Source organism: Azolla caroliniana, unplaced genomic scaffold (assembly GCF_043228905.1).
Source record: "Azolla caroliniana isolate FFs.n. ecotype wild unplaced genomic scaffold, voAzoCaro1.0.p SCAF_1, whole genome shotgun sequence".
In the NCBI taxonomy this organism is placed as follows: domain Eukaryota; kingdom Viridiplantae; phylum Streptophyta; class Polypodiopsida; order Salviniales; family Salviniaceae; genus Azolla; species Azolla caroliniana.
The window spans coordinates 34,989,239-35,040,653 of NW_028230436.1; the positions used below are offsets into that span (position 1 = coordinate 34,989,239).

Consider the following 51,415-nt stretch of genomic DNA (forward strand, 5'->3'; position numbering starts at 1 on the left):
CTTGTGACATGATATTCACTCTAATGTGCTCCACAAACTGTCGAGACTCATGGGTAGAAGATAGAGTGAGAGCGAAAGAGAGAGGGTATGTGTGTGTGTGTGCGTGAGAGAGAGAGAGTGAGAGAGATAAGACTTGAAATAGAAATGAGATTATATTATGATGAAACAAGATTACAATGAGTAGGCTAAGGGCTAAAGACTGGTGTTGAACCGAATGAGTTGAAACGAATGTATAGACAGTTATTTATAGGTCCTTGTGGAGTAATCTAGAATGTTCTAGAATATTTTAGATTTTATGATAAGAAATATAATCATGATATATTAAAGGATGTTCTAGAATGTTCTAGAATATTCTAATATCTTGTAATAACTAGAAACATAATTATTATAATCACACAACATGTATGTTATTACAATGGTTAAGGGTTCAACACATAGACCAAGAAGTCATGGGTTCAATTCTTGATTACCAAAATGTTGTTTTCATGACACAAACAAGGGTTGTGCTCGACAATCTATTGGTAGTGCACTATAAATTGATGGTTGGATGTTATTTAATGCCCATAGTTTTTTGGCACTTGAAGAACCTAGTGCTGGCAAGAGAAAACCTCACAAACAAGGTGGTTGGTATAACACTAAGGAATAAAATGACAAGAATGTTGTGCATATTCTTGTTTGAAGATGTGGTCTACAAGTATGGGTTGTCAAGAAAATTATAGTGGATAGTGGTGAGCTACATAATAGTGAAGGAATGGAAATTTTATCATAAATGAGAGTTGCATTGGTACTAAAATTAACAATAACAAGGCAATATAGAAATTGTACATAATAGTTTCCACTCCACAAGTATATATCATAAAAAAGGACCAAGTATAAGTGATGGCATTTGACAAGATAAGGCTAATTATAATCCATGAAAACAACTCTCAACCTTTGCCAACAACACCTTTCATACGACAAGCTAGGCTACCATCCAAAAAAAGGGGATAGAATCAGGGACCATACTATCAATCTCCAACATGTGAAAACAGTTAATGATACATCGAAATAACCATGTTCTATAACTCTATCACCATTACATTCCATGAGCCCATATCTGTAGTACGAAGCATCTGAAACACATCTTCAATTGCCCCTTGTTAGGGCCTCTAAAAAACTTCATGTTGCATATACTAAAGTTCTTCATTATAACCTTACTCAACATATAGACAAATTCCTGCGGTTCAAGAGAATACATATCTTGTTGGTAATCATACTCAACATACCCTGGTTGTCCACTAGTTGTTGCTATTTGGCAAGTGTTTTTTACGTCACGATCTTCTTCAGTTGCTACAGTTGAAGGCCTGAAAACAATCCGTGATGCACATGCCGCTTGGGGTAAAATGTGATGGGCCGCCTTGGATAGCCCCCAAAAATGAGAGTTACATTGTCACTCACCACAACTAATAGCCTTGAAGTGAATGGAAAGTTGGAGTGCAATGAAAGAATAAAAGGGTGGTCACAATTGTTCCCTATGTCTTATGGGCGGACAAAACCACACATAGCACATTGACCATATTTATGCCACTAGAGACAATTAATATATTCAAGACTATTATGCCTAGTATTGAACATTTGATGTCATAATGTATTATAATGTTGTGGCATTAAGAGATGAGTAGTTGATAACTAATGGAAAAACGAATTTGATACCGAGAAAGAATATATGATGATTTGGGGCTCGCTATTGAGTGATTATGAGAGGCGACATTTTGCTTCTCCCTAAGAAGATAAAAGGAGTTTTTGTCACCCATGGGAAAAGGATTAAGGGAATGAGAAAGATAGAATATTCACTAAAGTCAAGAGAGCTAGGAACAAAAGTTGACCGAATAGAGAAATCTCTCATGGTTTAAAAACTTCGTGATTCTACCACACTTTCACAGACATCAAGAGAGCTAGGAACAAAAGTTGACCGAATAGAGAAATCTCTCATGCCATTATTTGGATCCTAGTGGGTGTGTCATGAACTATTGTCTAAATCACTTAGTGCGTTGCCGTGAAGATCCGTCACTACGTGCAGATCGTGAGGCGGAACCGCCGGGGTTCTAGATCCGAAGGATTCGAAGTTTGCACAAGCTTTAGCGAGAAAGTATTCAAGATAGATTGAAAGAGAGAGAGAGCTTGAGATAGAATAGAATGCTTGACTTTAGATTGAGAGAGATTAAGATTGAACTCTTGACTTTAGATTTGAAGAACAAGATTGATACATCAATTAGATAACGAATTTCTTACTTTTTAATTTCTTGATTAATACAACGCCCCCCTTTGATATTTTTCATCCACCCTTTTATAGATGTTCCCATGCATATGATGCATGTGAGGGTACAAGACATGCATACAATGCATGGAATGCATGTGATGCATGTTTGCCATTTGGCGCTCATGCATCACATGTCACTCAATCAAGCCTATTGCTTCCTATCTTGGAGGTGCACAAAATATTATTCTATTTCTTGCTTACATCTATTTCTTTTATGCACAAAATACTATTAGGCTTTTGGACCAAATATCTTTAAGACACCATGCACCGCGATCAACCGACCCGACCGATCCGTCCAATTTGCATACATTTGGTTCGGCCCAGTCTACATTGCAATTCAGTTCGGTCCGCATCTCGAGTCGCTTGCGGCTCACCGTCTCCGTCGTCGGATGCCACTAGTTTTGGTTGGCCAAAACCACTCATCCAATTTTGAACTCTCTATGCTCCACACATAAACACAAACATAATAGCTTTTGCTTTACCTTATATATGGTGAGATCCTTATTTGTCCTATCTATGTTGGATATCTCACAGTTTTATCTTTCTCTTTTCCTTTGCGAATTTCCTACCCATATAACTTGAGACTTAGATGTCCATTTCTTATGTAGTAAAGTGCATTCGAAAGCTCTTGAAGACCTCCATCTTTTTGTACTAAGATATTAAACTGATTTAAAATAGTATTTTCACTATTATTGTTTTATATGATTCATACTCGATTTCGTATGTTTTATACAATTTTCACACCATTGCCGAAAATCTTCACGACAACATAGATTGTTGGAAACATATTTGTGGGGGTTACCAAACGAATGCATATGAATACGCATAAGAATACATGAAAAAATATTTTTTTTTAAAAAGAGGTCATACTTTTTAGTTTTTTAAAATATTGTGGTGTGCATGTGTTCCTTTGTGCCACCCTTTTAGCTCACCCTTTTTAGGATGCGTGTGCCCAAAATAACCCACCCTTTCAGCACACCCTTTTTAGCCAAGCCAACCCAAATGGGTTCCGTTGTATCAACTATAAATTGATTAAGAAGTACGAAGCTAAGTAGACTGGTTTTGATCTCTTATGTGCATTTCACATATTGGTGGAGATGCAGGGTACCAACCCCCACATCCAAGCATCCACCTCTTTTGCTTCGTAGGTAGCATCGCCCTCGCCACTGTCACCGACACTCTTGTTAGTCTCTTGTAGTAGTATCTCTTCCATTAGCACCGCCTTAGTTCATTAGTTAGGCCTCCCCACATCCATCGCTTCCTCCATCCAAGTCTTTTTTTGCGATCGCCATCTATACCTCTCTAGCACGCAAGCCCACTACACCTTCACCTTAGACACTCTCACTTTCTCACACCACTTTTATGTCTTGCCCCACCAACTCTTCCCCCTCACCTTAGGTTGCCCACTAACTTCTTGTCCCATAAGTTTCACTTATCCCCCTCCTACATGATAGCCCTCCTGTCCCCCACCTCAGCCAAGTCCAGGTGGCCATTAGTCCACAAGAGTGATTGATCTTTCTTTGCCAAATGATCTTTTCCCCAATTCCCCTCTAACATGATAGCCCTCTTGTGCCCCACCTCAGCCAAGTCCAGGGGGCCCTCAGTCCATAGGAGCGATTGATCTTTGCCGCCATATGATCTTTCCTCGATCCCCCTCCGACACGATAGCCCTCCTGTCCCCCACCTCAGCAAAGTCTCGGTGGACCTTAGTCCACAGGAGTGATTGATCTCTATTCGCCGATTGCTAGCTCGTTTTCCGTCACTAGCCCCGTCCAACTATCAAGGCCAACGGTTCCACGGGGATGTCCTCAACGTCGTTGCAACTCAACTACATGTCCGTAGATGTTTAAATCCCCACGCCATCTTCACCGAACGCCTCAACAAGACCCTCAAACACGAGATGGCTGCATAAATCAACCCTTTTCGAGCACTCTATGGGCATAACCCTCGCCTCACACTAGAATCATCCATGGATTTCCATTTGAAACTTGCCATCCGATGCTCCCCCTCCTTCGACAAGCCACTGTTCTTGTTCTTGTTCTTGTTCTTGTTCATGTACCTGTCATGTTCTTGTTCATGCCCCTCAATCTCTTGTTTCTCGCAGGGGGGAAATGTGGTGTGCACGTGTTCCTTTGTGCCACCCTTTTATCTCACCCTTTTTAGGATGCGTGTGCCCAAAATGACCCACCCTTTTTAACCAAGCCAACCCAAATGGGTTTTGTTGCATCAACTATAAATTGATTAAGAAGTAAGAAGCTAAGTAGACTGGTCATGATCTCTTATGTGCATTTCACAATATCATATAACAAAGAGACTTTCACATTGAATAGGGGATATTTAACTTCACATTAAAAAGGAGACTTACACTAAATAATATTTGTATAATATAGATGAAAAACTTAAAAGCTATTTTATTTTATTTTAAATAATAAAAAATAAAAGGTTCATTAGTTCCCCACTTTTTACTCTCCCACAAAAATTGATATTTTTATCTGTTATTAAAAGGGGACCTCACGCTAATAATATTTTTAGAATAGATATAAAACTTAAATTTTGTTTTATTTTTTAATAAAACAAAAAATAAATAAAAGTTACCCATAAATTTCATATTTTTATCTCACATTAAAAAGGGGACCTCACACTGATAATATTTTTAGAATAGATATAAAACTTAAATGTATTTGTTTTATTTCTTAATAAAGCAATAAATAAATAAAAATATGTAAATAAATAGAATAAATAAAAGGTTCCCATAAAATTGCGTATTTTTATCTCACATTAAAAAGGGGACCTGACACTAATAATATTCTTATAATAGATGAAAAACATAAAAGTATTTGTTTTATTTTTAATAAAACAATAAAAATAATAAATAAATAAAAGCTTCATTAATTCCTACTTTTTACTCTCTTGACATTAAAAAGGGGATCTCACACTAATAATATTTCTATATAATAGATGTAAAAATATTATTTTTTTAATAATAAATAATAAATAAATACACAAATGGTTCTATAATATTTTTGGGGTCATTTCGTATTCTCGAATATTACGGATGTCGAATACTACGAATATCACGCATGGGTCAATCTATGGTTGGAATATTTATGGTGCCAGATCTTGTGGGTTAAGTGGCTCAATAAATATAGACCCATTGTTGTGACAAAACCATCCCCATGTCTCAAGGAGGGGCAAGTTCATACCTTGTTGTTATATGGCGTAGGCTACAATAGCAAGTTGAGCTTTTGTTTAGCAATGATCTCAAATTCAAAATAATATAATTGAGTGAAGAGAGGCAAGTCATAAAAGTGAAAATGCTAGGAATTGGGACTACAACTTGGTCATCTAGCCTATTGGTAAACTAGTCATCATGCTTAGTCCTCGCCAATTTGTTTTGAAGGGTATGGTTGAGTTAGAGCAATCAATGAAGTTTGAGAAAATGTTGGTTGCATCAAGTTTATTTGCATTGTTGTTGTGGATAGGTAGATCAATAATCACAATTGTTGTCGAGGGTTCACATGCTCATCAGGTATTTGAATGGGAGGCCTTTCTTATGGATGGCATCTAATAGGCATGATCTTCACCATTCAATCATTGTATAGTGCGTGGTGCTGGAGTCATAGGGTGATGGGACAGGGCTAGACTTTAGGAGGATGAGATAAGTTGAACATCTTGTGGGAGGTAGTTGGACTCTCCTTCGTCAAAGGGGATTGAATGACAATTGAGAGATAAATAGATAGATTCAAAGGGGAGAGTAGAAAATGACTCTCCTTCCTCAAAGACTAACCTTATCACTTAGGGTTTTGCCTTTTGATTGAAGCTCAAGATAATAATTAAAAGAACCACCTAAAAGGAACAACCCCTCTAAAAACCCAAATTAAGGTTTATAGTAAAAGGAGGGAAAGGCTACATTGATGATCACCTTCATAAAACTACTCCTTTTCTTACCTAGCTTCATCTTACACGTGGCCCACGACCTTACATAACAATCAACATCAGTTTGGTTTGGTTCGAGAGTGTCCAAACTGAACCGTTAAAATTTTTTGAAACCTAAACTAAACCGAACCACGAAACAATTAAACCAAATTGCTAGGTAAAAAACCAAACCATTAAACCGTGGTTTCATGGTTCAGTTTCAGTTTTCAACTTAAGCTAAATTTCAAATTTCAAATTTTTAAAAATTTTCATTATTTCAAATTTTAATTTTTCAAAATTTTAAAGATTTCTCCTAAAATGTGAGAATTGGGCTTAAAAATAAAAAGGTTGTTTTTAACAATTTTAAAAAATTAAAAATATTTAAAAACCATTAAACCGTGGTTTCAAACCTTTAAAACCAAACCGTTCACCCCCAAACCAAACCAAACCAAATCGTTTAAGCCATTAAGCCGCAGTTTCCTAGTTCGGTTCAGTTCAAACCGAACTGTTGTTGATTTTAGCTTAACACTCAAATTACATTCTCATTAAGTAATTTATATACATTGTGAGGCTATATCTTAATATCCCCCAAAAACCTTCATAATATTTATATTTTATAAATTAAGGAAGGATTATATGTACATTTTAAGGAAAGGTTTCCATTATTATAAAGTGAGAATCAATTATTTGGGATGAGTTTTCTTATTTCATCAATCTAGTATGTACATGGTATGACAAATCAAGCCCGATGATGGTGAGTTTACAAATGAGCACTACGCCAATACATTAGCGCCTAATAAGTGTTCTTTTGAAAACATATTTATGGATTAAACATCTTGGTGTTTACAACGTTCATAACAAATTGAATCCTTGAAGTTGTAATATATACAAACGAACAATGGGATGTTTAGCCATTAATTGATAATTACAAAACCTTTTTTCACCCTCAATTCAATCATAGTTTGATAAATTTGTCATGATCATCAAGTTTATTTAGTGGAAGAATATATGTTCCCTCTTTCTATTAACAATAATCCACAAAAGGATAGATAGCATGAAGCCTCCAGAAATCAAAGCTAATCCAATATATTGCCACTTGAGATCTTCTCGAAGGTTGTCACAATGTTGTTCACGTATCACAGTGAAGGCATCACGCACAAAGTTGCAATTTGCGAGATCAAGAAGGAAGGGGATATTTTCAATGAGCCCATTGAGAACATTTAAAGATAGGTTTAGTTCATTGTATATTGTTGTGTTTAGCTTGCCTCCTAGCATACAAGTCGTGCTTGGGGATGTGGCGTTACTAGGACACACATAAAGTGACCATGCCTGCAACAAGATTTTGAGCCATAAAACCCCTGCACGTTGATGTTTATCAATCATGATCTATGTTTACTAGAAAGTGACCAAGAACCTCACCTTAGATGCACCTGAAACATTGACACAATTGGGGATGGAGAAACTAGTTTCCAAAGGATTGCATAACAATGGCAACCCTTTTGATGTTGACCCATTATTCAAGAGTTTTTGAATATTGTCATTGACCCCTGTGATAGTATCATTCACAAATAATTGTGTTTCATTCAATGCTCTGTCTGTTGTGTTGGTATCGATGCATGGTAAAATTTCTTTCAAGTTCGTGTTGGCTGAGGGGTTGGCAACCCATTCTTCCATTGCAACACATGTATCTCCCACTACACTGTTATGACAAGGGCTACATATTGTAAATACTCGAGTGTTGTTTTGGGTTCAATGTTTAGTTTTTAGGGTTTATAAGCATTTTTATCGACTACATAAACGTCTCACTTACTTATTGAGCATTATGTAAATCCCACATAGAATCCAAGTGGCCGCAATAAGAAACCAAACAATCACTATCAAGCTGCACATGCACAACACAAGCAAGATTAGGATGTTAGCACGTTTGGAGAAAGGGGGCATATATTACAACCATATAATTGAAAGTGCATATTCAACTTGACATAACAAATACTTACATGTACATGAAAAATGTCATACCAAATGTCGAGAAAACTGCATAAGAATTTAGAAAATATAGTTTTAGAAACAAATGCATTTGAATCCACTATATTTATGGTACTATACGTGGATTCATGCCAAACATAATGAGCTTCAAGGAGAGGCTCTACACACCCAACTAAATATGCACCATGCCTCTAGAAGCTCATTTTGTTCAACATAATAGGGAAACAAATATGGGTGAAAAGTGGGCTTTTCCTATTTTGGATAATAACTAAACCATTCCGTGATTAAGTGTTGGAAGTGAAGGCTCTTCATACCAAATCCAAGGAGAATAAAAAACAACATTACTCCAGCTACCACCATCATTATAAGACGTCTGTAAGATGAAGAATTCATGACAATGATCTTCTCATTAGTTCATTGGTGTGATTCAAATATTATATAAAGCACCAATGAGACAAAATGAAAACAAAAATCAAAGTCTTACACCAAATCCAACACATCTCTAATGCGTTTAGCATTATCTTTTGTTTGTTGTTCCAAGGTGCCTGATGCATCGTTTAAATCATAGCTTAGTTTTCCAAGTTTTTGTTGATTGGAAGTTGATACAATATATGTCATGGCTACTAATGTTTGAGATTGGTTAAGGTAAGATGAAGTATTTCGCAAGTTAACGACCACATTGTTTGACTTGTCAACAACATAATCTATTGTAGCATCCAACTCTTTATGTGTCTTTGCTTGGTAGATATACACCAGTACACTACCCACCCTGTGTTATCGAAGGACATAATAGTATTAGAAATAGTGTATTATGCATGCCAACATGTATTTAATAAATGTGTATGTACATATGTATATATGTATGTATGTATATGTATGTTGTGTGTGTGTGTGTGTGTCTGTTTGTAAGTACATATGCGAGAATGTGGGACATATGAAAAGGAGTCCTATTTCACCACTTAAACCCATTGTATGTGTACATGTATGTTTGTGTGTATGCATGAACGTAAAACAAAACAAATAAATTGTTTTATCACTTATATACACTTATGTGTGCACATATACACATGTGTAAGTACATTGATGTACGTAGGTATTGATGTGCAAAGACTATATTTGATCCAATGAAGAAATAATGGGGGCTTGAACAATAAAACATATAGCTTCAATGATGAAGTACTTAGTTAAGATTACACAACTACTTACAGTGTGGCGATGGTGAATAGTAGCAAGAACACAATAGGCAAGAGCACACCACCATTGTGGGATCCCTTGAGATTATTACTACAACAACAACAACAACAACATAGAGCCACCACGCTGGCAAAGCCTAACAACAACCATAGAGCTGCAAGGATAATGCCGGGTTCTGCTGTATAGCCAACCGACTGCAAAGTGAGAACCAAACTATTAACCGAATACAAATTTAGAATCAAGTATGAACATACTCTCTCTTCGCAATTTTGGAAATTTCCTTGAGAGAACCAAAATGCCAATAAATTACAAATTCAGAGTCAACCATGAACATGTCCCTCTCTCTCTTACTCTACCAACCTAGTAATAGGTCATATCTTTAGTACCATAGTCAACATGGTTGAAATTTGGTCATAGATGACACCACACAATGTATGAAGAAGTTGGTCACATTACCTCTCTCTTGCTCTCTTTATATCATAGCTCTCTCCAGTCTACTTATGAACAACAGTCTACTTATGGACAAACTCAAAGTCCAAAGCAATCAAGATCTACATGAAGAAAGTTGGAGACCATTGACAATTTTATAAATCTTGATGCTTAAAGACTCTATACGTGAACAAAAACAAAAACAGAGACCCTCATTATCCTTATTATACTTGGACAATACCAAGTATACTCTAAGCTACTCTTGAAATTGACTATATCATAACCACCAAGATTTTTACATGTTGGATAAAGCCACACATCATATTTATGTAGACTCTTTGATGGTGGAATGCCATAGAACATAGTTATAGCTAAATGCTCACATCCACCAAAGTCTTGAGTAGATGACAATTTAGTCCAAGCCTCTTCAAACTCGATAGGGAGAAACCCTAATAAAACTATAGTTATTTGGACATGATGGCAATCCAAAAGTCACGCAACCGTAAACCCTCCAAAAAGTTCGATGGACAAATCTATCTAGACATTATTTGATGCGATTGTGCACTGATAAAACCATCCAATATTTCAATGCCATCCCTCTCTCAAAGCAACAATAGCACTTACAGCCCAATAGTGCCCGCTTTTTATATCCCAACCATTCCTATAGGTATTGAAGTTATCAAGTGGATCTCGTCTTGCAGTTCGATCTTTTGCCAAGATAAAGACATTGGTTGACACTGGGGTGGAATTTGTTGCTTGCATTAATGCACGTCCATATCTTGTCGGCCATTCTGATGCAAACAAATAAGAGAGTGTATTGGGCATGGATTAATCCATAATCATATCACATTTGTATCATCATCAATCATAATTCAAAGATTAACACATTGAGTGCCAAGTATAATTTAAAGTGATTAGGGTTTTATGTTACTATGAGGCCCAATTCATGATTAATCCAGAATCACATTTACTTCAGCCATAATTTAGTGACATTTAATACAACTTGGCACGATTAATGGGGCTCTAAAGTAGAGATCTTATAATCTAATTTTCTGGACTAATGTCAAACCAAGCAACTAAACTTTCATAAAATTTATGATTAAGGTGCACAATTTGTGATCACCTTGTATTGAGATGTATTAATTAAGGTGCAAGATTTTTGATTTAGCAAACATAAAGAGCTATAAGTTGAAATTATTAGGATATTAAGATTTAAAACCCTGTGATTAGCGGGGTATTAGGGTACATGACTAGTGTGATGAACGAGGAATTGTGATCGGTGATTAGCTGAGATATTTGGCTTGTAACTGAAATCGTAGTGATTACTAGACAAATGCTTTGGCTGTGATTAAGAGCAAAACTCGTGAATAGTGAGTTTGATTAGGCACAAAAGTTGTGATTAGGCGATTGAATAGGTAAGAAAGTTGTGATTAATGAGTTGATTAGGTACCCAAATTGTGATTCGTGGGTTGCAGAATAGGTGCGAAAGCTGTGATTCAGGTGCGAGAAAAATGATTAATGGGTTGATTAAGTTTATAAAAACGAAGGTAAAATGTCATGCTTAGATAGTTAACATTTATAATAATCAAAAAAATATTGGGATCAAGTACCTTGGGCGACGGCTGAAGAATGAGAAGATTGCAAGCGCCTCGAATTAGGGATGCCATTTACTAGTGGAACAGAGCAAAGTAGTAGCAGGAAGAAGAGGAAACAGAGGATCGAATTGAGAATCTGAGATGAATGAGATATGAAGATGGAAAGATTGATTGGTTTCATCTGTCTCGATATATTTATGTTAAGACGCAGATAATCAGAAGTTTAGATAGAATAAAGACTGCGATTAAAGTGGGGATCAAGAGCCTTGATTAAAGCAAAATAAAAACGTAAATAGAAAGGATTAGTTAAATTTGTTTATTCCTTCATAGACATTCTAAATCTATGAAAGATTTCTTTAGATGTGACTTTGTTTTCATTTAAATTGGTGTTGGTTTATTTTTGGAAGAGATTGCTTTGCTTTACAATCACCTCAAAACACACACAACACAACGGGGATTTGTTTATGCAAAGAAATTAAAATTGAATTTGATCAGAAAATCGAAAGAAAAAGAAATCAGAACTATGGGAAAAGAAAAACAAGATAAAATGTAATTGGAAAAGGAAAATTAAAACTAAACCTACACACAAAGATTTGTTTATGCCAAAGAAATCAAAAAATTAAAAGATTTAGAAAACAGAAGCTATAAATAATTTTTTTGAGAACAAGCTAAAATGTAATGGAAAAGGAAATTAAAAGTAAACAGAAAGAAATAAATTAGAAATAAAGAAACATAAAAAATGAAGACTTTTCTTTTTTTCTTTACAAAAGACTTTGAAAAAAAAAGTGGTTTAGTTTTTTAGATTTTTGTTTTTGTGAATTAAAATTTGAGTGGTTTTAGCCTAATTGTAGGATATATAGCATATAATCCAACCATTAAATCAAGAGAGAGGAAAGAAAGAAATCAAATATGCCCTTTGCCTGTAGGTTATAGACAAAGACAGAAAACATGGCCCTTGTGAATACAACACCACCATCAATTTATTCACTTTGAAATTTAATAGAAAGGAGGAACTCTTCCATTATGTTCAACCCAACATGACATTGCCATAATTCCTTTTAATATCACACTTCAAAAAGCCTTTTTTCTTTTTTAATCCCAAAAATCAAAAGGTGGGGGGATTGAGACATTAATCTTGTTTAATAGATTTCTCTTGCTCCTTTTTTTCTCGGGTTTAGCATCATTTTTCTAGACCTTATTGATTAATCGCACCCACCCGTTTGATCGGTCATTGGACATCGACGTGTTTGTGTCCATGGAGTTGTTGACATTTCGTCACAGGTTGCCATGATAGCCAGGGTTGACATTTTAAACACTTTGCTTGGAAATATATCATAATGACAATAACATCCTTACGCCGGCCTCAATTCTTGATCTTGACCGCAAGCCTACTTCACGCGGATGTGTTGGGCCCAAAATTCGCGTATTTCGACGAGGATTGACCACCTTTCTTGTTTGTGGCATTTTCCATAAAATTGAGTGATCCCAAGTTAAATCCCAACCATGGTTGGGTCTTATCCATTGATCATATTTTCATTTGTCTCTCCTAGGGTTATTTCCATACTTAGCCTTTGAATCATACTCGTGATGATAACATTAAGGATGCTTGTATTGTAATTCATTTACAATAGGGTGAGAAATCATGCATCGCAAGAGATTGCAAAAAATCCTTTAACACAAATTTTACAGAGGGTGAGGTAGAGTTGGTATATTCACATTTCTTGAACGATAAAAGTCGTAAGTGGGATGGATTAACAATTGAGTTCGTTGAGAAGAATGTACTTGAGTTGAAGAGCACTCCACTTTTTTGTCTCAACCCATTTTGGAGTTGGGATGACATTGCATTGATTTAATAACGTTATTTTCTAAGATCCCATCTCCTTTGTCTTTTTGTGATTGGTGGCGGTGGCCTGTTTCCTTGAAAGGGGGGAATTTACAAGGCTTTTTATAAAGTCGTTCCTAACACATTGTAACTACTAACAATATATTTTTGTAAGGTTGCAAACATGAAGGGATATTTTGCATAATTAACAAAATGACCATGATTCAACTCTATGTGCGAAAACACGTTCTAACACTTTTCTGTTTCACTAGAATAACATTTATGCTTTTGCAATATTACCTTCACTACCATTTCCAATTGAAATGGACTCGTGATATTTCATGTTTTTAGCAAGAATTAAATACATCACGACTACTATTAAATTTTGTTTATCTAAGAATCGCCAAACTCTTGACATAAAAATGGTGCATAACATGTTATGCATTCAATACATTTGTTCCTTAAAAATGCATCTTACCTTAAAAATTAAATAAGTGTTTTTAATCGTTGGATTATTGAAAATGAAACTCTAAAGCTACTTATTTTGGGAGCAAGGGGCGTAGATTTCAAAGCACAAGCTTTAGTTTAAACAAGTATTATTAATATGCTAGGTCAAAATTTTCAAATAACAAATCTCTATAACAATTACACATAGTTGAAAATAAAATGGAAAATTCTACAGCAAATCTCAATTAAGTAACGTTGGTTCTAACAACCACCAATATTAATAGTCACGAACAAAGACCCACATATGTCTTAAATTAAGACATCCGGTGATTCCTTCACTAAAAAGTAGTCATGAAAACCATTCCCTACGATTGCTCCACCAAAAAAATAGCCTCTAGAATAGTGGCCTCATACAAATATCCAACTTTGTATTGGCAAATCTTGAATTGTGTTAAGTTGCACAACTAAATAATTGTTGTACCCAATTTGCACAATACAATCACAACAAACAATAGTCATTCTAGGTCACACCTTATATAAGTTTCCTTACATTGTTGCCTCTTCTTTCCATTCTAGGTGTTTGAATCACATTTTATGAACATTGTAACGTAAAGGAGGTGAACAAAAAAACAATCGGAAACAATCCCTAACACAATAAAAGCTTCTCTTTATTTCCTCGAAATGACCTCGAGTGTTTCATTATTTCCCTGAGATGCCAATGCTCTTTTTTCTCTGGTCTTATACCAAAAGAGAGACAAAGGGGATGGTGGGATGATGAATGAATAACAATGGCCATAGAATGGGCTGAAAATGGACAGCCAGCCAACCAGAACCAAAGTACAAATAAACATCTTAATTTAGAGGTAAAAGTATAATAGGCAGTCCACTCATCCATCTCCTCTGAATTCATAAAGACAACCAGAATGTTGTCCAGCTCCAGCTCCTCAGTTCTTCCCTCTACATATGCCTATATTTGATAGAGCTCATCCCATCCTTCTTAATATATAAATATGTATGTATGTATGTATGTATGTATGTGGTATGTATGTGAAGTGCAATACAATAATACACTACATACATGCATGCATGCATGCATATATATACATGTCTTTTCACTTCTTCCCCTGTTTTCTCTATATGTTAAGTGCATTCAGGTTGCTTATGATGGTTTCCCAACCAGCTTGAAGCCATGGCTTCTTATTGCTAGGGGGTGCAAATGTTAGCTCGAACATCTCCTTGGAGGCTTCCTTGTTAGGGTTCCAGAAGCCCATCACTCTGGCCACCACCTCTGCACTGGCTTGGAGATGGGCCTCATCATGTGGGTTTGTCCAAACCCTAAATGCCACTTGCATCTTCCTCTGCTTCCCACCCCTGTACACACCCCACCGCTCATACATCTCCTCCCGTTCTTCCTCCCTCAGGCTCGTCCTCATCCTCTTGGCCACTTGCTCCCTCTCCCGCCTCACTAATCTCTGGCTGCACAATTCAGTATGCCAACACCACCATCAACACATCATGCATGCATATCCATCCACGCAAATGCGTTTGGAAAGTAACCAACAATGTATTCTATTGTATGTATGTATATGTATGCAAGTATGTATGCATATGTGTGCAAGTATGTATGCATATGTGTGCAAGTATGTATGGTATGTATGTATGTATATGTATGTATGTATGTATGTATGTATGTATGTATGTATGTATATATGTATGCATATGTGTGCATGCATGTATGCATATATGTATGTATGTATGTATGTATGTATGTATGTACGTATGTATGTATATTTATGCATGCATGTATGTATGTATGTATGTATATGTGTGCAAGTATGTATGTATGTATGTATGTATGTATGCATGTATGTGTATGCATGTACATATGTATATATGCATGTATGTGTATGCATATACGTATGTATGTATGCATGTATGTGTGAAGCACATTGTTCTTACCTTGCAGCTAGACCTGTTTCTCCTTCATCATCTCCACCTTCGGTCTCTAGATTGGCTGCATTCTCTGCATCGAATTGCTCTTGTAACCAAGCGAGCCTTCGGAGCTCAACCTCCATATATACCTGGTCGGCAGGGTCTCCTCTGAACATCAAATAGAATTGAGACCTGTGGATTATAGATACTTGGCATAGATCCCATAACTGTGCTATTTGCATCCTTTCCTTCTGAAACAGCAACTTCCAGTTCTCTGGGTCACTTGGCATAACCGAATAAACTGTAGGTGATGCAGTAGACTCTCGGGGTGGAGTTACTATACGTTGAGCTTTATCCAATGTCACCATGGTTGCTTCTTCTTCTTCTTCTTCGTCTTCTTCTTCCTCGCACCCCTGTTCATCTTCTCCTTCGTCTTCATCCTCAACGCAACCACCATTATTGTTATTGTTATTAGACTCTAACTCAAGCACCTGAAAATATGGGCGCACACATAAACAACAGAAGCATTTCAGCTGAAATTTTACATAACCCTATTACCAAACATAGATAATGAGAACCATTCTATCTTCTGACTGAAAGACAAAAATGGCAAAAAACGAGAAAACCTTAATCAAAGCATTAGTAAATTAATGACAGAGAACTATTCCTAATGAGCTAAAATGCTGGAAATATTGTTGCAAGGAACTCACCTGGCACACAAGCAACTGCTTCTGGTATTGTAACTTAGCTACTCTTTCCTTCAACTCCATCACGTATGTCCTTATGCTTCTTATATTCTCCTCAGCTGCTGTCTTAAACATGTTCTGCATCTTCTTGATGTCAACCGAGTTGTTCCTTCTATGATGATTCACAGGTTTATTTATTTCCTTTGAAGATATATCACCCATCATCTCTCGCCCTTGTTTTCTCGATATCGATCTGTTATTACAGCTCATAGGAGTGTGTACATTTCCACTTCCATTGGGTGCTTGGTTCTCATCATTATCAAATTCCAATACCCTGCAGATACTTCTAGGAGATGACTTCCGACCATAGTCAGAGTTTATGGAATCAAACATGGGCTTCTCATCAATCACATTGCTGGAGCTTAAGACCATGTTATCGATAGATTTCTGGACGTTTTGAAGCTTTTCTTCTAATGTAGCAATTGTCACATCAGCAACACAAATATTGACGTTATTACCCATTGCTTGGATCCTACTGATTTCTCCTCTCATCGAGCAACCAAGGCTCCCACGCAAAACCTGCTCATCATTCACCTCGGATTCTTTAGTACTTTTTAGGGTTTGTATCTCTTCTTGCAGCTTTTCAATGGTTGCGGCAGCATCTTGGTTCATATCAGCTTGGGCTAACCGTAGACATTCTACCTCTTTTTGTAAAGCTTGTAAGGCTCTGTTGGCATCTTCGCCAAGCTCATCTTGAAGTTGTTCCAGTTTCTTGATCTCTTGTATGAGCATCATGGATGCAGTTGGAGATTGTCTTACAGCAGATTGTCTTGTTTCGCATGGGCTTCTCTGTTTTGGAGTGGTTTGATCAAACTCCGTAAAGGATCCTCTACATAATACCATGTCATTTGAAGATCTGGCACCGTTAGGTGTTGTATCTGGTGATATCACCATGGGAGACCTATCTTCAGGCTAGAGATAAGAAAAGAAAGATATCAGCAAGCATTAAGGTATATCATGTGGATTGAAGAATGAAGGATAAAATAACAGCCTATATTTAACCATAGTCTTATTAGGAAATTCTACAATGCTTATATGTACCATGTTCTTATCAGCAGCCTTTTCTTCCTCAGCAAACCTCTTGCGAAATTTGTCAAGCTCATTTTGTGCAAGATCTCGTTGATAGTGTAGCTCTTTCACCTCAGCTCGAAGCTGTATTACATGACACTCCATGTTATAAAACACAAACAACATCTAAAAAACAGTTTTACACATTCATAAGCACATATTTGTTTGATTATTACCAAAACGATAACATCTTGTTTCACTTGCTATCAAACAAAAGGTTAGTAATTATTAAAATACATTCATTATCATGAAAACAAGCACATGTTCTTTCGCTCACTATCTAATAATAACAAAAACAAACAGATTCATTTTCAAACATGTATAATAAAGACAATTCATATTCACACACCATAATACATGTCTACCAAATGGTTATACAACACATCCACACCTGTTGAATCTCAGCTTCCTTTGCAATCAGCAAAGCTTGAATTGTAGAATATTCAATTGCTGCATTTTCTGGAATACGGCGCTCTGCCTCCAACCTTGCCACTTCTTTCTGGAGCATCTTGACCATATCCTTGTCTGAAACCACCTGAATGCACATTGTGCATGCTCAGATAATGCTAAACTACTAGTATGGATGATATCTATGTATATACAGAATATGAACATGTATTCTGGTGACGAGTCTCAATGTTGACGAACATGTATAAATGTATGTACAGAATATGAACATGTAATCTGGTGACAAATTTCAATGTTGAAATAGCAAGACAATACATACGATGCCTGAGCTCATTTGTATACATCTAGCTATGATGTCTAAATACATATATCTCCGTAATGAGTTCATTACCATGTTGACTTGGGCTGTATTTGTAACTTCTTTGGCTTGGGTTGCGAAGAAGAGCGTATTTCTCGACTGTTCGGTATGAGCCTGAGCGGGACTCATTGTGCAAATGATAGCAGTCCTTGCATTTCCTCCAAGAGAGTTTTGCAAAATGCGGGTGAGCTTTGAATCTCGGTATGGAAGATGACCTGATTTGGCTCTACCTTGCCCGCTGCATTCAACAAAATAAATGCTTTGGTTTGGTTCTCATCCCTATATATCTCAGAATTTTGTATGAAAATACTTGACCATAATATCTCAAAAAAACAAACGTTTTTCTTTCATCTTTTCATCAAAGAGACTAGACTAAACAAACGTATGCATCACTACCTTAGCTTTCTAATGATGGTTGTCAATGTGAGCAAACTCCGGTTTATATGGCAACCTTCCTTTAATCTTGTGCCTTCGGATTGTGTTTGCGAAGCTCGCTCACTTCCAGCTAAATCTACTAAATTCTACACAAGGAGTTAAAACCAGGGCGTTTAGTTCTTATGTTCTGTTCACTCATGTGCTTGAACATGAATAACCCAGAAGATTTTATATTGTTCTCTTACCAAGGTTGCAACCAGAGATTTTACTAATGCTCCATCAGCAACGCCACGAGGAAAACTCTCGACCGTCTATAGAAGGAAACAGCATAACTTAAAAAGTTAAATGTTGAATATTACTAGAAATTATTGATCACAGAATATTTGATGGCTAAATTAATCACAAACAAAATTGCAATTCTGTTCTTGTTTAGCAAAAGGATTGTCATCTATACCAATCGGATGATTTGATGAGACCTTGAACTCGTTTCATTAAGCATGGTTTCTCCAACTTGTCTTTGAGCTGCATATTATGCTTAACAGAATTAGATAAAAACTGAATAATCGAATGTAACAATGCATACGAGGAGACAATTATGAAATACCTTCAATAATTGAAAGAATGTTGCGAAGATGTTTGCTGTCCCTTACCACATCTTCCACTAATCTCTCTATTTTGGTGCCTTTCTGTTAGGCCCAAGAGAAGAAGAAACAAAATTATTTTGTCTGTTGTCTGAATGAACAATCTTTATAAGTGGATGAACAAAACTAACTTTCAAATAAGAAAAAAAGGAAAAGAAATGAAGAAAGAATTTATATAAACCTCTGGATCATCCAGCAACCGCAAAGGAGCATTTCCACCGTCTGAATTCAGCAAATCCCTCACAACTTCATTGTATATTTCGATAGCCGATATTCTTAAGATGAAATCCCTTTCACTATGCTGAAAGGTGTAATTAGGATATAATAAATAAATGGTTTTCGATTCACTTAAATATGCATGTTATAAAAAGATATACACAGAATCTCATGAGAACGTATCAGATATCTATAGCCAACGTATCCATCCATCCATCTATCTATCTGTAACGTATTCCTTACCTTGTGTATATAATCGTACATGTCATGAACGGCATTCTCTGTAATGCCTCTCATTGTAAAGGTCTTTCCACTGCTAGTTTGACCATATGCAAAGATAGTAGCTATGAAAAATGGAAAACATAAAACTGCATCATGGACACATATATTGTTGCTTCTTTGCAAATTTTCATCTTAAATTCTATGTATTTACATATATGTACATACTACTATTTTCTATTCAGCGGTATGAAATACCATTAATGCCAGAGAGAGCAGATAGAGCAACATCTTTGGCCCCTTTTTCATAAACTTGTAGAGTGACGGAATCAGGTCCAAACACGTGATCTGTCAGACAAACAATCAATGAGAATGAGGATCTCAACACGTCATCAACAATGCGTGGGTTCTGATTTCGATGTGAATTAGGGCTTCAACTTAACGTGAAATGTATCAAATAGGATCGAATCAAAGTACAAACGAATGAAAATTTAAGCTATATGTATGATTTCAATTTAACCCAACGCAAATCAAAACCGAAAGAACAGTGACATGGGATAGAAATCAAAATGCAACAAGCAAGTGGAATGAAATTAATCAAATGTCAAGCCGAATCAAATGAACGTTTGAATCCGTGGAGAGAGAAGCACGGAATATAATGAGAGAGACGTACCAAAGGTATAGGATTTGGGGTGGTTGTGCTGATGGGCAGGGGAGCGGTCGGGAAGGAGAGATGGGGGCGGGGGAGGCCGGTGGACGATGGTACGGTCATCAGCACATTCCCAAACTGAGCGGTCATGGTGACCCACCTCCCTGGAGCTCAGTGGGCGCACCCTCACGCTCACCAGGATCTTCTCCCTCCCTGCACTGCTGCCGCTTCCCCGCCCACAGAAGGGCGATGGCGATGGCGATGGCGATGGAGCTGGGGCTGGGGCTGGGGCGGGGCTGCCGCCGCCATTCAAACTACTACTGCTCAAAGAAAACATCTCTCTCTCTCTCTCTCTCTCTCTCTCTCTCTCTCTCTCTCTCTCTAAGAGAAGAACAGGGGAGATCTTAAAAAGAAGAAGAGGAAGAAGGATTCTGCTTCTTTAGCTTCAGCTTCTGCTGCTCTCTGTCTGTCTCTCTCTGTCTCTGTCTCTGTCTCTCTCTCTCTGGTGGTCGGCCTATAGAGTGAGAAGTAGAGCAGCCTTGATATTCATTCAAACGTCTCTCTCTCTCTCTCTCTCTCTTTCTCTCTCTTCCCAACGGCTATATATATAACAGACCTGAGACAATACACACAACCACATGTCTGTACATACATACATACATATTACACACACACACATTCATTCATACATCAAAATGCATGCATGCATATGTAGATGTACATACATACACAAATACATACATACATGTGTACATGTACGTATGTACAGACATATGTACATGTACATACGTACATACATACTCACGGCCACCCGTGTCCCGCCTTGAAAGTATCTCACACAAACATGTGTTGGCTAGCTAGCTAGCGTACCGAGTGGGGGGGGGGGAGGTCCATCTTTATTGTATCTCCACTCGATTCGCTCCAACGAAAGGCCTAACTCCAACTCCTCTTTTTTGGTGCCTCCTTTTAGTTCTTGATTAGATCTCGGATGTGAATAGAAAGAGAAGGTTACCTTCTTAACCAACACGCTCTGGTGAACCCTTATATACTTTGATGGCGTAAAATGAATTTGTGTATATGAAGAACTTGTGGTATCACCTCTCCTTTCTCGCAAACCCACCCTAACATGTTTCGATGCCATGAGTCTAGAGCAATTAGCTAACTTTTGTTAAAAGATGATTGCTTCCAAACAAGCTTACTCCTCTCTACTCACCTTGGCTCGATGAAGATGTTAACCCTATCGTTAGAGACTTAGTGACTAGCTTTAATTTTGTAGTAAATTAGCTAGTGAGCGTTTTCACTTTCCTTTCCATGGTGTATATGGGAACAATTCCTATTGTTCTATCATTCACTTGCACAAAACCATGATTCATGAATCATGAAAACGTGTGGTTGTGTGTACATTGATGTGGCTATGAGTGTTTGGTCACCAATATTCGTAGTCAATACATTAGAATTACAAGTCCCTTTCTCTGTTAGTCATGTTTGCCCAAAATTGAGAAGAAGAAGATAACCTTGTGTTGTTTTAGGCACCCTCCATTGCTATTTTAACAAAGCATGGTTGGATAAATCTCAAAAAACTTGTTTTAGGATAATTTCACAAACAAAGGCCTTGTAGTTCTATAAAAATTGTGGTTTTTGACAATTGTTGGACATTTTTACAAATCAAGCCATCATGCTAGTAAGAAGTGGTAGAAAGAGTTCCAAGAATATATGTCGTGCTAGTAAGAAGTGGTAGAAAGTGCTAGTAATATATGTCGTGTTGTAGTGATGCAACCATAGAAAACATGAGAGAGAAATCGAGAAAATATTATAAGTCTCCACTAAAAGAGGGTTGGGGGTTAGGTGGAGAGACTACGATGAGATAGAGGAGAGGTGTTTATAAATCCTTGGATATAGCTATCAACATAGGTTATGTGGAACCATTCAGCAAACACATAGGAATTGAGAAAATGCATTATTTGTTGAGATAACCATACAATATCCTCTCTGATACTTTCACAAGCTCGACTCTCATACACGTTGGTAATATAGGTATTCCTAACAAAAGTCTCTATTTGGAGATAGGTAATTAAAGGTATATCTTTTGAATAATTTTTAAAGAAACATGAACACCAAACATTTGATTTCCTTGCATTAATAAATTGTAAGATAAACGTTGAAGGTTTCATATGATGTCCAATTTCACATTAGATTTGGGATTACAACTCATAGGTATGACATGTTTTGTCACATTGTTATCTAACAGTGACTAACACCATGACAATGGTTAGTTGCACAATTTACATAACCCGACCTAATATTAAGGGTGGAGATCATTTTTTTGTTTTAAGACATTGGGGATTGTGCCATATTTGTTGTTATGGGGATAACCCTCACACTTTATCCATGTGTATAGAATACTACGGTACAATCTTACCACGGGATATTATACGGTCCATGTGTATAGAATACTGCAGTACAATCTTACCACGAGATATTATACCCTCGCACTTTATCCACGTGTATAGAATAGTACGGTACAATCTTACCACGGGATATTATATGGTCATGCACATAACAATTGAAATATGTTACAATGCTTACAACGAATAAAGATCAAGTATATATCTATATACACACATATATACACTTCCAATAAGAGGGTCAATGATTCTTTCATTATTAGAGAGTAAGTGGATTACATACAATATCCACTACAATCAATATAAAAAGAATCTCCCATTCACACACATGCCATAAGGAGTGTGTGATCGGCGATTGCACACAAGATGTTGGGTTGAGCTTGATACCTCAATAATGGAGGCATGTTTGATGGCACACAATTATTCTGTGCTCAATTTAGGGGGGGGGGGGGGGGGGGGTCGTTCTTCTTGTCTATTGGTACTTTAGTATATTCTAGTACCCATGTAGTTTAGACACTACATTACTTGTAGCATTGTAGTGTTTTCCACGTGCAATAAATATGTTGTATGTTTTAACAATTACTTGTAGCATTGTAGAGTTTTTGAAGAGTGGGGGACTTTCAATGGTGGAGAAAATTGCCAAACAAATTGGAATGTTCATGTTATGGCAATCTTGGTTCAAGAAAAAGAGTGACGCCACCAATGGTTGTCATTTCATAAATTGTGCCTCTGAACTCTAAACATGAAAACTACGGTAGAAAGTTAAGAATAAAGCATAATGCAAAGGCAATGGTGGTGGGCGCTAGTAGGGTGAGCAATGTATTGTTTGTTGATTCATGGCAAGTCAATTAGAATGATTCCACGACGTGTGTGAACGCCCAAACACCCTCCTACATGGAGACAAGCGATGACAACAATCATCTAAACCAACACATTATCAATGAGGCCTAATTTGTATATCATTCTCTCATAATCTGCACCCTCAAAGATGAAAAACACAACAAACAAGTTATGGTGATCAAAGCCTAAAGATTACTTCTCAAGTAAAAAGTTAGATAATTTGATGTTTAGTTCTTATGTAATAGATAGATAAAATGGGTATATATTATGCATTATGTGTATATGAGATAAGTAACTGGACATCTTTTTAATGTCCAGGCTCTAGGGGAGATTGATTTCAATATTTGAGATGAGGCCTAACCCACGACAAGGATTGAACTTGGAAGTTGGGCTCTAGCATAATCATGACTTTGCCTCTGTAATGTAAACCATCAAGCTAATAAATTACAAAGAAATGATAAGATTAGGCCTTCCACAACGTGCATTCTAGAAAGAGGGCATCTAATAATTTAGGACATATATACGATGTAATAAAAAGGTGTGGTAGTAGTTTTTTAGCAATTTATCACTAGGGTATTTTTTGTCCATGAGAAGTACACCACCTCTTATATGTATATCAATTTTGTTTTTTGAAATTATTTATCTGGGAAAACGTGCAAAAGAGATGGATTACTAGTAAAATTCTAAATGAAATGATGTTTGATATGTGCCAACAAACATACAGATTTGGAGTGGGCGGCATTTACTTCAATAAAAATGTTTGGTGACCAATCGAAATAATTTAACTGTTTAAAAACAAAAGGGTACAACTAAAAATTTAAAAGGGTTTATAACATGAATACTTTCATACAGTATGGTTCTCAAAAATAAGCTTGGTTCCTTCAAAGTCTAGTTTGATTGGCATGACTTGATACCCCAAGTAAGGCGCCTATTTGGAAAACGAGTGCTAACAAGCGTGGAAGAGTGTATATACTACTCAGAACGAAGTGGGCGAGTACTTGGATATGCCGAACATGAATAAGATTGGCTAGAAAGATTACTTATCTTTACCCTAGAAAGATTGGCTACGGTCATTCGGCATGACTATACAATATTCATTGTAATAGTGGATTATCTTGTATATTGCCTCTGGCCACTTTAATTTTAATACTAATAGAGGATAGTTTTTCATGAAAAAGAAGTGGGAGAGTTCTTGACCGAAGGGAAACCGAAGACAGAGATCAAAGAGAGAGGGGTTTCCAATCACCCGAAATCCACGAATAAAAAACATGCACATTTCTTCGTGGGGTTCTTACGCCTGTTCTAGCACGGTCAAATTCAACGTTCAGAGCGTGGAAACCTTCTCAGGTTGCTACGTCTTTCAATATATATATATGCATATAATACACAACTCGTCAGGGTTGCAGAGAGAGTGTTTAAATGTATCGAACAATGCTTAACTAAAAGTCAAGGTTGCGATTGGGACATTGGGCGTGTCAGAGGACGGTAGGGATGGATATATACATATAATAAAAAGAGAGTAATCGAGAGGCCGATCGGGCCGACTCTGATAGACTGGGGGTGGCCATGTGTCTTGGTGGACAATAAAGATATAATTGGGATACGTAAAGAAGAAAAAAGGAGAGAAAGCTAAGTATACGCGAGAAGAAGAGAATAGAGGAAGGTATATGAAGGAGGAGGGGACGGACAAAGCCAGATGTCCGGACGGACGGGATGACTGGCGGACAAAGCTAGATGTCCGGACGGACGGGCGGACTGACGGACGGCAAACGGCGCGCCGCTTCGTCGGTCCCGACGCCTGGCGGCTAACGGAGACGACGCGTTTCCTGCTGTCTCAGACACGTACGTACGCACAGATGGAGAAGGCAAGGAAGGTCAGTCAGGTCGCGTTTCCTTCTACCGCCCCCACCCCCACCCTAACCCTAACCCTAACCCTAACCCTAAAGTCAAACACAGGAGAAGCCTCTCCTCTTCCCTCCCTTTCCCTGCTCCTCAGAATCCATCCCTCCATCCAAGCAGCAGCAGCAGAAGATATATCGATTCGAGTCATGATGAAAACCCTAGGTTTCTAGCAGAGTTTCTTGTTGCTCTGCGTCGTCGTCGTCGTCGTCGTCGCCGTCCACGACCACGATTTTAGGAAAAAAGAAGATTTTGAGAGGTCGAAGGATCCATGTCTGCTCTCAAGAAGCCTACCGTCCCTTCTACTCCAGCTTCTGTTTCTGTTCCCGCGCATAATTCTTCTTCTTCTTCTTCTTCTTCTGCATCCTCGTCGTCTTCTTCGCCTTCTATTTCGGAGTGGCCGGACAAAGCCGTGTCCGCGCTTCTACGCACCTACACAGACAAGTTTTGCGCTGAGCGAGGATACCTGAGGAATGCCGACTGGGAAGAAGTGGCTCGCAATGTGAATTCTTCTTGCCATAATCTCAAAATAATTAAAACTTTGAAGCAGTGTAAAGACAAACTGGATAGCCTCAAACGTCGCTACAAGTCAGAGAAGCGGAAGGCCATCAATGGAGGTGAGATCGTCTGGCCTTTTTTTCATACCTTAGATGCCATCATGAACTCTGTGTTGAAGCAAGGGAGAAGCTCTGCTGTATTGCCACTCCAGAGGTATTCCCATAGCTATGGTGCTGGAAGCAATGGCAGGAATGATGGTGGATATGATGCAAATGATGGTGGAAATCAACAAAAAGAAGATCTCATTGAATATTCCAACTCACATAATGATGTGGCTGACAGTCCTTTGTGTTCCGAGGATGATAGGTTAGCTGCTGAGCGCTTGCAAGATGTGTCTGATGGTGGTTTACATGCTTATTCTTCCCAACGTCAACAAGATCGTAAAGATCTATTTAATGGGAGAGGTGGTGATGGTAATCATCATCAACATTATGTATCTAATTGTGGAGATCATCAACGCTATATGTTTGATGGTAAAAATTCTCATCAATATCCACATCTAGGGCATCTTCCATTGCTATATCATGCTAGTATTTGTCAGGGAACTCGAAAGTCTACAGAAAATTACCCACCACCAAATTTGAACCGAGCAGCAAAGCGTGGCAAACTTGGGGGCAAGAATGACATCAAAACATTGGCTGACATTTCTGTTAGTAAGGTCTTATCATCAAAATCAAGCTTTTCTATCATGATTTCTCAGATTGACGAAGCTAAGACAAACATTTTTGCAAAGATGAATTCTGAATTAGCCAAATTGGAGAAGATCAGAGATAAGAAGAGGAAGTTAAAAGTAAGTGATTGAGCTCATTGCAGAAAATAAATGGATAAAACTTATCATCCTTAGAGGTCAAATATGACTTACAAGACCAAGAAGAGAGATAAGAAAGGAGCAATAGTAAGGATAACGAGCACTAATCTTGATGCCTAATGGTTCTCGATGGTGATGTGAATTGGTGATTCATTCTTGTAAGTCTAGCATCTCTTGCTTCTATTAACAAAGGGAGAAATTTCCTCAATGTATCTTAAGAGGGTTTAGCAGTATCAGATGTTGACACCATTATGGATGTCATTTTGGTTATTGTCATATCTGACATAGCATCAAATGAGATGCTTTCAAGGATATAGTTAACAGCACATTATTCTGAGTCTGTATTGTCATGACTTGTAGCTCAAGTTGATGCAAAACATTGACATATTTGTTGGTCCAAGTTAATCTGTTGTATGAAGTTCGAACATGGTTAAGTTTGTACAAAACATTGACTTGCATCAAAATGTTGAGGCAAGTTGATGTTTTGTTAAGATGAGATTATCTGAGCTACGACAGAATCTCGTTAAGACATTATCACTGAGTTGAAGATGAAAGGGCTAGTACTGAGGTAAACTCATACTTCCGAATGTTCGCACCCACATTTGTTCACTTGCTCCTTTGTGTCAATGTTTCATGCCACTTGCTCCATCACACCCAAATATTTGTTTAGAATGACTCTCAGGTCTTCTGATTCATTGAATGCTAAATAGCCGTACAAGATTATGAATGTGTGATGAATCTGGCATGTTCAACTCTCATGTACCACCTTCTGTACATTAAGTTACATAATTGTGGTATTGTATATCAATGTCATCCCCATTGTATCTTTGACTACTAGCATAGCAGCACTCAAATAGCATTTGGTAGCTTATTTGGAAGAGGTTTACATCGAACTAATAAACTTTTCCCTTTCATGTTTGTGACACTTTATATGAAATTATTTTGCTCTGGTGGTATTAATTAAGTTTAATGAATGTGGTTCCTCCACAAGAATCATCTTTATGAATGCATTGCCATGATTACATGTACAATGGTGCTTATGTCTTTGATTTGAATTGATTTGGTTATCCTCGTGAACTCTGAATATGGAGAGTTTTCAAACTTAAAAGTTGTGTAAAATAACGAGTAGGTGTAGAAAAAGCCTAACAAAATTTAAAGGGAGAATTGTTTATTAATTAATGACTATAATCATGAGAGTAATTCATGGTATGATATATTAGAGGTCATGTATTAATTTGAAGATGCCTACCAATGATCGATTAATCTCTAATCCAGCAAAGAGAAGAAAGAAATGAAAGAAGAGTTTCTTCATCCAAGAGAGAATCTTGAATTGAATCCCTAATTTGGGAAATTAGTTTAAAAATTGGTTGACTTAAGTTATGGAAACAATTCTCCAACATGCATAGTATAAGTTTAAATAATCTAAAGCCCATAAATAAGATGAATTTTTTAGTTTCCCCAACCTTTACTAATCTAAATTGTAAAGTTGAGCTTAAGTCCATTTAAACCTAATCCAACTTGAACTTTCTCTCAATGAAGGTAAACACAACCTTGGGGTTAGGATGGAGTCAACCAAATCAATCATTGGTAGACTTGAAGTATCATCAAATTGAGAAGCCTAAGTGAAAATTTATTCTATCATGCACTTGTATGTTCACAAAGAATACTTTCGATATTAAAGTGATGCATTGCAGGCAAGAGGGATCTTTGCCACCCTATGCTAGTAATGAACATTAAGCAAGCATCTTAAAGTAATTCATATGAAGATAAGAATATTATTGTTATGATTGTAAGTCAAAGAACCTTTAACAAAAACTACAAGCTTATATCCTTGATATAAATTCCAATCTCTTGAATCATGACTTCAGAAAATTTCTAATCTAGTTGATTTAAGAAAAATGACCACCTATAATAAAAACATCCTACCACAACCACCATGCAACTATAAGCATATGTAAGTATAAAAGGTCAAGATTTCGTGAAAACAAGCTATCATTACTACAATAATGTAAGCTTTATACATATTAGCTATGTTGCTTTGTTTTCAAGACTATACAAGTTTAGGCTTTGTATTTAAGAATTGTAATTGTGTTTCTAGTTTTCTAGTAAGAGAATCTACTCACTTCACCATTTTGCATAAAGAGGGGTTGCATTGTTTTCAAGATTGTAAAAGTGTAGGGTTTGTATTGAAGAATTGTAATCATCTTTCTAGTTCTCTAATAAGACAATCTACTTCCACTTCAATATGTTGCATAAATAAGTTCTATCAATCATCTGAAATAGTAAATAGTAAAAATTCATATAACCAAATTCATATAAGGTATGTTCATATGACTTGAGGCTCTTCAGCTGACATTTACCTGCCAATCATGATGACCTTTGTTCATCTTTGTGTTTTATTACAAAACTGTACTTTATTTAGGGAATGTGATCTACAAATTCAGTGATTTTAATACAACATAACAATCTATACCTATATAGAGTTATACCAATTTCTAATACATGCATTTTTCTATGTACCTACCTATCTAACTATAGTTTCCTCTATAGTAATATCTAAAACAATATTGAAGTTGTCCACATCTTTTAAGATGCAAGCATTTTATCAGTTTGAGAACACCTTTTTGCTTAACAATATCCTTTGTCCAAAACATATAATCTCTTATTCTAATATTGTCAAAATGATGTCATACAAGGTAAATATGTTGGGCAAAAGCATTCCAACAACATGCAATGAGAAGCATAACCTTAGAGTGACATTGACTATGCCAAATGCATTCCTGTGGTAGAGACTAGGTGTCTCATAATACAACATCATACTTTGCTAAAAGATATAGTGCAAATAACAAGAAGAATAGTGAGTAACCATATAACACGAATCTTGCATTATTCGGATTTGCACCATGCATTAACCTTAGAGTGACATTGACTATGGCAAATGCATTCTTGAGTAGAGACTAGGTGTCTCACAATAGAGCATCATACTTTGATAAAAGATATAGTGCAAATAACAAGAAGACTAGTGAGAAACCATAGAACACGAATATTGCATTATTCGGATTTGCACCATCTCACATGACAAGAGCATTGATGTAGGGTCACATCAACACAAAGGTGGTGTTCTTGAGGGGAGGCTCACAAAGCACCTTTAGGTATTGAGCCATTGTTGATGACAAGTGTCTCGATTGGCCTACATGAGAGGACATCTCTACAAGTTCTACGGGCGAAAAAGTGTTTTCAATGGTGTAGCGTTCTGTGAAGGCATCTTTCATGTGAAGCTGACCAGATCAACTTGATTTTCCCCATTTCCCTTTTCATTACAGAAATTTATCAATTCCCTTTCCCTCATTTCTTTCCTCAAGCAAAGATAGCTTGCAACTTTAAGTTAGAATATACATATAAAGTTGGTGCATAAGTTGCAAGAAAAGTTACGGTATAAACCCAACAAAATTGCATTATGTTTGGCATCAAAATAACATTCTCTCTTTAAACATGCACCACTACTTTCTCGTTTGAGCATGCAATTGTCGTGTTCCTTACATGGGCACTTGATTTCAACAAAATTCACATCAATGTATTCACATTTACATCACATTTCCTTGTCATCACTTCAGCATTATAGCTCATCTTCTTCCTTTCATTGTCTTTGGCCTTTAGCCTCACATTCCAATGGTAGGCTCTTAACATTTGAGTTAAATAGTCAGTTACTCTAGTGGTCAATAGTCACTTCAACCCAAACCTAAAACTATTGTCAAACTTGATTATTTCACGCTTTCTTCCCTTCTCATACATGACATCACACACCATATAGGTATCAGGGTTTCATAAAACTTACATTGAGTTCCACTCTATTTCGTAACTCCTACTCATGAACATGGCTTTGTAATCTAATGGTACTGCTTTGACAAAAATGCCACCAACATATTGCCCTTTCCTCAAGGTAATCTTATATTAGAGGGTGAAATTTACTCATCTACGATAGGGGACGTGTGCGCACGCACGCACGCACACACACACACACACACATTGATCATTCTAAAAACTGAAATGAACTTCATCTTAGGTAATATTATACTCAAATTTTCTATCCGTGTTTTCTTTGTCGTAAAGCAATTAAAAAAGACATGAGACCCCACGTTGTAGTGAAGTGAATTGTATCCCTTAGTTGTCTCTAAGATTCGGCACACATGAGGTTTTTATGTAGCAACAAACCTTCCCTTGTAGTGAAACATATCAATGGAAAAGCCGAATAGTTTTATTAATAATAAAGCTAGGTAAGCATAGTAAGATTCGCCATCCCTTGATTAAACAATTAAGCAAGCTTTTTCCTAAGACTTTGAGTCACATAGGCCATGTTTTATCGACATGTTTTATCCCTAAACCCTCTCAGCTTATCTACAACCCACTGATGTTTTCACTGTTCCACACCTTGTACTAGCCGGAAGGTCAACAAAAACCACATACACATTTAATCACCTTTTCACTGACTAGAAAGAGACCTCCATATGCTGATCACATTATTACTGAGATGATGTGAAGAAGTTGCACACAATTCCATGATGAGTAAGATGTGTATCCATGAATCCAGAGGGTGTGTCCGGGTCGCAAAATAACATATTACATGTGTCACTGAAGTGATCTGCGGTGGGAGAGCAATGGAATGATGCCTTATCCAAGGTAAGAGGAGATTGAGAGCTTTTGATTGGTGTATCTCTCTCTCTCTCTCTCTCTCTCTCTCTCTCTCTCTCTCTCTCTCTCTCTCTCTCTCTCTCTCTCTCTCTCCTTTTACATACATAAGAATGCATTCAACCCCATCTCCATTGCTCACAACCTCACATACATAACACACACACACACACACACACAGATATTTAGAAAGAGAGATAGAAGGAGGCTCAGAGAAGAAGAAACCATATCCATAGAGCCATAACCATGTCTGCAACCAGCACATCAGAAGCAGAAGTGATTGCAGAGCCAGCCTCTATTGTTGCTGAGAGTAACAATAACGAAGAAGGAACCCCTCCCCTTGCCTCTGTAACCACTACTGATGAGAGCTGTGATACTGAGAAGATAGAAGAATCGTCTCTTGTTGCTGCAGCAGAAGCCGAGGAAAACCCTCATTTGACTGTTACAGATGAAAACCCTAGTTCTTCTGTCGAGGAAAAGGAGAATATTGATTCTCATTTCGAGGCTGAGGAGGTTTCGAATTCTTCTGCGATTGCAGAGGGAATCCCTGTTTCTTCTGTTACTACAGAGACAGACCCTAAGTCCTCTGTTTTTGTCGAGGGAAACCCTGATTCTGCTGTCGTTCCCGAGGAAAACCCTGATTATTCCGTTGGTGAGGAGGAGAAATTGAATTCTGCTGCTGTGGAGAAAGAGACCGAAGGAACGGACGGGGTTCACGAGGGGTCCATTAGTGGAGGGGAAACTATTCATAACTATGGAGATGGAGAGAAGGATGCAGGGGCAAAGGAAAAAAATGAAGAAACAGAGGCCGTAGAAAATGCAGAAAAACAAGCTAATCATGACATTGAAGCCCCAGAGCAAGATGAAGAAAAACAAGCGAATCATCACATTGATGCCCCAGAGCAAGATGAAGAAAAACAAGCGAATCATCACATTGATGCCCCAGAGCAAGATGCAGAAAAACAAGCGAATCATCACATTGAAGCCCCAGAGCAAGAAGCAGAAAAACAAGAAAACGAAGCTCCTCTTCTTGATGATGGTAACCAATCAGCGCAGAGAGAGCAGGTATTGGGTCTTACTCTGGTTATTTAGGCTTACTCTACTAACAGGATTAAAATTAGAACTACTCTGTTCAGGGTTTACGATCAGCTTCTGGTTTGTGTTTCCAGGTTATTCTGTCTCAAGTTTTAATTAATTTCTGATTAGTGTTTTAGGATTTAGATGTCAGCCTCCTTTAATGTGTTAGGGTTTGAATTTTCTTTAGTTGGTTAACTCGGTAAGTAATTCTCAGTGAATTCTGAAAAATTAGGGGTACTAACGTAATTTGCAAAAATATATGAATGTCGTTGTATGTTTAAAAGAGTTTTTGTGGTTTCTCTTCAGAATTTAGAAAACCTTATTGTTCTTGGGGTTCAAATTTTGGAAATTTAGGTCTTTCCCTAAAGAAAATCCACCTATATGAATGAACCTTCACTGATACCATTTTCCATTTGGCATGCAGGAGACTTCTCCTTCAAGTGGTAAGGACAAACTGAACTCTGGCTATATGAAGCTGCCACTGATATTGACTGGGCTAGCCATTGCAGCTGCAGGAGTGGCTTTAGGCTCCATCAGTAGAGCTTCCTTCTTAAGGAACAAATAAGTAGCTATTTTCCTGTTGTATAACGTTTGTCATTATGCATTTTCGTCTAGCCTTCATCTTGTGTTTCACCCCAATTTGGGTGTATTCTGTAAAACTTCAAAAAGAGCTGAGAACTATGTTCCATTTGATTTTGTAGCTAATAAGAGTTAACAGTAAGTCTATTTGAGTTTTTCTTCATGTTGATGAATTAGAAATCACTTTCTTTTCCCTCTGAAAGCTGAACTTTTAATTGTCTTCTTTTATCCATTGCATGCCTTCCGTAACTAGAACAATTAGTTTGTGTTTTTCTCTTGCAATCATGTAATGCGCAGCTGTTATGAAAACTTAATGCAATTGACATATCGGGGATTTAGGCCTTACCTCATCACCTGCACTGAATCTGATCCCAACATCTCTTGATAGAAAATAGCTTCAGTGCTTGATTTGTGATCCACACAATTCTGTGATCTCTAAGAGTGTAAAATGTTCCAACATTATATTCGTATAACCAAACATGGAAAATCATTTTCACCATTACAAGCATTCTGCTTCTTATATGTGGCATGCATTAGGGTACTCTCTCCCATTGAATGGACTGCCTTGATTATCCAAGTGGGCTTTTGAAAGGAAATGCCTTGCCTACAGTGAAGATAAGTGTGTTTCTATGCCATACACAGCTATGAGTTGTTTGCATGCAACACAAGAAAGTTTATTGAAATTTGCTCACCTGAAAAGTGAAAAAAAGTAGAATTTAGTTCAAGCAGTTAAAAAAATAATACAGATGCTTATTAATGACTGTATACTGTCTAGATATAGTCTCTGAAGTAAATGGAAACCTCTACACCGGTAATCTTTGAGCAAAGAGCTCTATTCCCATTAATGTATATGATGGAAAAATGTCATAACAAGGTGGGTTGAGAGTACCTATAATTATGCATATGATAGTGGCATATTACGGAATCATCATTAGTCACGTGAAATTGACCTAGTGGCACCATAATCTCATGTTAATGTTCGTGTTGTTTTTTCGAAGCTACGTTCATCAATGCATATATAACAAATAAACATCATGGTCCATAGATGTTTGGCTAAAAATGGCTCATGATCTCCAAGCACGTGCAATTTTCCAACATATCACAGATATAATATGTCCATTTGCCAAAAATATAAAGCTTTCATTATATTGTTTTCCCATTGCAAAACAGTGAAGAATAGTGGGTAGCTTAAACATTAGGATATATCCATGAGTAGCAGCATTAATTGATGAATTGTGTATATTAGTATTTAGGAAAATGTATGTCACATTTTTGGAGACCTTAACGACAATTACCAGGAGTTATGAAGTACAGTAAACTCAGAGATGCAAGAAAGTAATAGAAAATTACAGTTAAATGGATGCAATGAGGTGGCACGCACAACTGTCACATTCCAATTAGAATGAACACAATAAATATCGGCAATTTAAACAATGCTACTCACCCGAAAATTTAATTTGGGCACAATTTTGTTTCACTGCAAAAGGGTTAGCAGCAATGAAATTGTATTCCATAAGCTCAATTTCTATCTCATAACTACCCATCCATTTCATTAACTGCATGCAGTTGAATCCGCAATGAATGTTGTGTATGACCAGATGAACCAACACAAAATTACAAAACAGAAGCGCAGATGGATAATTACCAGTTGTGCGTTGCAATCTTCTGAAAGTGACACCAGTTTTTTACTTCACAGTTGCAACCCACTCATACCGCTTTCAACTGAATCCATGTTGAAGTCTTTGAAATAATTTATTGCAGATTTGAACCAATGAAGTGAATCAAATTCTTCCTCCTGATGGAAAATCTGCAGAAAAGAAAAGAAATTGAAGGTGTGAAGCTCAACAAAAGTGGATCTACCTAGCAAGAAATGAACATTCCTGAAACATTTTTGTCATGCGTTATTGTAGCTTCTTTAAGTCGGTTGAGTTTTTTAAACGACCTACCAAATTAGGCATTTCTTTTGAAAAGAAACAAATGCGAAATTTTACCTTCAGAATAAATGCCAAGCCAAGTACTAGGCCATCATCAGTAAACAATGCATTTGAACTTTCCCGACCTTTTTTAAATAATTTCTCCTTCACTTGGAGAATTATCTCTACAGCATTCCCAAGAAGAAAGAATTTGTTGATTGTGTCATCTGGGATTGGAATCTGAAGAACACTTTTTTTCAAGAAAACTTCTTCATCCTTACGTTTGAAGAAGTTAATATATACACAATCTGACTGGAAAAGGTGTGAAACAACCCTTGTGCTTCTGCTATCATACCACATTTGGAATACATATCAACCAATGCCTTTGTGATGAAATTTTCATTCTCTAAGTGACTGTATATGATTTTAGCATGGACATCTCTCCCTATTTCTACAGCTCCTTCATTGCCACAAGCTTTCAATATGCAAATGAATGTGACTACATTTGGCAAATGACCCTCAAGATGTACTTGTTCAAAACAATCAAATGCTCTCTATGTGAGCTTGCATTGTATATATCCCACAATAAGAGAATTCCACTCTACTATATCCCAAATTTGAAGCTTATTTACTATGTCCTTTGCTTCACAAAGCATGCCACATTTCACATACATGTCGACCAATGCCCTGCTGGGAATATCATTGCCCTCCAGAAACTCCTCCATCACAACCCTCACATGTTGGCCCTTGTTGGCTTCTCCCAAGTTTCCACATGCTCGCATACATGCTTTTCTTTTCCCTGCAACCCCTATGCTGCCACATGCTTTCAAGATGCAAGCAAAAGTGAATGAATGCATTCTGGTAAGTAGCTACCACTTGCATCCAGTGGAAACAGTTGATTGCTTCCTCATTTTTCCCCTGCTGGATGTATCCTGAAATAAAAGCATTCTAAGATCTTACATCCTGAACCAGCAATATCTCAAACATTTTTCGTGCTTCTGCAAGCAAGCCATATTTGGCATCACTCCTAATACTACAAGCCAATCAAGGGCTACACAAATAGGCTCCCCACCAGGACATCCAATTGGGGTTACAATAGATCGGGCAATAGCAATTTGCTGTGCACGTAAGCCCCAGCCTCATGGAGCACAATCGCACCACCCTTGTCATTGACAAATAAAATTCATTATCTCCTGCCATCGCAAGTGCTTCCCTCACTTTAGAGACCTCTATTCTAGATTTGGCCTATGATAGAAATCTTTCAAAGACAAAAATTGCAATATATCTGACTTGAGAATCTTACATGTACCCATAGATTGACATATTCACATTTGTGAGGCCTCCCCCACGAATGCATACGAATACTAATACGAATGCATAAAAAAGTATTTGTAAATAATAATAATAATAAGGTCATAAACTCCCTCCTTTATATAATAGATGTAAAAGAGTATTCATTTTATTTTTAATAAATAATAAATAAAATAAAATAAAAGTTCATTAATCCCCCACTTTTTACTCTTCCAAATTTTGTGGAAATCGTAGCACTGTGTCGACTGACATCACAGATGCCTGTCCTTCTAGCATTTTCCCCTTGGAAACATATGTTTGGGAGTTTGCAAGTGTGGTCTCCCCCATGTGTCTAACATTAAAAAGGGGTCTTGACATTAATTATATTTCTAAAATAGATGTAAAAATATTCGTTTTTTTAATAAACAATAAGTCAATAAAATAAAATAAAGGTTCATAAAATCCCTCCTTTTTATTTGACACTAAAAAGGAGACTTGACACTAATAATATTTTTATAATCTATTAATGAGTGATTTTTCTTTTTTTTAGTGAATAAATTAATTTTTATTATTTACATTTATTTTACAAAACGAATGGTTTTATAATATCCATGGGGACATTTCTTATTCTCGAATATGCGAATATCACGCATGGAGAGTATCACGAATATCATGCATATGTCAATCTATGCATGTACCAATAATAAGATTCTTAAGTGTCTATTTATCTTTTTTACTTAGGAACGGTTTATTTTCATTTGTTGTTCTCAAAGACGAGACAACACTGAAGATGTAATCTCTTGTTTGGTCTTATAAGCCATTTTGGCCTCATAAAAGACTTTAATATATCTTTCTTCTTTGCTATACATTTACATTGACATGAATGCAAATAAGCATGCACATTCTCATATCTTCAATGTTCATAATTTACGCAGTGCATTTGATATATAACATGGGAGTTCTGTGTACTATTTCCAGCTTTGCCTGTTGGATCCAGTAACAATAAAGAATTTCATTGAGCCATTCCATATTTCTTCAACCAAAATTAGTTATTGTAGTAATAATATATGAGACTTCTTAGGTTTGATAACATGGATCTCCTAAATAGCTTTATTGCTAACCATAAGGTTTAACTAGTCATGAGCAATTAAAATAACATATTAAATCGTAAGATCAAAGTACTTCCAGCTTAAAATGATAATTGTCTCCATAGTACGTAAAATTCGTGTTCGTCTAGCATAACATTCGTTTTCCTACGTTGGAAAACGAATGCAAATGTTCAAACATTCTTGTGTTTTTTTCCCCCTTTTCAAAGATTTTTTTTTTTGTATTTTTCCTTTTTTTAGGTTTATTTACCTCATAATAAATAGTTAATCCAAAAGTATGGTATTTACCATTCTTCGAGGGTGTTTACATACTCGAATGTGAATGCGCGTATGGTTTAAACTTTATACTATGTTTGTCTCCTATGACACCAAGAAGTTAAAAAATGTACAAAGGGTTCCCAATATAAGTTAGATGAAAGAACTAACCTCCAGAGGTGTACATGACTCAAACACAATAAGCCATTTTGTGATCATATTTTGAAGGATTGGGATCTCTCTGCATCAAGAAAAACAAATTTCCAGTCAATCGAATCAAGATAGACAGGGAAACTGAGCCTCTACTACTGCATATACTTCATCAATCAAAACTTAAGTACAATTAATTGCCACATAGAAATATCACAAACCCTATATTTGAAAACTGTATGTAGCATGTTTTTTCAATGCAAAGTTTAGAACATCAATCCCTCTGATCTATCAGGATTTGAGACTTCCTGGATTCAACACTTTTAGATTGTTGCTCTTCTAACTCTTGCACAACCTAGCCTCTTGTTAAAGAACTGTGGCTCTATTACTGCAGAGAAAATCCATAGAAACCACATAAACCAGCCTATCTAAAGTAAACGTGGATTCTTTCCTTTTGATACCCACCCCTAAACTGTTGGCCCAATTTCCAAGAATCTTAAATTAGGTACCTTACACATACAGAAATAGTATGCAAAGGCACTGAGGAAAATATTCTCCAAGTTCAAAGCCCTCTATGAACTCTTAATGCCTTGTGATAGCCGAGTATGGTTTCTTTAATGCCTACTAGAAACTAGCTCTGCAGGTAAGATGTTGAAGACATACCTTTATAACAAAAGTTGAACCATCAAACTTTAAATATATATTATAGACTTGTTAAATTGACAGCTTACTTAACCAAGGTTTCGTCCAAATGAAATAAAAAATTGCTCCAAATGAAAAGCGCTTTTCTCAAATCCTTGAGAACTGACCACGATAGTATTGACCATGGTGAAAGTTACATAAGGAATTCTAATGGTTGTAAAGTAATATTGCAATAGATATGGAGGACTGGTACACTTCTTATGATCATCATAACAAAAACCCTAGTTATATATATATATGTATGTATGTATGTATGTATGTATATGTATATGTATATATATATATATATGTATATGTATGTATGTATGTATGTATGTATGTATGTATGTATATGTATGTATGTATGTATACGACAAACAGCAAGAACTTCATCGCCAACCTAATCGAGAAATAATGGAAGTAAATCCTGTTAGATATAATCAATGATCAACCCCAAGTTGTAAATCTATCCCCATATGTACTCTTAGAGTGCACATTTTGTGATAGCGCCCCAAATGAGGAGTAGCTATTGTGCAACTCAACCATATGGGTCGATAAGGTATCAATCTAGGAAACCGTAGATGCGTAGGACACAATGTATTTAGGAAAGAGCAAAGTCGGCTAATAGGATTGGCTAATCAAGTCAACTAGAAGATTATTTTGTGGGCAAGTTGCGATGTACTTAGTCTTGAAATATGTGTCATTGACTTTAAGATAAGTACTATCTAGCACTAGCTTGTATCTAGGGAGCTAGGTGATATTAAATGACAAGTCAATTGACAAAAAAGGAATATCTCCACTACTATCAACTGACATGCACATTTAATGCTACATTCAGAGCAAACAGAGAATATAATCCACTCTCTTACAGAGTGGTGTGATGATCATCAGTCCCCACTAATTTTGTGGTGAGCTGGTCCAAATCCCATCTAAGCTCTAAGGTGTGAGCGCATGGGTGAACTACCATTGTGAGCTACTCTCATATGTAATAGAAGTTTTGTTTTCATATATCATATATACCTATCTAATCGATTCTCAATATTTCTAACAAATCCTTCACAAAAAGAGACAACAAGTTTTTCCACAAAGTGATGATTCAATCTGAACTTTTCAATATTTGGATGCCCCAAGATATCATGTTGAAACTTGAAAGTATCTTTGCAATGAATTAAGCTAGAATTTCAGCCTAAAAAATTCCATGCCCTTTGATTAACAACAAGAGCTTTTATCATATACTATTTTAACAGATTGGCAAAGTCTAGATATCCTTTCTCCTTGAGAAGAATCCCTCATAGAATATGAAAAAAAAACTGGGAGCACCTTTAGGGCTAATCTCATCAGAAATTTAAAAGGAGCAAAAGTGTGGAGGATGGTCGGAGAATCAAGTTCTTCTATCCAGTCTATTCACCTTTTTAACTTTGATTTGGTCCATTGATTAGTAAGAGATTCCTAACATTACTCCTATCTTGCATCTCATGTGGATGTTTAAATAACATTGGGGTGTTTTTGAATTAAAAACATGAAAATCTTTATTTATAATCATTTAATAACAATCGCAAGAATTGGAGAAGTTTTCAGATAATTACAGACATGTAAACAATACGTGGTCAAACATAAACGGTAAGTTACCATGGTAAATTACCTTACATAAACCAACATGTAAAACTTCTTCAATGTCAGTAACAGCGTGACCAAGGGAAGTTAATTGTGCATCTTCTATTGGAAAGCTCAAAGATTCACTTTTTAAAGTAAAAAGCATTCTGCAACCAGCCTAACGACAAGGTTTAGTAACACTAATCACTGGAAGCATGATGATAACAAAAATAATACCTTAAATAGCTTGTGAGATGGTGGGATTCCTCCTGATAATATCCTCAAGACTAACAAATATGCAGAAACCATCAGCCAGGTACAAAATCGCTGATCGGAAATAAACATTGGCAAATGAAGGATAAATATTGGTCTTGCTATCGTCTGCATATACAGCCTCAAGTTGGCATAATAGGTTCCCTAGAATGGCTTTTAATCTTTCTACAAATTCATGAAGTTCATAGAAGAAAAGAAAGGAGCACCCAAACAGCTTGTGTGGCTTTCCATCGAGCACTAGCCCACCATATTAAAGAGAACTGTAAGAAAACTGTAAGAATTAATATTAAAGAGAAAACTGGCATCACAAAAATTCCTGAACTAAATTATTCCACTCTCACTCCATATTACATTGTACTGAAGTAACCACAGAGAACGAAATATACAACATTGTCCCTAAAATACTAAAATGGCTTGCCTATGAGCCCCAAAAGAAGGTTACAGCCGAAGATATTCACATAACTGAAGGTAAAATCATTTTGTGTGGTACTATCTTAGACTACATAACTGAAGGTAAAGATTTCAGCTGCAATGATTAAAATTTAAGGAGATTATTATCCAGCTGACGAAACGATTGTAAACTATTTTATAAAATCAGATACTTCTTTATACAAGAAGGCACATGTTCTGAGACCCTCAGTTGCAAATATTTGCTTTCTTACTTTTAGGTACATAATATAATAGCAATAACAATGATGCAAGGAAAATCGAAGGTATTTTGAAATTTATTGTAAATGTAAAAACTTGATTGTGGCCATTGTTGCCCAATGAAAAAAATTATAAAGGTTACCATGTTCTGAGACCCTCAGTTTGAAAATATTTATTTTCTTACTTTTAGGTACATAATATGATAGAAACAATAATGATGCAAGGAAAATCAAAGGTTTTTCAAAACTTATGACAAATGTGAAAACTTGATTGTGGCCATCATTGCTCAATGATAAAATTTATCGCGGTTACATAGTTAATTTCATAAGAGATGGTTCACATATGCAAGTGCTAAACTCCCTGCATGACGCAACGTACAATAGCATCTCGTTATTGTAGGTTATCATCATCTTCAGATATTCAACTGTCTTGTGAAAGATTCATTTACATACTCTTCACTGTATCAGATTTCTAAGACCTCAAAGTAGCAAATTGACCAGAATGAGAGAACGAAAGAAAGACATAATAACATCTTTTAAGAGACCAAAATGGCCTCTAAGACCACACAAGAGATTACATCTTAAGTGTTTGTTGTCTTGTCTTTCAGAACAACAAATCAAAATAAATAAACGTTACTAAGTGAAAAAAAAAGTAAATAAGATAAGAAAAGGCTAAAGAATCTTGTTATCGATACATGCAAAATTCTCAAGTCAGATATACTGTAATTTTTTACTTTGAAAGATCTTTAGCCTAAATCGATCGAGAATGGAGAGGTCTCCGAAGTGAGGCAAGCACCTGCAATGGCGAGAGATAATAGCCTTGATCTGTCGATGACAAGGGTGGTGAGATTGTAGTCCATGGGATCGTAGTGATTGCGAAGCTTTTGTTTCTTCCTGCGATGCAACCTCCCATTTACTGTTTTGATCACATGATCTAGCCTCTTTTAAAGTAACAGGCTCATTCTCATTACTCAACATCATGTACTCCAGAGAGGGATCATATCTCTGTAAAGACCTCCTTAATCTAGTAGAGCTTTTTAATCAATGATCTACATTATCAGGCATGGAATCTAACCACAAAATATTCAATATGAGGCTGTTGTTGATCATTTACAGCCATACTTTCAGCATTATTTACTGGCTGCATATGACCTCCAGGCACATTTAATGGTTGTCCGTCATCTTCTAGCAACATTACCACAGTCTCATCATGATTTTCAGCCCTTTAAAGTTCCACTTAAGGCACATTATCATCATCAATGGTGGGCTAAAATCCAAACTTTGTTTTTTTCAGATTACCAAAAATATTTTACAACTTATTTCCAACGAAGTATATTTAATTCAGGTATTAATCCGAAAATTTGAAACATAGTTCTAATTGCTGAGGATTCCAAATATTGTTTTTTTTCCCGAATCCCCAACGAAACTTCAAGACAATTTTGTTTTTCAAACTCTTCCTAAAGAATTTGATTTTTCTTTTGCTTCACATTTTAAACTTGTTTTTTTGTTTCCTCCAAACTTACAAATTATTTCCAAAAAGATAAGGCAAAGCCGTAGGCATGATGATTACCTGTTTGTGAAGACGTTCAATCTCAATGCAATTGTAGGAAATTACAGTGATGATCTTGCTGAAGAGCACGTTATTAGTCTCTACGAGTGAGAGGAGGGAGGTTCGATCTCTGGAATTGATAGGATTGAGAAGAACAGGATCTGTGTTGATATCAGATGCCATGGATTCTAGGGGAAAGAAACGATGTGACGGAATGGATTCCTTGAAAATCTCTGAGTTTTGAAGAGATCTCATCTCTCCAGACATCCACAAATCGACGAAGCTTCTCCTGCTCTACCTCTTCCTCCATTTTTGCGTGAAACTTCTCTGTGAGGGAGTGTGTGTGTGCGTGTGTGCGTGTGTGTTGATGGAAAATCTGAAAGTAGAAAGTAATTAGAGAGAGTTAATGGTCTGTAAATTAGGGATTAGAGAATTTGTTGTGATTTACTTGGCAATATTCACACTTGTTTAGATTTGGTTGTCAATCATCATGGACCGCAACAACATAATTGTGTCAAAACTGTGTTTATTTCGACTCATCCGAGAGTACTTGGGATTAAGTGCACAGTCCGCACTATTTCACCAAGATGGATGTGCATGGCATCTGCCTTCTTATTCAATTTTGTGCGTGACGGTGATGATGAATGGGAGGTGACGTTTTATGCTCAATATGACCACGACTTGCATCTAAATCACATGTCACTCCCAAAAGCTAAGAGTGGGAATTTTAACCATCCAGTTTAGGATAATGATCTTTTGACAATTGTTGAATCTTTTGAGAAGAGGCGACTTTTTCTTTGGAAGCATTTTGGACGGATCTCCTCAAAATGTCATTGTCTTCAAAGCTATTACAATCACAAGAACTTTAAGTATTCTCATGTTCTCAACCTTTGGCATGTTTAACTTGTTGATAGTTGGCTTGTTGGTTTACATCATAACATCAATATTTATAAATATAAGAGAACCTAAGTTTGAACCTCACAATACATTAGGCCTTGTCTCATAGCCGGCAACCAGTCTCTCCCGAACCTTAAAAAGAATTCTCTATCTATTGCCCTTTTTATATTAGGAGTCTTGAGTGTATCCCAAAACCAAAACATTGAACCTAAGATGTCCAACCGATACTTAACAAACTTAATCCCCAACTCAATTGTCAAAACTTGTGAAAGCCAAACTATCCTTCAAGCTAGAGATTCAAATATTGTGAAGGAGGTGAAGCTCGAAACAATCAAACTCGTTAAAGAGGAAAAGAATGTTACCAACATAGTACGAACCCCCTCGAGGTTGATACAATCTCTCTTAAAGATTTAAGATATTAGGTTAGTCCAAATCACATAACAATGGTCAAAGAGGGAATCAACAAACTCCTTTGGGTTAGCTATGTCCAATAGTCATAGTTCCAAAGAAGAATAACAAAGCATAACGTCATGTGTGTATCACTCTAATCCCTCCCATTTATAGATACCATCTTGGATATAATGGGAACACAAAACATACTATTAGGCCTTCCTCAAAAAACTTCAGTGCTAACCACTCCATCGCAAGTGTGATATTTGAATTTGAGGCCCACCATGGCATGCATCACATTACCAATGACAAACAAGTGTACATCTCTTAGAGCTTGAGATAACGAGCGATCTCATGTAGGTTAACATCAGCATATTGAGAGATTTGGTTCTACCCACATGGAATGACGTGAGTATAATACCTTGGTGATGTACTCATATTGAGACTAATGAATCTACCTTTTTTTTTTATCGCAAATTATCCACATGCCTAATATATATTTCACTCCTTTCATGTCCATAATGTCATAAATGGCCTAACTTTTGATCGAACAACACTACCAAAAGAAAGAAGAAAGAGACAATATCATGATTGAGAAATTATACTAAAATATGAGGTAGAGTACAATAATCAATTATGAAATGTCAGAGTTCATGATTGTATTATTCATAATGGGTGAGATACTCTAGACAAGTTTTCTTCAATACATTTCTTAGGATGACCTACTTATCCAACTAAACAAAGTAACATCTCCAAACCCTAGATGTTTCAATTGCATATTTGGACTTTGAGGGTTCATACTCTCTCGTGCCTACTTAGGGTTTCCATGTTTATAGCAAACATTCATCCACACACTAATCAACGTTGATAAAACTCTACATTCAAATATGCAACAAAAGTGTAAATGTACCAAATGTAGGCGTCTACATTCCTTTAATGTACGAACCTCACCACCCATCCGTCAGGTTGTACCATGATCCCTATCGATCTATGAGTTTCTACCCTTGATCGGTGATTACCTCAACTTGTGATGCACAATGCATTGTCTAGCGATTCCTCAATCTACATAGATTCACAAAAATGTCCAAAACACATAGCAAAAAAACTTCATCAATGTATCCACCTTTAGCATAATGATCCAATTCTTCTCAGCATAGTATCAGACGAAGTGACGTTTCACCTCGACATGCTCTATATTTGTGTCAAAGTGATCACACTCTAATTGACACTATGGAGGATCAAGCTTTGATAGGCCATTCCCATGTCATCTACCAAGTGAGAAAGCCAAAGTGCTTCCCCTGTTTCAAATGTTGCAATATACTCTACATCTTTACCTCCATGATACTACTCCTTCGACAAACTCAAAGATATATCCCAATATTGACCTTGTATCCACACAAATGTAGTATAAATCCTAAAAAACAATTATTGTTGGTTCAATCATTCTAAGGTTGGGGACTTGGTTCCTTGTATAACTAAAGTTTAAAATACACCTTTCACAACTTCCCATTGCTTCTTGCTAGGATTTGACATGAACAAGCTACTTGTGTCTCCAACTAAGAAGGCAATGTGGAGCTTATGTTATACATTAGGCTACCAACTGCTATGCGGACAAAAGGTAGGTAGGTACCTTGAGCTCGCATCTTAATCACGATTGGACTTATGTCTCCATATCTATGTTTGTATGTGAGACTGTACCATTTCTAACCAAATCATTATGTAGGTTGGCACTATGAAGGGTTAGAGATATTGACACTACTACCAAAACTATATACATTAATTTTCATTTAAATTTGCAATATTTGTTTAATGCAATAAATATTAGCATTAAAAGTGCTAATGAGGGGGATTTGTTCCAAAACTTTATTCACAAATTTGGATTTTCCCAAAGTTTCAACTTTTCAAAATTGTTGATCCAACAAGCTAAACATTTATGTGTATGGTGCCTAGGATTTTCTCTTCCAATTGAAATTTAGAGGGATCATAAGTTTTCTATAAAGAGAACCAAAAACAAATTTCACACATGACCATGTATGAAAACAAAGATGCTTATGTGTATTGTACCAGGACAAGTTGGTGAAGGGAACATTTCAATTTGCCACTCATGAATTATTATTATTATTATTACTTTCAAGACAACAACAAAGCTATTATAGAACATATATAGTCATTAAATTCCCTTAGTTCATCTCAATTGATTTTGAGTTTATGGTTCATAAGACTATTTACATTTTGGGAGGAGATTATGAGCATGTAATTGTTGGGGAAAAGCTTCTCTAAGCATGACTTATTTGAAGCGCACATTTATTTGTTCTTTAGCTTGTTAATAGTGTGAAATTTTATTTTCTAATCCTTTTCTCCATGCCACATAAAGGAAAATTGTCTTTATTCTCTTACTCAAGGGAAACTAATGTTTACATGTATATTGTGCATCATAAGCCATGTAATCATCTTCTCAATTGCAATCCATACATTTTAACTATACGATTTTCCTTTAGTACTGACAATGTTTTACTTCAAGCCGAAGCAAGGGAGGCATATTGGCCCTTTGACTCATCTGACAATCGTTTACAAAGCATTGACAACAAGGGACCAAACCACAAGGGCATCAAGGCTAGATATAATGCGTAAACATTGAGAAAAGGAGGCCAAAAGTTAAAGTAAGTGAATCTACAACAAATTTGGGTGGAGAAGCCATGTCTAAGAAACATATAGCTATAGATACATGCATACCTACAAAAAGTAATGAGAGAGAGAGAATGAGAGTGATGCAACTTAATATCCCAAATAAATTTTAAGAGGGAGGCCGGGTAAATGTGTGTCATGTGAGTACGTAATAAAACTGAGAGATGGAGAAGATGAGAGAAAGGGTGGTCATGTGCATGTATGCATGTTTTTATTTGACTGACAGAATGGAAGCCTTATATTAATTCTCCAATATGAAATTTGGGATTGGGCAAGGAAGCAAATTTAAAATGGCATGTCAGAGGAATGATCCCAATGAAAACAAGTCGTGAAGGTCAAAGGATAACCACTTACAAGAGAATCTAATGTGAGTTGGAGTAGAAAGGGGCTTTGGAAGTCGAGGATAAGCACCAAAGTCAAAAGCAAAGCATATACGTACACAATGAGACCATGTAGAAGTAAAAGTAATAAAAACTAGGAATATGTATTTGCATGATGGGGAGTTCCAGCCAAACATTAAATTTCTTATGTCACTAGTGATAGAAATGTGTTAAAATTTTGAGTATCGAAAAGCGTGTTTTGGAAGGAGGTCTTATATCTAAAACTTAATTGTTGCCTAAGGAGGACAAAAGGAGGGCACGTTTCTTCCAACTATTGAAAGTTAATTTGAGCCAATATCAGGCCTACATGGCACACACATGCAATGCAAACACACATGTGTATATCCTATTAGCAACCAAGTAATGGTCCCAGTATATCTATTTTTATAAACCTCTATCAACTAACTTCAAAAGGGTATTCCTCTTAAACATATCCCCACTCCTACATAACTATTATTGATGCTTGCCCACATTCAAACTTGCATGTAATAACTATACTAATTGTGTATCCCAATTTTGTCATAACCAATCATTCTTTGGCATCCATGCACAACTCCTTTGAACACATATCTAGCATATTGGGTCCACGTATTTTTGGGTCAACATACAAATATCCATTCCTTTTGTCCCCATGTTAAAACATTGTTCTTTAGGATGGACCACCTTTGCTTGCATTCTAAGATATTGGCAACCTCCCCACAACAGTTGATTACCCCACCTTGCTTCTAATATGCTCATTCTCTTGACGAAAAACGTTTTGTGAACATGCTCTCCCTAGTGCATTAGAAAAGCAAGCCATGTACCACCTCTAGATTCTTTCTTCTCTACATCCATTTTTCAACATGAAACAAGCATAAAATTTAATGAAAGGCCAACAATCATATATAAAATCTTGTACCTGATTTCTCCCATTTTAATCCCAACAAATCATACCAACTTTTCCCTCTAAAAAACTGTCATCTTACCTTTCTTTTGAGTGAATCAACATTGCATCCTTAACTTTTGCTTTCAATGAAAAGATATGAAATTCTGCCATTCTTCCCGGTCACTTACATTGCTCAAAATAGCTTCAATACTCTTGCATACAAAGACAAGACAACATGAGACATGTACCACATACATGCTCCCACATACACATTCTACACATGATGCTAATCAATAAGGTTGAAGTTTGCGTGAAACCTCTAAACATGACAAAACTCTCTCTATGCATTAATATTGTATTCTCTTTCATAGTATTTTCTAAATGTGAAGAATTTAATAAGTAAAACCACATGTGTACATTTTCTCCAATAATAAGTTGTTCTCATGACGTTTGTTTCTTAGTTACCTCAAGCAAAATTGGTAAATCCAAATTGCTAGCATTTAAATCCATTGAATTGCCTCTTTACCAACTTGTTGCTTTTACCTTATACTAAAATTTCACTACACAAAAAAGATGCGATATTTGCATACTTTCTTAAGGAGTTTTTGGCCTTCATTTGATACGGAATATTTTCCTTGTAAATGGTGTGTCATATCGTCCTTGCTTCATATATAACTCAATAGATCAACAAGCTCATCATGTCTTTCACATTTGTTTGGTTGCATATAAGTATAACATTATGTCTTATGTTGTGTACATATGCATGACTTTTTTTGCTATGTCTATTTCTCTTTTTGTCTTTGTGATGTGAAAGGGATGTGGGTACAAGTAAGTGGGCTTGAAGAGTAAAGTATAAACCCTATTATATCATTATGAGGAAGAGGCCTTTAAGTAATGCAACAACCAAACCATGAATGAAGGCAGTGAAAGATTTGGTACATGGAGAGAACAAATCAATACAACTAGCACCTAAATATTATATGAATTGGCACATTTTCCATTGAATTGGAACTATTATTGCATAAATGTTTTTCAAAACTAGGTATGAGATTTTCTCATCCCATATGGCAGGTTTACCATAACATAGCTGGGCTTCGTTGCTAGTGTGGTAGGGGTCTCTTCTTTTTCTGGTGTATGCAAATGAGCATTACATTGTTGGTTTGCATTCTAATTTTGTTATATATATATATATATGCACATATGTGATGTTAGGCTTTGTGGATGATGATCGTGTGTCACATTGGCAAGGAATACACGTGGCAAGGTGGTGCATTGGTATGTAAAGGACGGCGAATAAAAGCACTTTACTTTGCACCTTATGAACAGAAAAAAAGAGAACAATGTATATATACATACTCTTTATCTAGTATTAAAGTGCCTACAATTTGCCCTTTATTTTCAAAGCTTCATGGCCGTTGTGTGATCATTTATAATTTAAATGTCATGCTCTTTTTTTGAACTCTTACAACAAACATCTCATAATCGTGGATGTCATGACAACATTGAATTCTCAAATGGTCTTGTTTTTTGTGTTATTTAATACACCTCACAATGCACATGATCCCCCTCCCCCGACCACCACCAAGATACTTCATTCAGAAATCAATCATCACCTTATCTCATCAACATTAGCTCTAACAATCACAAGTTTTTCATTTTTTGCATATTGCACAATTTTATAGCAATCACCCTCATCGATGACTTATCATGTAAATACAATTTTCACATTTACATGTTGGACACTATTATAGCGTTCACTCTTGTCACAATGGCATTCTCTATTTAGACTTTCTTTGCAAACTACTAATACCCTGGTCTACTAATGCCAATCTCTAGCTTGTTTACCCCATTGACAACAATGATTTAAAATGGTTTTCTTACCCTCCAACCTATCCTATCCTGGTCACAACATTCACTTACAAATGTTGGACATCACACACGATCACCTTCGTTGATGTTATCAGTGGGAAAATTTGTGGGGATAGTAGCCATGTCCACTCGCCACTAATCAATCATCACATAGTGAGAAAGTTTGTCGGATAAGTAGCCATATCTTTTGGCCACTAATCAACCATCACATCATCACATGCAATGACTTAACATATGTAGTCACAAAGAAAATTTATTGACTTCTTTTTTATGAACATACTTGCTTGGACATCAGCTCTTCATATTTCAACAACTCTTTCATTTAGTGCTTTTGCTTCTTATAAGAAAATTATGTACCAAGGAGCTAAATTCATCAAGCCTAATGGGATGGTCCATTTGGTATGTCATTAGGTAACTAAAAATTATGTTGATAAACCATATGAGTTAGATGCTTATATTGCTTATTAGTTTACTTAATTATGTCATTAGTATTCATTTCCATGTGATTAGGAGCCTCAACTTCAACTAGATATATAAAGGTAGTTTTGGAATGTTATAATGGTCTCATACTTCTATGAGAGAGTATTTGATAATTTTCATTTTAAAACTTTAATCAATTTTCCTCTTAATTTTGGAGTAGCATTTCACATACCAATAAGTCTTGCCTTGGTTATGGAGCACATCTTAATGGATCTTGGTTCTTAGGAGGAACGTTCAATAGGGTGCAACATGACATGTAACATCTTCATGCCAATGTTGTTGGGTTTGAACATGTAATAAATACAAAAGTTGCCCTAAAACACGTGGCTAAGAATATCTCATATATGTTACGTGATTTTTAGGATCTCACATCTGGTTATTATACCTCATAATTATTCCCCCTTTGTCTCGCTATGAATACCCCCCAACAACTTAGTAGATATACATTTCTAAGGAGCTTTAACATGAATACACAAAATCTATCAAAAGTTAACTTAGAACGCAAGAGTATCTCATTTTTCGTTGGTCATTTAAAACACCCTTCTTTCAAAATAAAGTTTTTGACATTCATTTATAAAACCATATGGACTACATCACCTTGTATGTACATTAGCTTGTCCTTTGGCACAACCTATCATGAAAAAGAATTGGAACAAAGTGATGAGTCATTCTATTTGATGTATGACGTAAGGTTTTATCCTTTCAAAAGCAAGAGAACTTTTTTTGTTATACATACTATAAGGTTTCCGCTTTTAAAAAAAACATTGGTTATATACTCCTTTGTTTCTGTTAGAGAAAGTGCATAAAAGTATGGAAACATGTTTCAAACTCATTGTATGTACCAATAAAACATTTTGTCAGAAGGTGTCATTTTGGCTAGGCAGTAGGAAGGGGCATGTTTGTAAATTTGCTATTCTTGTCTCTAATATCAAAGTATGGGTACAATTCGTCCAAGTAAAATGTCAACAATCATCAATGTGGAGCTTGTTCGAGCTTGAAATTATGTGATAACCTTAACTCCATTGCAATATGAATACCAACTTGATCCTTTTTTTTTTACCATAAGAAGTTTGTAGCGATGACTTTGGCATGACGAGAGACGTACAAGATCAAAGACATAGATTCAGTTACTTCATTTGCACACTTTAACATGCATATTCTTGAGAGTTCGAGGTATATTGGTAAACAAAGGTTGCATGTTACATTTTTATATATATGTGAAGGAACGCATATCTATATGG

General features: G+C 36.4%; 5 protein-coding genes across 9 annotated transcripts; 2 read left to right on the forward strand and 3 right to left on the reverse strand.

Annotated features, from left to right (window-relative positions):
- Positions 1 to 7,013: 7,013 nt before the first annotated feature.
- LOC147870088 (plasma membrane fusion protein) lies at positions 7,014 to 11,635 on the reverse strand. Its single transcript, XM_087336807.1, has 9 exons — positions 11,434 to 11,635; positions 10,448 to 10,614; positions 9,407 to 9,588; positions 8,685 to 8,969; positions 8,515 to 8,573; positions 8,212 to 8,248; positions 8,025 to 8,096; positions 7,634 to 7,913; positions 7,014 to 7,543 (listed from the first exon to the last, which is right to left on the reverse strand). The coding sequence occupies exons 1-9, from the start codon at positions 11,597 to 11,599 to the stop codon at positions 7,208 to 7,210; spliced, it is 1,584 nt and encodes a 527-aa protein (XP_087192933.1). The 5' UTR covers positions 11,600 to 11,635; the 3' UTR covers positions 7,014 to 7,207.
- Positions 11,636 to 14,481: 2,846 nt separating this feature from the next.
- LOC147870089 (kinesin-like protein NACK1) lies at positions 14,482 to 20,615 on the reverse strand. 2 transcript variants are annotated; one of them, XM_087336812.1, is made up of 14 exons: positions 19,909 to 19,992; positions 19,675 to 19,775; positions 19,397 to 19,516; positions 19,179 to 19,260; positions 19,029 to 19,096; positions 18,820 to 18,885; positions 18,596 to 18,720; positions 18,233 to 18,437; positions 17,825 to 17,968; positions 17,407 to 17,517; positions 16,330 to 17,277; positions 16,066 to 16,110; positions 15,647 to 16,032; positions 14,482 to 15,163 (listed from the first exon to the last, which is right to left on the reverse strand). In XM_087336812.1, the coding sequence occupies exons 2-14, from the start codon at positions 19,726 to 19,728 to the stop codon at positions 14,821 to 14,823; spliced, it is 2,697 nt and encodes an 898-aa protein (XP_087192938.1). In that variant the 5' UTR covers positions 19,729 to 19,775; positions 19,909 to 19,992; the 3' UTR covers positions 14,482 to 14,820. The 2 variants fall into 2 exon arrangements, with proteins under 2 accessions (XP_087192938.1, XP_087192943.1); XM_087336817.1 differs by adding an exon at positions 20,324 to 20,615 and having other exon boundaries at positions 14,483 to 15,163; positions 15,647 to 16,110; positions 19,909 to 19,998.
- Positions 20,616 to 25,490: 4,875 nt separating this feature from the next.
- Positions 25,491 to 27,756, forward strand: LOC147870090 (uncharacterized). The gene has a single exon (XM_087336828.1). It carries the CDS (start codon positions 25,715 to 25,717, stop codon positions 26,801 to 26,803), a length of 1,089 nt encoding a protein of 362 aa, XP_087192954.1. The 5' UTR covers positions 25,491 to 25,714; the 3' UTR covers positions 26,804 to 27,756.
- Positions 27,757 to 31,634: 3,878 nt separating this feature from the next.
- Positions 31,635 to 33,298, forward strand: LOC147870091 (uncharacterized). The gene is made up of 2 exons (XM_087336839.1): positions 31,635 to 32,560; positions 32,997 to 33,298. Exons 1-2 carry the CDS (start codon positions 31,742 to 31,744, stop codon positions 33,135 to 33,137), a joined length of 960 nt encoding a protein of 319 aa, XP_087192965.1. The 5' UTR covers positions 31,635 to 31,741; the 3' UTR covers positions 33,138 to 33,298.
- Positions 32,159 to 42,950, reverse strand: LOC147870092 (uncharacterized). Of its 4 annotated transcripts, XR_015531703.1 has the most exons (3): positions 35,143 to 35,316; positions 34,797 to 34,946; positions 34,463 to 34,707 (listed from the first exon to the last, which is right to left on the reverse strand). XR_015531703.1 is itself a non-coding variant. In XM_087336851.1 (2 exons), the coding sequence occupies exons 1-2, from the start codon at positions 42,873 to 42,875 to the stop codon at positions 41,771 to 41,773; spliced, it is 429 nt and encodes a 142-aa protein (XP_087192977.1). In that variant the 5' UTR covers positions 42,876 to 42,950; the 3' UTR covers positions 41,353 to 41,770. The 4 variants fall into 4 exon arrangements, 2 of the variants coding, with proteins under 2 accessions (XP_087192977.1, XP_087192985.1); XR_015531704.1 differs by lacking the exons at positions 34,463 to 34,707; positions 34,797 to 34,946; positions 35,143 to 35,316 and adding exons at positions 32,159 to 33,843; positions 33,953 to 33,992; XM_087336851.1 differs by lacking the exons at positions 34,463 to 34,707; positions 34,797 to 34,946; positions 35,143 to 35,316 and adding exons at positions 41,353 to 41,953; positions 42,630 to 42,950.
- Positions 42,951 to 51,415: the final 8,465 nt, after the last annotated feature.

Excerpts from the sequence above, each read along its gene's own strand:
- LOC147870092 (XM_087336851.1), bottom strand. The coding sequence starts at position 42,875 with ATGTCTGGAGAGATGAGATCTCTTCAAAACTCAGAGATTTTCAAGGAA. Across the intron at positions 41,954-42,629 it reads TTGAACGTCTTCACAAACAG|GAAGAAACAAAAGCTTCGCA; the intron begins GTAATCATCATG and ends GTTGCATCGCAG.
- LOC147870089 (XM_087336817.1), bottom strand. The coding sequence starts at position 19,728 with ATGAGAGGCATTACAGAGAATGCCGTTCATGACATGTACGATTATATA. Across the intron at positions 16,111-16,329 it reads AGCAGTTGCTTGTGTGCCAG|GTGCTTGAGTTAGAGTCTAA; the intron begins GTGAGTTCCTTG and ends CCATATTTTCAG. Across the intron at positions 15,164-15,646 it reads GAAACAGGTCTAGCTGCAAG|CCAGAGATTAGTGAGGCGGG; the intron begins GTAAGAACAATG and ends TGAATTGTGCAG.
- LOC147870091 (XM_087336839.1), top strand. The coding sequence starts at position 31,742 with ATGTCTGCAACCAGCACATCAGAAGCAGAAGTGATTGCAGAGCCAGCC. Across the intron at positions 32,561-32,996 it reads AATCAGCGCAGAGAGAGCAG|GAGACTTCTCCTTCAAGTGG; the intron begins GTATTGGGTCTT and ends TTTGGCATGCAG.
- LOC147870090 (XM_087336828.1), top strand. The coding sequence starts at position 25,715 with ATGTCTGCTCTCAAGAAGCCTACCGTCCCTTCTACTCCAGCTTCTGTT.
- LOC147870088 (XM_087336807.1), bottom strand. The coding sequence starts at position 11,599 with ATGAAACCAATCAATCTTTCCATCTTCATATCTCATTCATCTCAGATT. Across the intron at positions 10,615-11,433 it reads TTCTTCAGCCGTCGCCCAAG|AATGGCCGACAAGATATGGA; the intron begins GTACTTGATCCC and ends TGTTTGCATCAG. Across the intron at positions 8,574-8,684 it reads AGAGATGTGTTGGATTTGGT|ACGTCTTATAATGATGGTGG; the intron begins GTAAGACTTTGA and ends TTCATCTTACAG.